We start from the raw sequence: 72,089 nt of genomic DNA, 5'->3' as shown, positions 1-72,089 counted from the left end.
TACAAAAAAGAAAAACTACAAGACTAAGAATGGGGGCTTGGGAAAATAATGTAAGTTCTAAACAAGTTGAAGAGGATTTATAGAAGGTGGGCTTTGTGAAGGAAGTTTTATTTGCGATCGGATTGGCTGCGATTAGAAAGAAATTGTTTATGTGTTTTTCTAAAAATTAAACACTGGTGTCAGGAGTTGCTGATACCAGACCAGAGTGTAGTCCTCTGTATTTAAAATAACAAATACTTCCTGAAGTACTGATCTGTCCTTAATAAAACTGCAAGAGGTTTTGATTTTTAATTCTAAAATCTGTTTAACAGCCATGTTCTGAACTGCACAATTTTTGTTTCTGCCATTTCTTCCTAAGATCTATTTAATTTCTCTAGTTTCAGGTTTAAAATGCTGTCCTTTTCATTGAAAATGGTAATTTCATTTCCTGAGGTAGTTTTCCTTTTTACATTTCTCAGATTCACATCTCAGAGATTCAGCTTTTGCTATATCTCGCTACACATGACTTGTAGGTCTGACATCCCTGCCTTCACCTTTTTCCTCCCCTTGTGAAGGCCTGGGTTAACAATGCTCTTCTCCAACTTTGTTATTAGCTTCTATAACTTTTTTTTGTCCGGTTCTAACTCTGCTTTTTTGGCCTGACACCAAAATATTTATCTTAAAGGCCTAGAAAAGCAATATTTTCCTTCAGTATAACTTGATTCTGTACTCTTAGCTTTTCTTGATGTATATGAATTGTTATATTCATAACTTTGGACATAGTCTTCATATGTCTGCATCAGGTTTGACTTCCAGGTTATCTAAATGAGCTTCCATAAGGAGAAACACTCACCCTGCAGAAGGTTTTTCTCTACCTTTTTGGTAGTGGGTCCAAGAAAGAAAGATTTCACATTTTGTCAAGATAACTTTCTATGTTGCCTTTATTAGATTTTTTATGACTTAGGAAAACTAAGCTGTAAAAGGGTTAAGGATTTTATATCTACGTAACTTTCTGGACTGCTTGTAGAGTCTTTTGACTATCATTCTTTTTAAATTAATAACTATTGTTTTACAGTGACCTGTTATTCTGTTTTGATCTAGTGTTTTGATCTTTTTAACATCTTTGAAAAACTTCCCTAAAATCAAATCCTAAATTGAGTCTTTTTGACCTAGAATTAACTTTAGAATTTTTCAGTTGAGCCCATGGAAAGCCTCAAAATCTATATGTCATCTTGTAGAGATATTAGTTAGGCTTATTTAGTAAACTGTATAGGAAACATTGTCAAATAAGTGATACGAGATCTTTTAGTTACATTTATGGGTATGTCGTTGATAATCACGTTTCAAAAATTACATAAATTCACAGAAATCTAATAAGTTAGACATATTAGATAGGTTCATCCTGTCACTGAGGAGCAGTTAAGCCTTACTGCATAATGGCTGGTCCCTGATGTTCTCAAAGAAAAATCTTGATCAGAAAAGGGAACTGTGAAAGGTGATCATACAAATTGGGTCATTTCTTATATTCAACAATAACAAAGTTGAGAGTCCGGGGGAAAAAGCACTCAGAGCACATAATATAATGACATTGCACTAAGAATGTAATTATCTGCCAGGCTGGCTTCAGACATTGCCTGTTATAATCTGAAATCAGTTTTATCTACTAACTACTGAAACAAACTGCTGCAACTCTAAGACGAGTTTTACCCCACTGTCACTTACCAAACTTTCTAGGGCCAATGAACTTTCAGAATAACACGTAACAGTTCTCCTTTTTATAAAACCTCCAACCTTCTTTGTTCTTCAGACATCCTAAAGACTGAAGACTAAAATAAAATGTTTTGTGTGTGGCCAGAATTGCAATTCTTGCTTCCCAAATAAAGTGTTTTAAATTTAGAGATTCATCTCTATATTTTGACTTCAACATTATCAATAAAAACACGTTTCTGTTCATGTCTTCCACTGAGAAACATAATGCCTTTTGCATCTTAACTAAGCACTTATCACACACTGTGGCCATAACTTTTGCAGTTTTAGGTGCAACGGCAAAGCCAACATGAATTTTTCTTTCTTCACAATTGCACAGGTTGAAGATCTTTCTTACTTTAGATCTTAGAAGTCTCAACCTATTTTTTTCTTTCCTTATTAAGTTGAGAACTTTCATTTTTTTCACTTAAAGGAAGCACTTCACAGCTTCTCATTGGCATATCTGAATTGCCAGCATCACTACTCTTGCACTTTGGGGCCATTATTAAGTAAAACAAAGTTCACTGGAACACATAGTGTAACACCGCAACAGTCAATCTGATAGCCAAGAAGGCCACCAAGTGGCTAAGTAATGGGCGTGGAATGCCTACAGTGTGGGCATTCTGGATGAAGGGATGATTCATATGCTGGGATGTGAGGACAAAGCAGGAACGTGCTAGATTTAATCATGTTACTCAGAATGTTGCACAATTTTAAACCTAAGAATTATTTATTTCTAGAAATTTTTACTTAATATTTTTGGACTGTGATTGACAGTTGGTAAATGAAATCACGGAAAATGAAACTGTGGATAAGGAGGACTATGTTAGTTCCATCCTGTCTTAGGACTTCTGTAGATTTGTGGCAACCACCACAAACAAGATACAGACTGTTCTATCACCACAAAGATCTCCCTGTTGCTACCCCCTTATAATTATACCCACCGCCTTTCCCATACCACCCCTAGCCCCTCATAACCAGCAATGTTTCCCATCTATGTAATTTTGTCATTTTAAAATTGTTATATGAATGGAACCATATAAAATATGACCTTTTAGATTGGCTTTTTTCACTTAACATAATGCCTCTGACATCCATACAAGTTTTTAAATGTATCGATAGTCAGTGCCTTTTCATTACTGAGTATTATTGCATGGTATGGATGCACAAGAGTATCACAGTTTATTTGGCCATTCCCCTATTGAGGGACATTTTGGTTGTTTCCAGTGTTTGGCTATTACAGCAAAGCTGCTATGAACAATTAGTGTATAGGTTTTTGTGTGAACATAAGTTTTTATTTTCTCTAGGATAAATGCCCAGAAGTGTGACTGTTGGGACATATGGTAAGCGTATGTTTAGTTTTTTTGGAAACTGCTAAACAGTCTTCCAGAGTGGTTGTATCATTTTATATTCCTACCAGCAGTGTATGAGAGATGCAATTTTTCCATATCCTCACCAACATCGGTATTGTCACTATTTTTTATTTTCGATTTTCTAATAGGTATGCAGTGATATCTTATTGTGGTTTTAACTTGGGACATCTTTTCATATACCTGTACTTACTTGTTACCTGGATATCCTCTTTGGTGAAAGGTCTTTCCATGTCTTTTGCCCATTTTAAAATTTGCCCACTTAAAATTTTTAAAATGTTGAGTTTTGAGAGCTCTTTTTTATACTAGACATGGATCCATTGTTAGATATGTGGTTTGGGAACATTTTATCCCAGTTTGTAGCTTGTATTTTCATCCTCTTATTCTTCCTCAAAGCAAAAGTTTTTAATTTTAAAGAGGTCCAATTTATCACTTTTTTTCTTGTATGCATCGTGTTTTTGGCGTCGTGTCTAAGAACTTTACCAAGCCCTATATTTTCTCCTATGCTATCTTCTAAAAATGTTATAGTATTACATTAATTCTATAATTTATTTTGAGTCACTTACATTGGGGTTCATTTTTCTTGTATCTAGTTGCTCAAGCACCATTTGTTTAAAAAGACTATCTTTCCTTCATTGAATTGCTTTTGCACCTCTGTCAAAAATTAGTTCATTGTACTTGTATGAAGCTCTTTCTGAGTTCTCTATTCTGCTCCATTGATCTATATATCTATCCTTCCACCAATATCATCTAGTCTTCATTAGCGTAGCTAGGCAATAAGTCCTGAAATAAGGTAGAATGATTCTTTCCACTTTTTGTCCAGAATTGTTTTAGCTATTCTAGTTTGTCTTTCCATATACATTTTAGAATAATCTTGTCTGTATCTAATGATGCATTGGAGATTTTGATAGGAATTGCTTTAAACTTGTATGCCAGTTTGGGAAGAACTGCTGTCATTACTACATTGACTTTTCCAATCCATGCATACAGAATCTCTCTCTACTTATTTAGAAATCTCTCTTAATATTTTTATTAGCATTCTGTAATTTCAGCATATAAATCCGGTACATGTTTTGTTAGGCTTACAGCTAAACATTTCTTTTTTTGAGTAACTGTAAATGGTATTGTAGTTTTTGTTTCTATGAGTTCACTGATAATATATAAAAATATAATTGATTTTTATGTTTGTCTTATACCCTGCAACCTTGCTGAACTCAGTTTTTTGGTAAATTTCTTGGCATTTTCTACATAGATCGTTACGTCACCTATAAATGATGTGTGCCTTTAGTTTACTTTTCTTGTCTTTTCACACAGGCTAGACCATCCAATACTAAGTTAAAGAGCACTGGTGAATGTACACCCTTGTCTTATTCTTGTTCTTAAACAGAAAGTATTCAGTCTCTCACCAGTAAGTATAATGTTGTATGTCTTTCTAGGTGCTGTTTATGAAACTGAGGAAGCTCTCCACTGTACTCAGTTTTCTGAGAGTTTTTATCATAAATGGGTGTGAATTTTATCTAATTATTTTTCTGTATCACTCAATGTTGTTTCTTCTAGACTTTCATATGATGGAATACATTTATTGATTTTCAAATATTCAAATGGCCTTGTCTCTCTGGAATAAAGCCCACTTGTTTATGGTGTATAATTCTTCTCATATATTGCCGAATTCCATTTTTAATGTTTTGTTAAGAATTTTTGTGTCTATACTTATGAGAGATATTGGTGTATAGTTTTCTTTTTATGTACTGTAATGGTCTGGTTTTGATGTTAGATTAATAGTGACTTCAGAGAATAAATTGGGACCTTCTTTTCTATTTTTTCTGTTTTTCTGAAAAAGAATTTGTGAAATTAATGTTAGACTTCTTTAAAGGTTTGGTAGAATTCTCCAGTGAGACCATATAGGTCTAGAGATTTCTTTTTGAGATTTTAAGCTATCAATTAAGTTTCTTTAATAGTTACAGGACTATTCAAATTACCCATTTCATATGGGGTGTGTTGTAACAGTTGATACTCTTTCAGAGAATTGGTCTGCTTCATTGAAGTTCTCAAGTCTATGTGTGTGGAGTTGTTTGTAGTAGTCCTTTATTATCCTCTTCATGTCTGCAGGGTCTGTAATGGTATCTTCAGTTTAATTCCTGATATTTGTAATTTGTGACTTTTGTCTTTTTATTTCTTTGTCAACATTTCCGGAGATTTACTGATCTTTTAAAAGGGACAGTTTTTCGTTTCACTGATTTTTTCTATTGTTTTTCTTTCTTCAATTTCATTAACTTTCTGCTTTTTCTTTATTACTTCCTTCCTTCTGCTTGCTTTGGGTTTACTTTTCTCTTTTTCTCTAGTTTCTTGAAGTAGGAGTTTAGATTATTGATTTGAGATTCTTCAACATGATCCCATAGTTCCACATATAACGTTCCCTTTTCAGGAAACCAAGGACAGTGTTCTTCCACTGCCCTGAATAGGGTGACCATATTTTCCATGGGCACCCGAGCTCCTCCCTGTTTTAACAGGAGTTTAATATAGCAGAGATGGCATAATGTTTAGATTTCATGTGACCCATAGTTACCCCAGACAATACACAGACAACTCACCAATTGTTAGGGAGCTGAACAAGCATTTCTGTGGACCCAACCGATGAACGTTTCTACGCACCTACCAAAAGGAATCGGGCTCCTACAAGCACTTAGGAAAAAGAAAACTACGTTGGCGTGCCAGATATTGGGGGAACCCGCCCCCAGTATTTCAACATATGTTCTTTCTATTTTCCATAAGTGTCGGCCGGCTGAGAAATAAAGAGAGACAGTACAAAGAGAGGAATTTTACAGCTGGGCCGCCAGTAGTGACATCACATATCGGTAGGACCATGCTGCCCACCTGAGTCTCAGACCAGCAAGTTTTTATTAAGGATTTCAAAAGGGGAAGGGGTGTAAGAACAGGGAGTAGGTACAAAGATCACATGCTTCAAAGGGCAAAAAGCAGAACCACTAATAAGGGTCTAACAAAACCTAAGTGTCCATCAACAGATGAATAAAGAAAATGTGGTGCATATACACAATGGAGTACTATTCAGCCACAAAAAGAATGAGATCCTGTCATTTGCAACAACATGGATGAAAATGGAGGTCCTTAAGTGAAATAAGCCAGTCACAGAAAGACAACCTTCACATGTTCTTAGTTAATTGTGGGAGATAAAAATTTAGAACAACTGAATTCATGGAGACAGATAGGATAATGATGGTTACCAGAGGCTGGAAAGGGTAATAACAGGGAGTAGGGGAAAGTGGGGATGGTTAATGGGTACAAAAACAATAGAAAGAATGAATAAGACCTAGTATGTGTTAGCATAACAGGGTGACTATAGTAAAAAATAATTTAATTGTACATTTTAAAATAACTAAAAGAGTGTAATTGAATTGTTTGTAACACGAAATGTAAATACTTGAGGGGACAGACACCCATTCACCCTGACGTGATTATTACGCATTGCAAGCCTGTATCAAAATATCTCATGGAACCCATACATATATACATCTTCTATGTACCCCCCAAAATTAAAAATGAAACATTAAAAAAATAAATTTTAGCTTGTGCTATTATTATTATTACTCAAAAGATTTCCTTATTCTCAAACAAAGATGAAGAAGCATCCTATTTGGCAGTTAGTCCGATGTGAAGTTAATCTAGGGGCAAATTTAGAGACAAACATAACAGAGAAAGGAACATAAATATTTATAAACTCCTCCTGACTTTTCCTGCAGTAAAGACAGTTTTATACATATTTAGAAAATCAATACTACTCCTAAAGTTCCTCAGGCAAAAATATAAAGTAAAAAGCACTCATTATTCTCCTCTACTATAATAGCAAAAAGTAGCATTGTTACTTTTTAAATTATTTTTTCTAATTCCTTCTGTCACTCATCCACAAGACCTACTTGAGCAGATCTTTCCTGCCCATAGGCAAATAGTTATATCAACAATAGAGAGCTGGTTCCTTCAGCAAATGAGCACTTCTATGCAAATGAAATCTTTAAATATCTACACAGATCATCTATAGTATATCCATGTCTTTTAAATATCATGTTAGCACAGGTTAATTTTTTCCTTCCAAAAATATTTCTATTTCTAGTAGATACACCATATTTAGTTGATTTCTAAACAATTCCCTATCTATTAGCAGTAATTCCCAAACTTTACTAAATTTTTAAAGTTTTTATTCATTTTAAAATGAAGCATTTATGACTCGAAGTTGTTTTTCCCTCATGTACATTAATAACCCACCAGCATGTCTGCTGAGAGCCTCTGATCACTTGGATTGCTGAGGCAGAACAAGGAGCAGAAAGCAACGGATAATATCTCACCATAAACCCAAAACAAATGTCTGAAGTTCATTGCTGACATAGTGGAATTTTCCTCAGTAACTTCAATGACAAGTTAATTATGTAGGGCATCTTACCGTAAATATGTCCTTAGACACATTTTTCTTGTAGGTCCATCTTTAAGTAGGAGAAGGCCAATAAGGACAGTAAATGTTTAATTGTAGGACATGGTTGAAATATAAAATTTATTTTTTAAATCTTTTTGTCTCCAGCATAAATTGAACAAGGGTAAAATGGTAAAAAGGAAATTCCACATATCATATTTAACTTTGTAAAGTGGGCCAGGTGCGGTGGCTCACGCCTGTAATCCCAGCACTTTGGGAGGCCGAGGCGGGCGGATCACAAGGTCAGGAGATCGAGACCATCCTGGCTAACATGGTGAAACCCCGTCTCTACTAAAAATACAAAAAATTAGCCGGGCGCGGTGGCGGGCGCCTGTAGTCCCAGCTACTTGGGAGGCTGAGGCAGGAGAATGGCGTGAATCTGGGAGGCAGAGCTTGCAGTCAGCCGAGATCGCGGCACTGCACTCCAGCCTGGGCGACAGAGCGAGACTCCGTCTCAAAAAAAAAAAAAAGGTGTCCAGGGTTCTACACAGTTCCATGAAATAGTTGATGCTGCCATTGTCATAAGGTCACTGTATTAATTTGTTCTCACACTGCTCTGAAGATACTACCTGAGACTGGGTAATTTATAAAGAAAAAAAAGGTTTAATTACTCAGTTCTGCATGGCTGGGGAAGCCGTGGGAAACTTACAATCATGACAGAAGGCACCTCTTCACAGGGTGGCAGGAGAGAGAAGCAGCAAGCAAGAGAGGAACTATCAAACACTTGTAAATACATCAGATGTTGTGAGAACTCACTCGCTATCATGAGAACAGCATGAGGGAACTGCCCCCATGATCCAATCACCACCAGGTCTCTCCCTCGACACCTGGGGATTACAATTCAAGATGAGATTTGGGTGGGGACACAAAGGCTAACCTTATCAGTGATCCAAGTCAGAAGCTTGGGAATAATCCACATCATCATCAAAATTGAATTCATCACCAAGTCCTATAGGTTTTATCTGTTAAACATCTCTCCAATCAGTGCTCTTCTCTTTATTCTTACAATCTTTGCTCCAGATCTTCCTTCCAGGATTACCTGCATACCCTGCATTCAATAACTTCAATTATTCTCACCTGTAGTCCTGACCTCTTCAGATCCATCCTCCATACAGGACTGGACTCAAAATTAAAATCTGATCATATCACAACTTGCCTAAGACTTTCCCATGTCTCTTGATAACCAAAATCCAAATTGCTTACCACAACATACAAGATCACTCAAAATCTGGTACCTGCCTATCTCTCTAGCTTTATCCTTTGTCATTTCTGCCTCACACCTTAGAACCCAGCAAGAATTCACTATTTTTAGTTCTCCACACAGCACACTTTCCTCACTTCTATACCATTGCTCAAGTCCTCTCCCTTGCCAGAGTACTCTCTTTACCTCCTTTTTCCCACTTTCTCTGTATTGGCCAAGGGCTGAGGACTCTTTATGACTCAGCTTAGGAGTCATTTCCTGGAGGAGGCATGTGCTGACCACACCCTTCCCTCCCATTAGGTGCCCTCTCAGTGCTTCCTTGATTCTTTGGTCATATCACACACACCAACTACATCGTCCATCTACATGGCTGTCTCTCTCATTGAGCCATGAGTTCTTTGGGACAATGATGGTTAATCACATTGCTATCTCCAGCACCTAGCACAGTGCTTAGCACTCAGCAGATGTTCAATAAATGTTTTTGAATGAATAAGGGCGTAAATGTGATCCAGAAGATAGATTTTAAGTACATGGAAAATCATAATTACATTGTAACCACACTGTAATGTGGTTTTACTTACTTATATATCACCAGCAAGAGTACCAGCAAAGTTTAAAATTTTTTTCCATGACCTCTACTAAAGCTGAAATACTGTTTTATTTCTTTTCCAGTAGAGAAAACAGGGAAAGGGAGGCTAACATCAGCAGCAGTGTGAAAATAGTTTACAACGAAAATGTGTGCTGTAATCAACTTGGACTTGATTAAGTCCAAGTCTGAGATGCTTGATAAGTAACACAACTAGAACAATGGAGACGGCAATGGCATTTTCATACCCTATGCTGCTGGGAGTCACATGTCAGATACACAGCTATCTACCTTGATAAAAATAGTCTAGGAACTCTAAGGTTGATTCTAGAAGAAACTAAACCCTGGACATTAGTGTCCAAGTATGCAACTGCATCCCTTGGATCCTTCTTTCCCTCAATTCCCTCAGTGATTACCAATATCACTCCTTGCCACCCACCACTACTCTTCTCTTTTCATTACTGTGGCACAAGTGGGGATGCATAGCCTTTACTTTGCTTTCTTATAGCACTGTCAGAATATTCAAGCGAACTTCGCTAAAGGATAGCAAAAAAGGAATTATGCATAAAGTACAATGATTCTGTTACAGGATATTTGGGGTGTCACTTTTCTGGCAGGAAACCTCTGTGGCTTGTAGCACCTTTGCCTGAGATTTGCTCAGGTCCCCTAGGCTTATTCCACCCACTTGGCCTGGCAGGCGGCACTTGGCTCACACTACTAGCCTGGATCCCATGCCTGCCAATGGTGAGCCAGGTGTGGAAGGACAAGGGGTGTGTGAGCGAGCAAGCATGGGGTTCAGCCATTGCACACAGTCAGGCTGCTGCAGCAGGGTTGGCAGCTCCAGGTGCTGGCACAGGTGCCGGCTCTCTGCAAGGCTACAGCTGGACCAGGCACCCTGCAAGCAGCTTCCACAGCTGCCACCAGGGAATGTGGTGTTGCCCAGAAGCCTGGAGACTCCAGGAACCGCAGGGCCCCAAAGAGGGAGTCACAACCTGGGCTTAGGGAGCTCCCAGGTCTGGGGTCCTTGAAGGGCTACAGTTCTTTCCTTTTCACCTGCAACATGGTGAGCAAGGGGTGTGTTTCAGCCCTGTTTGTCTTACAGCTTTTTCAGCCCTGCCATTCAGTAGGTCCTGAGTTCTTCTCCTGCATCCAGGAAGAATGAGGTATGTGGATACGAGAAGGGTGAGCAAGGCAAAGAAAAGGTTTATTGAGTGACACAATAGCTCAGAGGAGGCCTTGGAGTGTGTAGCTCCTCTCTGCAGACAGGTCCTCCTGATGTCTCTGCAGCTCTCCACAGAAAGGAGGCCCTGGAGTGGGTAGCTCCTCTAGCTTGTCCTCCTGACATATGCTCAGCCCCATCCTTATGATCTCATTAATCTTAATTACCTCCTTCTAGGCCCTGCCTCCAAATATAGTCACATGTAGGGGGGTTAGGCTTCAACATATGAACTGGGGGAGACACATGGCTCAATCTATAGCAGATAAAAACCAAAGCAAAGGAAAACCAAGGTGGTAAAGTAAGATAAAACAAGAGTAAAGTTAGTAAGAAGATGAACTAACATTCAGTAAGTGTTAATTATGTGGAAGTATTTCCAAACATTTTATATACAGATACACATTATCTCATTTAATCCTAACAAGAAGACTCTGAGCTAGTGACTATCATTTCCATGTGCCATATGGTCAAATAGCATCTTAAAGAAGCAAACTATCAGGCCGAAGGACACATAGTAAACGTGACTAGTATTAAAACCAGAGCCTCCATAGCCTGTTTTATACTTCTTCCCATGGTTTTAGTATCAACTATAACTGACACTTAAATTGTCCTTATATCAAGCACTGATGTAAGTATGCTATGTATTTAATGTGCATTAACTCCTTTATTATGTTATGGGGTATATTATCACCCTAAAAAATACTATTATAATCCCTGTTTTTAAGGTAATGAAACTGCAGTACAGAGAGGCTAAGTTTCCTACCTTAACATCACATAGCTAGTAATTGGCAGAACCAGGATTCAAATCCAGGCATCCTGGCCCCAAAGACCATGCTTTTAACCACTAAACAACAGCTCCTCTCATGCAAATATAAAGATGCATTTCCTCAAGTCCTGCACAATTGCTCAAAGTGGATCTCAAATTTGGTTTTGAGCTTATCAGCTAAATCGAAGATGGTAGCAAGATTCAGAATTCATGACATAAAATCGTACCAGTTTCTCACAGGCATAATATAAAAGCTTGGGAGACATCTGCCTGTGAATCCATTCAATAAATATTTGTTAAGCACCTTTTATGTGATTAGAAATGGCCTATTTAGTATTTGGTAATGTGAACATAATTTAAAACTTCAGACCAGGCACTGTGACTCACGTCTGTAATCCCAGCACTTTGGGAGGCCGAGGCGGGCAGATCACGAGGTCAGGAGTTCAAGACCAGCCTGGTCAATATGGTGAAACCCCGTCTCTACTAAAAAGTACAAAAATTAGCCAGGCATGGTGGCGCGCACCTGTAGTCCCAGCTACTCGGGAGGTGGAGGCAGGAGAAATGCAGGAACCTGGGAGGTGGAGGTTGCAGTGAGCCGAGATCGTGCCATGGCACTCCAGCCTGGGAGACAGGGCGAGACTCCATCTCAAAACAAACAAACAAACAAACTTCAAATGTCTTTAATTCTGCCTTGGTTAAAATTATTGTTAAAACCAGGGGCCATAAGTTCAATAGCACAGATATTAAGAACAGAAAGTGTTGATACATGTGCTTTTGGGAATAAAGAACACTCGGCTTCCCTTTGTTTAGATACATAGGAAAGGCTAGTGAATATCCACAGTTATCACAAAATTTAAATTGAATCTATACTTTTTACCTGTCTTCATAGAACAGAGGGGTTTCTTTCCCCATGTGTATATACCAAGTAAGACAAAGAGATTTTCTGGCTTGTTTGATTAAAAGGTTTGTTTTAATAATTCCAAGGACTGTGACATAAAACCTTCAGACTGTAAGTGTTAAATTTGAGACATTACATTTGTTAGACTATTCAGAAGATTGTGTTTTGTTCAATTAATGTAAAGTGTATTTGTCTTAGGAGGCTGATTTGTCTAAACAACCTTGTGATAATCATTTACTATGATCTCACATAAGTAACCAAACAATTATAAATATCAAACACATTCTTATTGATAGGAGGATATCTAAAAACATTCTTCTTTGCCAAAAATTATTTTGCAAATAAAATAGGTAAATGACTTTAACTGATTAGACATTAAACACAATATAAAATCTCATTCTTTCACAATACCACATCTGGGAGCTGGGAAGATGTGGGATTGAAAAGTAGCAAATCTCTGACTTAATGAAAATTTCCTGAAATTCCACTCATGAGGTTCCTTGTCATCTCCCCGACCTCATACTGGGGTGTCCGGGATGCAGTGTGAGGGTTTCTTTTCTTCCTACATGCACTCTCTTGGAGATCCAATCTGGTCTAGGGTTTTAAATAACATCTATTAGATGCAGATCTTTCCCCAGAACTCTTATTGTTCCTCTTCATTTCTCAATGTCAACAACTCCAAACTTGCTCCTCTTAGTCTTCCCCTTTGTAATTAATGGCAACCCAATCCTTCTGAGTTCTTAGTATAAAAACCCTGGAGTGATGCTTGATTCCTCTCCCTCTCTCTCAGACCCCACATCAATCCATATCCAAATCCTATTAAATCTAATTTCAAAGTATATCCAGAATCCAATCCCATCCCATCCCATCCTCTCTACTCTCACTGTTCTGATCCAAGCCACCTCTCTCCTTACTGTCATTGCCTCCTAACTGCTTTTCATACTTTCCCTGTCCCCTTCAGTCCATTCCAGCACAGTAGGCTGGATGCACCTTTAATACTTTCGTGGCTTATCGGGCCTAACCCTGTCTGGCTCTCTGTATCTCCTCCGGTCTCAGGGAGCCACTTCTTTCCTGCTCTACTGCAGCCAGATGGTGCCCCTCCTGCCCTGGTCTTTTGTAGGATTCCCTCTCTCATAACAAACATTCTCCCCTGAGACATGCACGAGGCTGCCCACTCTCGCCTTCATGTCTTTCTCAAACATCCCCTTCTCCACGAGGCCTTCCTGACCATGCTATTAAACCTAACGACTTCTCCTTGGCACTCCCCGCCTCCCTACCCTACTTAATTTTTTTCTAATGCACCTATCGCCATCTGCCATACTAAGATTTTGCACATTTATCTTGCTTATCTGTTTTCCCCCAACCCCCACGTAAAATGTGCGTCCCAGGAAGACTGGGAATGCTGTTTGCCTAGCGCTCTAGCAGCAGCCCCCTAGAAATGCATCTGCACTATGGTAGGCGCTTCGGGCATTTGCTCCCACGAGCTTGCACCACCACGCTTCCCCTCCACACCAGGCATGAAGATGTTCCAGTCATGGAGATTGCCACCACTAAAGGAACTGCAGAAGCTGTAAAGTCGAGCATGAGAATCTGAGGGGAAACGTGCGGAGGCGAGAGGCTGGGCAGCCCTGTGCAGCACGCAGTTAGCCGGGGCTTCAGTGCTGGAGCTCCCCGTTGGACGTGTTGCACTGATCCAGCTTCCCCGTCTTGGAGGGTGGCCAGAACCTTATGTCCCGGCCTCACCCACACCTGCTTGGGCTGAGAGACGCTCCCAGGGATTCACTGAGTCATCCACGACCGGCTGTGGTCGGTTCCTGCGTTGGCGGGAAAAGTTGACCTGCATTGTCTGCCAGGAGCGCAAGGCTTGCAGGGCATGCTGGGAGAGCGCAGGGCACGCTGGGAAAGCGCGGGGGATGCTGGGATTGGCTCCTGAGGGCCGCAAGGAAAGCCAGGAGCGTCTCCTGAGGGTGGCGAGGAGGGAGCTGAGGAGCGCGGGCTCTCAGTCGACGCCTCGCAGAAACCAGGAGGCCTGGTCTGGGGGGCAGCTGCTTGAAGGAGGCAGAGCGGAAGCGAGGGAGGCCGCTGGAGGCCCTGCCGCCCGCCCGCCCTTTCCTCCCGCTGAGGAGAAAGCCGGCATATCTGCAGTGCAGGAGGCCGCGGGCGTTGGAAGCGTTGCTTTTCCAGTTTGTAAGACCCTTTTCCCGATTCTCTTCCCCACGGTTGCCGAGGAGCAGGTCAGGGCCGCTCTGAGGGCGGGATCCGGGTGCCGGCGCCCTGAGGACGCTGGTTTGGATCGGGAAAAAAAAAATTGTGTTCATCTGCAAAGACCCATGAGTCCCAGTTTTTCGGGCATTTTATTATATTGGAAATTTATAGAAAAACCTTTTGAAATGGATTCAGCCGAACAAAGACCTTAGATTGGTTTCCACTCACGGCCATTACTGCGGACACAGAAGCCGGGCCGGATGAGGGGTGGGCGCTCGCCTGGGGCAGCCGGAAGCCGGGTCTGGGGCCGTCCTGAACCCCGCGCCCCAGACTGATTTTTAGGAAGGGCCCCTCGTAGCCAGAGGCCAGTGGAGCTCCCGATGGGACCGCGGTCCCCAGGCTTCGCGCACGGCACTGCGCGAGCTGGGCGGCCCCAGAGTTTTGGTCCTTTGGGGTTCTCCGAGTCCTCACGTGTGTAGAGTTGTGCAGGTTCCTGTCGCGTGCTCCTGGCGCTGGTTCCTTGCCCTGCTGGGGATTGGGGACAAAGATGAAATCCTGGGACAGAAACGTAGTGGAGCGACTCCCTGGACGGGATGTTAATAGCACATCTGTAGATCATCCTAAGGCTTGGCGTACGTTTTGAGCTTCACGATATAGTTCTTCTACAGCCTAGTCAAAGAAAACAACATTCCTTTTGAATCTGCAAGTTTTGCCAACTAGAAACTCCCAAAATTAAAAAATAGTAATAATTCTAATAAATTCGTGCTTATCCTTGAACAGATCACTCTTGTTTACATACAGTGTTGCAATCCATGAGTATTTGAAGATTGGCAGAACGGGAGGACTTGCACCCAGGAAATTTTTGGTGACCTGGAATTTACACCCTACTGTAATTTAGAGGAAAAATGAGAGAGAAAGTAATTTTAGGCCGGGCGCAGTGGCTCATGCCTGTAATCCCAGCCCTTTGGGAGGCGGAGGTGGGTGGATCACTTGAGCCCAGGAGTTTGAGACCAGCCTGGCCAACATGGCGAAATCCCATTTCTACTAAAATACAAAAATTAGCTGGGCATGGTGGCACACATCTGTAATCCCAGCTACTTGGGAGGCTGAAGCACAAGAATCGCTTGAACCTGGGAGGCGGAGGTTGCAATGAGCCTAGATCGTGCCACTGCACTCCAGCCTAGGCGACCAAGCGAAACTCGGTCTCAAAAAGAAAAAAAAAAAGAAAGTAATTTTAGTGGGAAATGTGCATTAGAAATGAAAGTAACAGATCACAAACTTTCCCCCATGTCTTTGACCTATTTTTTTAAAAACATGTATTTGTCCTGGGCCTAAGCTGTAATCAGCCTTTTGCCATATATTTTACCTGATCATTATTGATGCTCTCTACTTAAAAACCTCGGGTGAAGAGAATTAAAATTGTGAAGTCAGCAGTGTTTACCTTGGAACTTTGTACTTTTTTTCTTTTTAACTTTTCAAAGGGTCAAATCAGAAAGGGAATATTTTTATTGTTAATGATACCAGGAATCATCTTAATTTATCAACACCTCCTGTGAATTTGTGTTAACCTTTGTAAGACTACTTCTATTTTTAAAAGAACCAAGTGGTTCTCTAGTGATGAGAATTTCAAACACTGTGATGCTAGAGTGAGGCAGATGTGTTGGAGCCAAAGGGCATTGCCAGCATTCCTCAGATGACACCACAAACTCATTTCAGTATTGTGATCAGAAGGCTGGTCACACTGCACATTCCCGAGCCAGTATGTTATTCTTTCTTAAAAAGAAAAAACATGTTGATGTTGAATAGCTGAAAGTACTAGAGTCCAGCTTACTTTTCCCCAGTGTATTTGTGCATGTTAGAGTACTGATGCTTCACTAGGTTGCTTTACTTTTATATTCTAGTTTTTGTTTCTGTAGTAAAACGTAATGTAGACTTCAAAGGTATACCTTGTGAATTATCAACTGTAAACTGTGCCTCCAATAGAATTTGAAAGCTGGATAATTAGTGGAAACAAAAACTAGGTAATAATTTAGAGACTTCAGTAAACATTTTCTTTCGTGTACAATGACAAATAACATATTCCTCAACCTTGAAGTGCTTTACAGAAAAATCTGAAACAACAAAATACTTTGCTATACATTTTGACTTTTAAAAAATAATTATCGTTATAGAAAAGGGAGTGATTAAAATATTCTAAAATTTATTGCACTGATGATTGTACAACTCTGAATACAGTAAAAAACTGAATTGTACGCATTAAATGGGTGAATTTTATGTTATGTGAACTATATCTTAGTAAAACTTGTACCAAAAATCATAGAAAATCATTAGAAGACCTTAAAGGTAAATGGCAGTGATACTTAACTGCTGAAAGTTTGCAAACTAACTTGTTTGTATGATCCTATTCTAAAACAATATAAAATATTGTGTGCTGACTTGGTATTTGAACTCTATTGGTAAGATAATTTACTACCTTTTTTTGCTATTTATTTTTAAAGGCCTGATTGCTGAGACGCTCAGTCAGAAAGTATGAATGATTCTAGGCAGCAGTCTCTGTTCTTCATCACACTTCCAGATTTAAACAAACTCTGTGCTGTCAGAATAATACTGAGTAATAAGGTGGCAGATACTGAGATAAGGACTATACAAATGAAGATGTGCAGGTAAAAATACATCTTAAAACTAAGACTTTTAAACTTTAAGACCTATAAAAGCTGTTTTAGAGGAATTTTCTATAAAGCAAAATACTCATTCACTCAATTTGTGTTTATAATTTTAAAATAAAGGAAGTCTTTTGTTCTGACCAGGTATATTGGATTACATTTAAGCAGGGACTTAAAATACTTGCAATATAATTATGTCACTGTTGAGTTTTTATATTTGCGACGTCTTATGTGCTTTTTAAAAGTTTAAAATCTCCACAGACATTCATGAATTAAATTCAGGCTCCCAGAAATGTAGAGGTCCTAATTAATCAATATTTATGGAATACCTACTGTTTTCCAGTAGGTATTTCTAGTAGGCAGGGCCCTTAGAGATCCTATAAACATCTTAGATTAGTAGTTTCTCAATTCTCAAGTCAGTATGAGACACTGAGAAATATTTCTCTAGGATCTGTCTCAAAATATCTGATCCCACATAGTCATTGAAAAACAGCTTAAGAGGGCCAGGCATAGTGGCTCACGCCTATAATCCCAGCATTTTGGGAGGCTGAGGTGGGCAGATCACGAGGTCAGGAGTTCGAGACTAGCCTGGCCAACATGGTGAAACCCCATCTCTACTAAAAATAAAAAAAAAATTAGCTGGGCGTGGTGGCAGGCACCTGTAATCCCAGCTACTTAGGAGGCTGAGGCAGTTGAATCGCTTGAACCCAGGAAGCAGAGGTTGCCGTGAGCCAAGACCGTGCCACTGCACTTTAGCCTGAGCAACAGAGCGAGACACCATCTCAAAAAAAAAAAAAAAAAAAAAAAAAAAAAGTAGAAGAAAAGAAAAGAAAAACAGCTTAGAGGAAACCTAAAGTATAATTCCATGATTACTGAGGACTCTCCTTTAAATTGTTTGAGGCACTCAAAGGAAGAGTCATAGAATACATGAGAAGATTCTATATTTAAATGAATTGCTTAAAGAAGAACAAACAACTAGAAGATACCCAGAGGCAAGAAATAAGGAAGCCACTTTTGGGGTGTCCTTCATTTTCCTCTTATTTACAAAGTTTTTCTTCTCTCTTTTGCATATTTTCCCACCCAAAGGCATTAGGGAGCCTGTACCCTTCCTGCTAAAGTATAATTTGATACCTGTTAAGGACTTAATCTGCGACTCCTTTTGGAAATACTAAAATAGGTAGAAAACCTAAAGTGAGGTTTTTCTTCTGTTTGCCCTCAAATTGAAGGTAGCCATGCCCACAGAGTGGGGTTATCTTAACTCACCCTGGTTTAACAGAGAGTCTTGAATAGAGATTGCAGAGCTCTCTCTATTAGCATTTGGCTGTGTCAGATAATGGCAGACCTTGCCAAAGCAAGTACCTGATACACCTGGGTTCCAACAAATATGAAGCCACCAGAAACAGATTGTTGGTTTTCTATGTTGCCTATGTTGGTTTTCAAGGTAACCCTATATACATCCTAATGGTTATTTTAATTTGTTTCTTGGATGATTACTAATGTTGAAGGTTTTCAGATTTCCAGTTGTATTCTTTTTCTATTTTTCCTATCTTGAACCTTGAAATGAAATTATTAATGGTAATTTGATTCTGATGATGTTTGTTTTAAGTTCATTTGGCTGTTGAAACCACTACCTAGTTCTTTCTGGCTTGGGAAGAATTTCCTTTCTGAAGGAAAAGGATTTAGTCAGTAGCTCTAAATGTTTAAGTGGTTGGTAACTTCACTGACAGGTGAATCCTTAGACTCTTGCCTCTGGTGCCCCCTGCCCACCACCTTTTTTTTTTTTAAAGGAAAAATGGAAGAAATAGGAGTTAAAAAAGACAGATTCTTCACTGTGTGTAGATTTCTTCAAGTATTTAGGACAAAACTTGAGTTCTAAAAGATGAATTTAGGTTCACAGATGAAAGAGGTTAGGAAATTCAGATGCAGGGACAAGTTCTCATGTTAGTATTAGTATCTAAAACTTCCTAATTCTCTTAATTCAAATATTGCCTGAGTACCTACACCTACACTGTTCAAGGTGCTATGCTAAGTGTGAGGAGAGAAAGTCTCTAACACAATTGTTGGCTAGGAGAAACTTAACATTTTAGCTAAGCAAATGTTTAAAATGTTCCAATAAAGTAAGAACAGACAGTGAGTGTATTACTCTGTTTTCACACTGCTGTAAAGAATTACCTAAGACTGGATAATTTATGAAGAAAAGAGGTTTAATTGACTCACAGTTCCGCAAGCTTAACAGGAAGCATGATTGTAGGCCTCAGGAAACTTACAATCATGTCAGAATGGTGAAGGGGAAGCAAGCACCTTCTTCTAATGGCAGCAAGAGAGAGTGGTGCGGGGAGGAAGTGCTACACACTTTTAAACAAGATCTAATGAGAACTATCACAAGAACAGCAGTGGGGAAATCCACCCCCACGATCCAATCACTTCCCACTAGGTCCCTCTGCCAACACTGGGGATTATAATTCAACGTGAGATTTGGGTGGGGACACAGAACCAAATCATATCAGTGAGCAAGTCCACTTTGTAATATATTTCATCTCCACAGGCAATTGCTGTTTTTGCATCAAGATATTCTTGCATCGCCTGTGTCTGGAATATTAAACCAAATTTGGGTGGTGATGGCGGTTAGTATTTTAATATTTTTGAAATGTTATTACTAGTTGAGAACAATATTGATAAATAATAATTTATGTATTCTAGCTAAAGTTAAGATGTTTATGAGGATTAATTGATTAATCACAATGTGTTATAGGTTAATTGGATTAACAAACTAATATTGAAATGCCTGATGTGTAAAATCCATTTTTGTGGTTCTAATTTAACATTTATTTTTCTCATTATAAATGCTAAGATAAAGACTATTAATGAATAAAACATGCTACAGTATAATTTTTAAGATAGCACGGGCTTGATACAATTTATCATATTTTATTCAAAGTTTAGTTCTTTTATTTTTCTCCTAGGTCTTGGTTATATGTCCATCTCCTATTTTCCCTCCCTTCCTCCCTTCCTCCCTTCCTCCCTCCCTTCTTTCCTTCCGTTTTTTGAGACAGGGTATGGCTCTCTTGACCAGGCTGGAGTGCAGTGGCTCCATCTCAACTCACTGCTACTTCCACCTCCCAGACTCAAGCAATCCTCCTCCATCAGCCTTTTGAGTAGCTGGGACTACAGGTGCACGCCAACATGCACAGCTAATTTTTTGTCTTTTGTGTAGAGAGAGGGTTTCCCCGTGTTTCCCAGGCTGGTCTCGAACTCCTGAGCTTAAGCAATCCTCCTACCTCGACCTCTCAAAGTGCTTAGATTACAGGCTTGAGCCACCGTGCCCAGCCATATTTTCTTATTCTTAATAAAGTTTTTTTAAAAGGCAAGCTGTTGGTGAACAAGTAAATTAATATCTTATTCGTATCTTTTTCTACCTAAACATCTTTATGGAACAAGGACATTATTTTACAGTACTAGTAAATTCAAGTATGTGAATTTAAGCAAGGGTGATAAGAGGAAAGTAGCTATCTGTTTTTTAAAAAATGTATTGCTTTCTTACAAAGGTATTCCGTGAACAAAAAAAAAAAAAAAGTTGATGTTTAAAAGTAGAAAATGGGATTGCATACATACTGTTTTGAAACTTGCCATTCATTTCCCCTTTAACAGCCTTTCCTGGATATCTTTCCATGTCAGTACGCATATCTTCCTCATTTTTAAGGCTGTGAAATACTTCATTGTATGGATGTATAGTAATTTACTTAATACTTTCCAGTGCACATCTGAGTCTGTGCTGTTACAGTGTTTCAGAAAGCATCATTGAAATTGTATCACTTTTGTCTGATAGTTTGTCGGTTACATTTTTAGAGATAGATTGTAATGCACTTTAAACTATAATATAGATACTGCTAAATTGCTGTCTGAAAAGCTTTTTGCTGGATTGTATGTTAACAAATAGTCTGGAAGAAAACCTGTTTTTCCATACCCTCACGAACACTGTAGATATTCACGCCTTTAAATAGTTGTCAGTCTGTTGGGTTACAAATAATATTTTCCTTTAATTTATATTCCTTTTATTAATGAGTTGGAGCACTTAGGCCTTTGAACATGATCTTCCATTTATGACTATTTTCCTTATTCATGCCTAAGAATTATATATTAAGAAACGTGTTAAATATTTATTATACAAAATTTATTGGCCTTTTCCTTTATATGGATACTGGGGTCATGTCACTCCTAGAAAGGCTTTCCTCACTTTGAAAATGTGCCCACAGATTCCAATTCAGGGAGAGAATGATCATCACTTCTTCTCCAAGGCACAAATGCTAATTGGATGATGGCCTGATTCTTTGCCCTCTACAGAATAATGCTTAAAATCTTTATTGCATTATTTAATTATATATTTATGTTAAGTCCTTTTTATAAATGTGGATTTTTGTTACAGATACCATTTTATAAAGCAAGAAAACTTAATGCCTATGTTGAAAAATATGGAGCTAAGGTAAGTGTTAAAAAATGATATTAATACCATATGTTGTTTATAGTGATTATATGTTTCACTCCTTTTGTCAACAAACAAAAACTGGAGTATCTTTCTCACAGATTATTGTTATACATATGAAAGAACCCAATACATTTTTCCTGACAGTTATTATGTGCACATTTAGTGTAGAAAGAGGAGAAGAGGCTTTTTTGTTGGATGCTTTATTTCAGGCATTTAATGTGGCATAATCTTTTTTGCCATATACATCTTCAAATAAGTGAATCTCGTCATTTTCACAGATAAACCCAGAGAGATGAGATTATTGCCCATATTATATAGCTAATATGTAGAGAAATAAAACATTATAGATTGTATTCTACATGGTGATGAGCTTCTGGATCTTCACAAAGAGAAAGATGATACAGTGGTTAGTATTCATTTACTGAGACCCCTCTGTGTCTCAGTAAATTGAGTCATGGAGCCTTGACTAGAGCTCTCTTCATGCCTCTGCATGTAACTCTGAGACACTGTCATTGGTTATCCCAGAAGCCCATCCAGCTGTTACTGCTGGCCTCTGTTCCTAAGTCTAGTAGAGTTTGGGATAATGAGGTTTCTAGTCATCTTTAAAATGAGATGTTGCCTTTAGGTCCTAGGCAAGTAAAATTTCAGTAACACTTTCCAGTTCCCTGAGAAATCTTTGAATGACCTGAAAGTTGGTTCTGGCCATCAGTTACAATCTGTGGGAAAACAGTATTATTCAAGAGCAATGAGGAAAGAATATGTTTACATCTCTTTCCTGAGACAAGTCTTTGGTCATCTAAGGATTCTGGTTATCTTGAAAGGCCATTTACAAACTAGCTATGAGAACCAAATTTACAGTATGTCATTCACCTAGAACTAGGACTTGGGTCTTTAAGCAATCTCTACCAAATTCTATTATTTATTAAGGCCTAAGAATAGGTAACATTTTAGTATAGCAGATCCTTGAATAAAATAATTTTGTTCAACATTGTTTCAATATAACATTAATAAGAAAGGAAAATAATTCAGTTCCCAGTCAAGGCCACTGTCTGTGTGGTTTGCACCTTCTTCCCTTGTCTGAGTGGGTTTTCTTTTTATACTCCGGGTTCCTCCCACATCCCAGATATGCACACATTAAGGGAATTGGCATGTATAAAGTGTCCCAGGCTGAGTAAGGGTGGGTATGTGTGTGTTTGCCCTGCAATGGAATGGAGTCCTGTCCAGGGCTGGTGCCCACCTTGCACCTGGAGCTACCAGGATAGGCTCTGGCCACCCACCACCCTGAACCAGAATAAGCTAGTTGGAAAATGAATGAATAAATTGATACATGAATACAAATTATTATAAAATAAATGTTCATAAAGTATACAATAATCATACAGATGCACGTAAATGATGCGGTACGAAAGCACTCAGGGAGCCTGTCATATTTGTGACTGTTTTGAACTGTGTGGTAGTAGGAGGTGCTCCTTAAAATTTTCACTTTGCAAACATTTATTCTTTGATTTTACCCACCACCACTACTACCACTGTCATTCACTGATTCACCAAAAATTGGGTGAATAATTCTTACTTGTTTTTATTAATCTTTCTTAAATGTATGTATAGCTTACATTTATTTCAATGTTAATATTACAAGTGTTTTTGGTCTTTATTTAAAAGCTTAGTGATTTTTTGTGACCAGAACTATGCCATAGGAACTTTTAATTGTATCAGTTAGCCTATAGTTTTAGCAATAGCCAAAACCAATATAACAAAATTGGTTTTGTTATATGTCGTTTAAAGTCATGGTTTGTAAGAACTTATCAATGACATTAAATGAGGACTTACTGTATTGATTTAATAAAGCATTATTTATACTAAGCATCATCATTTTTTGTGTACTTTATAAGAAAGAATGAAAAATTAAGAAAATATCACCCATAGTCCTTATACAATAATAAAAATGCTTTGTACTTTATTTTTCTTCCACCTTGTTAATTCACACCTATGACTTTATCAGTACAAGGTGTCACATCTCCAAAATGTTTAACATTTTTCTGTTTACACTCTTATCCTTTTTCCATTTATCTCAGTTTTCATTCCTATAAACTAAATTTTTGTTACCTTCACTAGACTTTCCAACCCTGAATTCTTTATTATTCACAAGCTTTCTTCCAGTATCACTTGTTTTTCTACCCTCATTGAGCTGTTATGGTTATGCTCAGTTTTTCTTTATATGAATACTTTTCACATAATCATAATCAGCAGATATTTATTGAACATCTGTAACATGTCAAGCACTGTACTTGATACTGGGGATAAAGCTGTGAACCAGATAAAGTCTCTGCCCTTGGTAATCTTATAGGTCTTATTTTTCTAATTTCTTAATGTGGAAGCTAAGGTCATTGATTTGAGAATTTCTTTGTTTTGTAATATAGAGACATTTCTTCTAAACACGTTCGTGCTATACATTTCTTCCTAAACACGTTTTATTTTGATTTTCTTCAGTTAAAAAATACGTTATAATTCCTGCTTGATTTCTTTTTTGATCTATGGGTTATTTTGAAGTGTGTTATATAGTTTCCAAATATTTGAGGATTTTCCAGGGATCTTTTTGCTATTGATTTCCAGTGTAGTTGTTGTTAGAGAATACGTTCTTTATAACTTGAATCTTTTTAAATTAATTGAGGTTATTTTATGCCCCAGAATATAGTCTATCTTAGTAAATGTTCCTTGTCCATTTGAGAAGAATGAGTATCCTATAAATGTGTTATCAAGTATTCTGTAAATGTTTATTGGGTCACATTGGTTGATAGTGTTTTTAAGTCTGCTATATTCTCACTTATGTTCTGTTCACTTGTATCAGTTATTAAGAGAGTAGTATTGAAGTCTTTACCTGTAATTATGAATTCATCTGTTTCTCCTTGAAGTTCTGTTTGTAGCCCTTAGACAATTGCTGCAAACTCTCCAAAATGAGGCTGCCCTTGGTTATTTTGGAGGAGTTTCTTAGAGAGATAACAATCCATTGTTCATGCACATCCTGAAAGCAGTTTTCCCTGCGATGGGAGTCACTCACATAGAAAAGGTGGTAGAGAATTTGTCCCTGACTTTAGTTGAAGTGATGACTCACACCATCTTTGCACTGCAAGGCATCCAGGTCACCAACCAGGATGGTTATGAATGACAGAATTGCCCCATACTTCCTCCTTGCGTGCCAAGGCTGAGTCTGTGCTGATAGATTTTGCTGTATCTGGATTAATTCCTTGGGCCATAGAGAAAGTCAATACAGAAATTAAGAGAGAAATCCACCTAGCTCTCTAAGGAAGACCCTGGTGGTTTATGGGGTTTATTCAACTGTTTGGGTCTGGGCCCCTGGGGCCATGTTTGAGGTCAGCATTATGGAGTCCTAATTATAGTAGCCTTAATTAAATTCTGTATGAGACAGACTGAAGAAATTTGGTTCCATCCTCTGCCAACAGATTATTCAGTTATGTCCTGGAAACATTCATCAGAAGTCAAAATGGTACAAAACTTAGAGATGGATAATATCGGGAGACAATTTTCCTTGACTTTCTCATGCTTCTGCATGTCCTTTTTCACAGGGGCAAAGCCAGCAATTTTTTCTGGACTGTATTTTCAAGGATGTTTATATATCAAACAGCCTTGGCTCTTTCTCCAGCCTTGGGTAGCTTCCTCACATGTCTGTGCTAATCCATACTCAGCTGACTCTCTGTTGACCTCCAGAGTTTGATTTCTGTGCAGCTCTTTCCTCTCCCATACTTTGCACTGAAACCTCTAGCTTCCTAGACTTTCAGCTCTGTCTCCTTAATTCAGCGAGACTACTGGCCTCTTCCTAGGTTCCCCTGCTCTGTACTGCAGCCTAGAAACCCTCTATCATCAAGAAGCTGGGGAAATCCTAGGGCTTGTCTTGTTCATTTCCCATCTTTTGGAGATCACTGTTCTTTGTTGCCTGATGGCTGATATCTTGTGAACTGTTATTTCATATAGCTTGCCTGGTGTTTTAGGCATTTCAAGTGGGAGGATAAATCTGGTTCCTATTACCTATTGGTCTTAATTATAAGTGAAAAATCTTAATTTTTAAAATTAATGTTGTATTATACAAGTAGAGATATTCTCTTGGTTGCATGTGTGCCCATGCAAGTATGTATTGTTTTCTACAGTTGTGGCAGGCAAGGTCTCACTAACTCAGGCCTCCATTACAACTGTTCCAGCACTGACTGAGTAGCAAGGTTAAACATTAAAAGCTAATTGAGCCTATGCCCTTATACAAAGGCTGAAATGTAACAAAGCACCCACCAAGAGTTTTGCCTAGGCTTTTCCTGGGCCTTGAAGCATGACAAGATAATGAAGGAATTCTTAACAGGACCCTGTTAGGATTAAACAAGTTTTATTGTGAGGCTAAAGAAACTCCTTAGGCCTCCACAAACAAGTTTATTGGGGTCTAAAGGAACTCCCCAAACCTTTATTTAGCAGGAGACAAGGTAAGGGTAATCACCCCAGTACCTAGACCCATTTAGATTAAGTAAACTTACTGAGGTTCCAGAGGAAGGTCTTCAGGACTCAGACCTTAGTTATAGATTAAAAGAAGTTAATCACTTATGTCTTTAGATAAATGCACACTTATACATAGACATACAGCTTAGAAGGTATATAAGCTCTGGAAAACTTTGTAATTTTGAGGTGGTCTGGCAATAATTTCCAGGCCTTCTCCCTGTAACCAGTTGCAGAAAATAAAATCTCTCTTCCTCCCCAGTTCATTTGCATCTCGTTATTGGGCCACAGGAAATAGCAGCTCGACCCTCAGTTTGGTCCAGGAACAGAGTGAACAATAATGAGAACTATTACAAGTTTGTCCTCATTTGGATTTCTCTTTGTGGAGCAGAATACAAAGTAAAGATCAAGGTTTTTAGCATAGAATTCTCAAGATTTAGACTAATTAGCCAGGGTAAGCAGGTAGTATTTGGCCATGATAGCATGACAATAGTAGCGGTTTTGAAGTGAATATATTTGAATACTTCTTTAACTTTAGAACCAGACAAGATTAGCTCTAGCAATGGCTATAATTTTTACCTAGAATACCCCAGTTTGTTGGGTGGTGATCTAAATGGGCAGTCGTTTCCTATTAGTATATACATACACAGCAATTGCTCTAAATTTGTCCATATTTTGCCATTTAATATATTTAGATGGAGACTCCACAAAGAGTAATTCCTGTAATTCTTCAGAACTGCCTTTCATATTCATTCACGGCTAGACTTGCTCCAGCCTGGAATAGAACTGGCCATCTCTTGATACAAGGTAACTTTATCTTTTTAGTCTTTAGGGCTTTCCGAACTAGATTATTTCTGTTATGTGTGTATTAGTGTGTTCTCATGCTGCTAATAAAGCCATACTGGTGACTGGATAATTTATAAGGGAAAGGTTTAGTGGATTCACAGTTCCACATGGCTGGAGAGGCCTCACACAATCATGGTGGAAGACAAAGGAAAAGCAAAGGGATGTATTACTTGGCAGCAAGCAAGAGAGCGTGCTCATGGGAAATCCCCTTTATAAAACCATCAGCTCTCATAAGACTTATTCGCTATCACGAAAACAGCACAGGAAAGCCCCACCCCCATGATTCAATCATCTCCCACCATATCCTTCCCACAACATGTGGGAATTATGGAAACTACAATTCGAGATTCAGGTGGGGATGCAGCCAAACCATATCAATGTGCATCTGTTCTTAATTTTAAGATATATAATTTTTAGCAAATAATTCTTAAAACTGACCCAACTAGGCAATCTCAAGCAAGCCCACAACAACATAAATGTCATTTCTTTACTTTGGGATTATATACAGAGGCCTGATGTTTCTTTAAAAAAATTACTATATAATACTTGATACTTAGGAATAAATGTAAGTTACAAAGCAGTATGATAAAATGAACACAATACTGTTAAAACTGGGATGCTATCCCAAATTTTTCTTGAAGTCTGACTGTTTTCTAAATATTTCATAGTAGGAAATAGATATTTGGGGGAAGAATTGGTATTTCCATCTTTTTAATTGAAGAGATACCTTTTGAATGATTATATTTTTTCAACTGTCATCAGATATTACTTTATATAACAACTGAATTTTAAAGTATTTTCTTTAGCTTTGTTAATTTCACATCAAGCATAATTATAAATATCAAGCATGATTATGAGTTGTAATAATATGGCATATTCTGTGAATTTTTTAAGGAAGAGATTTTCTTTCTCAGATGGGAAAACAAAGTGCTGTTGGTAAGTATAAATGCATAAGTCAATAGATAATATAATTCATAGTTGCTAAAGAAAACAGTATCATATGCTGGGCATGGTGGATCATGCCTGTAATTCCAACACTTGGGGAGGCCAAGGTAGGTAGATTGTTTGAGCCCACAAGTTCAAGACCAGCCTGGGCAGCATGGTGAGACCCTAACTCTACAAAATTATTAGCTAGGCACCATGCCTGTAGCCCCAGCTACTTGGGAGGCTGAAGTGGAGGGCCAGTTGAGCACAGGAGGTTGAGTCTGCAGTGAGCCATGATTGTACCACTGCACTGCAGCCTGGGTGACAGAGCAAGACTCTATTTCCAAAAAAAAAAAAAAAAAAAACATAACATAGATCATTGGGTTGTATAATTATTGATTAATCAGGTTGTATAAGACCTTAATTAGATATTATTGTAATCAGAATTTCACTTGTGAAATCACTTCTTGTTCGAAATGTACATTCTAGACTGTATGAGAAAAATTCATCCTAATTGGAAAAAGCTATATTTTTAATTTCTCTACTTAAAGAAAATCATGACTGTGAAGGAGTTTAATTCTGTACGCATTTATAATGTGTAGTTTCCAGAATCATATCATCAAAAATTCTTTAGTACTGATGTAAGTCAAAGCTTTATTTCTTATAAGAATAGGATTCTTTTTCTCCTTATAAAATTGTAAAAAGAGACACAGATGATCTAAAGTATACAGTTTACTAGATGGCCTAATCCAGTTCTTTCATTGATTTGCATGGTTGTGTTTCAAATAGACACTTTCCTAAACAGTAGTCCAGAGATAGCAGATAGATGAGAATCTTGAGTCACCACCGTAGACATTGTTAATCAATCATGGTAGCTTTTCACATCATTTGGGCATAGCCTTAAAATCCTGACCTGTAATCTACAGCTATTAGATCTGGTTTGACTTTCCAGCTAAAGCCTGTTTGCTCTCCTTGAACTAGTTTTATGTTTAATTTGTGTAGTGTCAGTCAGTGTGCCTGACCTCTGGGTTAATAGGTTCATTACCTACATCTAGTTTCATCTCCAAACACTGTCATGACACTACAGCTGTAGGGATTAAAAATAACAGTTTAGGAGAGGAAAATTCCTCACTCCTGTGTTAGGATTTTTTTTCTTTTATTGAAATGTAATACACTATGACAAATTTTAAGTGTCTATCTCATTGAATTTTAACAAACTAAACATTCGTGTAACCAGTTCTCAGATGAAGAAACAACATTAAGAGCACCTCAGAATCCCCCTCATGCTTTTTTCATGTACTAACCCTTCCCAAAGTCCCCACTATCCTTACATTTCAGAAGTAGTTTTCTTTATGAAAAAGAAAGGTAAAGACTTCAAGACTCTAGGACTTCAAGGCTCTAGGAGATCTGGAATATATCTGCCAGTATATTTGAGGATATTTGTTAGTAAAAGACTACTCAAGTCAGAAACATGGTGTGATACCTCTTTAGATTACAGAACAGGACAATCTCCATGTATATATAATATAGATCAGATTTGTGTAAGGTATTTGTTGGATTTTTCTCTTAACTGTGGGGTGTTTCATTTTTCTTATTGTAACCTTGCCTGTGACCTGCACCCCACACACATATTCATGCTGTTTCATACTTTTGTCCTCTTTTAGATGTCTCATCTGTAAACTGTCAAATATTAACTGGTTATTATTTGAATGTTACCATGTGCGGGAAAAAATCTGTTCTTGTTTTTGACTTGAATAAGTTAGTTTCCTTTGTTACTAAAATACTTCATTTAATAGTAGAGTAATAATTCCAAATAGTTCACAGTTAAATATTTTATTTTCAGTATTAAACATCAATGTAACAGAAACTCAAGTTTGTCTAAGTATAGAAGCTTGCACAATCAGACTGCCACCACCTGAGGTACCACATATTGTGATTTCTATACTTTATTATATTTACTATGTACTTTTTATGTTTATTATTGTTACTAACATGTAGTTAGGTTTTAATTTTTAACATTAAGGGTGGTAGAAAGGTTTATTATCATCAAAATTTGTATTATTAAATGCTTGATATATTTATATTGTTCTAAATCTGCTTCCCCAAAGAAAATATTATTCTGTCCATTTAACACAGGTCTTCACATTATTCCTTTATTCAGAAACTTTGTTAAGATGCTATCCGAGACTCTCCACAAGCTATCCTGTCTTAGCACCCACTTCTTGCCTCTTCCTTCGCTTCCAAATGTAAAAAGCACAATTTTAGCTCGTATTAAGTTTAATATTAATTCCCCTGCCCTTGATATTCTGGTAGCATTTTTTTGCATCTATTTTTTACACATAACACATTCTGTCTTCTTAGTAGAAGGATATGTCTTTTATTTTGTGGATTCCCACATCACCTAGTATAGAATCATCTTATACACTACTGTCACTCAATGTTGTGTTTTCTCTAGGCCAGTAGTTCTTAATGGAAGTGGTTGAGGGCAGGGAAATGAATGACTGGCTTCTTATGAGACATTTGGCAATGTCTAGAGACAATTTTGGTTATCACAATGGAGGTAGGATGGTGTTGCTACTGATGTCTAGTGGGTAGAGGCCAGAGAAGGGATGCTAATGAATATCCTCCCCTGCACAGGACAGTCATCTTATCCCCACACACAGAATTATCCAGCCCAAAGTGTCAATAGTGTGGAGGTTGAGAAACCCCAGGCATAGGACAAATGATGCTTCCTTTGCTTAGAATGGCCCTCTGATTGGCTATACATGTCCTTCTCATCATTTAAGGGCCAACTCAAATGCTACTCCTCCATTCATTTATTTCCATTTAATTATTTGATTACCTCTTATGTGGATAAGTAACAAAGGACAATGGATAAGTCCAAGATGAATAGGATCCACTTTTCTGCCCTGGAGAATCATGTAAGCTAGTAGGGAAGATGACCTGCTATAAATAACTGGAATGGGTAACATGGCATGTGTATCTTGGACTGATGAGGAACCTTCCCAAGGTTCCAAACCCTGTGTGATCTCCCACCCTCATTTAAACCCTCATACTTTCCTGTACCATACTTTGTTTTCTGTCACTTAGAATACCTGAAATTGTGTAATTTGTAAAGAAAATGAATTTATTTATTAAAGTTATAGAGGCCATGTCCGGTGAGGACCTTCTTGCTGTTGGGGACTCTCTGCTGAGTCCTGAGGTGTCGCAAGGCATCACATAGCAAGAGGGCTGGGTATGAAAGCTGAGGTCTCTCTTCCTTTTATAAAGTCGTGAGTCCTACTCCCGTGATAAACCATTAGTTCATTAACCTTCTAATCCACTAATCCATGAATGGATTAATCCATTAATGAGGGCAAAGCCCTCATCACCCAATCACCTGTTAAAGACTCCACATTGGCGGGGCACAGTGGCTCATGCCTGTAATCCCAGAACTTTTGGAGGCCGAGGTGAGCGGATCATGAGGTTAGGAGTATAAGACTAGCCTGGCCAACATGGTGTAACCCTGTCTCTACTAAAAATACAAAAATTAGCTGGGCATGGTGCTGCATTCCTGTAATTCCAGCTACTCGGGAGGCTGGGGCAGGAGAGTTGCTTGAACCGGGACCCAGGAGGCAGAGGTAGCAGTGAGCTGAGCTCGCGCCATTGCACTCCAGCCTGGGCTAGAGAAGAGCAAGACTCCATCTCAGAAAAAAAAAAAAAAAAAAAAAAAAGGCTCCATGTCTCAATACTGCCACATTGGGGATTAAATTCCAAAATGAGTTTTGGAAGGGACACAGAGCCAAATTGTAGTTTATACTCACATACTTATTTCTATTTTTATACCTCTGATTTTCTTATAAGAAGCATCATGAAGACTAATATTGTGGCTTACTCACCTTTGAATTTTCTACAGATGATACTTTTGTATTCTCCACCTCAGTTTGAACCAATTTAGAGATTGACAGAGGAGTAAGACATAAATAGAGATCAGAATGTCACTTTTATTACTAGGGTGAGATTATAATTTATCCTCAAAATAGGATGCTTCTGAGAGTGAAAGGGGCACTAACCTGATGAGATACTAGCCCAACATGCACGAACTGGAATATATAGTCATGCTGTTCATTACTGGAAAGGGAAAACAGCTCTTGGAGGACATGGCTTATCTGAACCTTAGAATTAGGCAGACGTAATACCCATCCACTAATTGCAGTAGTGGAAAAACGACAGGCCTCCCTTGGGAGACCAGGCACTGGTTCTGATATGACAAAGAGAATGCAGAACACGACTCTCTGCCAGCAGGCCAGCTCCCAAGAGGAAGGGGAAGAGGCGAGCCAGCATGCCTGGTTATTCATCCCAATTTTACCATCTGTATTAGTCCATTCTCACGCTGTTCTGAAGAAATACCTGAGACTAGATAATTTATAAAGGAAAGAGGTTTAATTGACTCACAGTTCCTCATGGCTGGGAAGGCCTCAGGAAACTTACAGTCATGTTGGAAGGGGAAGCAAGCATGTCCTCCTTCACAAGGTGGCAGGAGAGAAAAGTGCAGAGCAAAGGGGGAAAAGCCCTCTATAAAACTATCAGATCTCGCGAGAACTCACTATCACTAGAACTGCATGAGGGTAACTGCCCCCATGAGTAAATTACCTCCCATTGGGTCCCTCCCACAACATGTGGGGATTATGGAAACTATGGTTTAAGATATCACCATCCATATGCCCTAGGGAGGAATGAATGACAGAGCAGAATGATTCCAGGAATATGTGTTAGTAGAGCTTTCTGGGCAGGGAAGGAAACACCAAAAATGGGGCAAACACATGCCTCTCCTCTATTCAACATTATACGCTCAACACATACTTGTTAAATTAAATCGATTCTCTAAATTATGATTATTCATCAGCTTCTCTGAATCTCACTTTTACTTAAGTTTTTGATATGGCATCTTACACATTCTGACTGCTACAAAAATTAGTTTCATATATACCTATGTTCCCACTAAATTGTAATGTTTTTGAGATTCTAGGTCCTGTGTTACTCATTTTTATTCCTCATGGAGCCTAAAAGATAATTGCATTTAATTTTCCTTTTATTAAAATCTGGCATTGGTTATGTTAACGAAAACGTGACTGAGGCAGATCTCAACTGACTCAGGTTTGTTTTGCCAAGGTTGATGACATGCCCAGGGAAAAGAAATACAAGTTACAATAGGATCCGTGCCCCATGCTTTTTCAAAAGAGGGTTTTGAGGACTTCAGTGTTTAAAGGGAAAAGAACAAGCAGAAGGGGAAAGAGGAAGGGGAAAAAAGAGGAGGAGGGCAGACAATGAGGCAAATGGTTACATTCTTGTGAGGCTTTGATTACAGCTGAGTGAATCTACATTAAACACATGAAAAGGGGTAGAGGAAAAGTCAATTGTGCATTTCTCTCACTCAGTAAATCTACATTTACAGTCATAATCTGAAACTAAGCTGTCTGGGAACAAAGGGAAGGCAGGGGTTTTTTGTTTGTTTTTTGTTTTTGTGTGATTCAGTTACCAAGCTTAATGTTCCCTTTGGTATAGCGAGTTTGGGGTTCTGGGATTCTGGTTTTTTCTTTCATAGTTATTTGGTCAGGTTGGGGGGAGGGGAAAAATAAGGGTGAAGGGGTGAGAAGGAGGATATTTCTTGTTTCTCTTCCCTCCAGTTTATTTTGTTTGCTTTCATTCCCCTCATCAAAAATCTGCCATGGCCTCCATTGACTATAAGATGAAATCTCAGCCGTTTACTATGATATGCAAGGTCTTCAGCAAACTGATCCAAACCAACCCTACTTATAGCCTCATCTCCCATTACTGCTCTCCAAGTAGCCAAACTATGAATTGTTTCTCAAAGATAGTATGGTCTTTCATCCTTCCATGTCTTTGATCACAGTTGTCTAAGCCTATAATTCCCTTCCTTCTGCTCATCTTTCAAGGCTTATCTCAGACATCACCACTTTGAAGAATTCCCCATCTCCTAAGTCATCTCTCTTGGTGCTCCCTGTCTTGTTTATCACGTATTATCTATGCAAATGTCTCATTAAACTGAGAAGTCCTAGAGGGAAGGGTCTGTGTCTTATTAATCTTTCTATCATAGGAGCCTACTCTAGTGCCTGTCACTCACTTTAGAAAGATTTATGGAGCACTTTGGGAGGCTGAGACGGGTGAATCACAAGGTCAGGAGATTGAGACCAACCTGGCGAACATGGTGAAACCCTGTCTCTACCAAAAAAATACAAAAAAAAAAAAAAATTAGCCGGGCAAGGTGGCAGGTGCCTGTAGTCCCAGCTACTCGGGAGGTTGAGGCAGGAGAATGGCGTAAACCTGGGAGGTGGAGCTTGCAGTGAGCTGAGATCCGGCCACTGCACTCTAGCCTGGATGACAGAGCGAGACTCCTTCTCAAAAAAAAAAAAAAAAAGAAGAAAGATTTACGGAATGAATGGAGCGTTGAGCGTTGACTGGAGTGAAAGACTAATTTATTTATTGAACTAGGTGACTTTTGTTTCTAAATTCTTTTTTAATTCCTCTGGGCTAGAGATTGGAGTCATTTTCTAAATCCTGACCTTTGACCCTATTTAGACCAATTTTAAAGCAGTTTATTATAATTCATTATGAAAAATGGGATTTCAGCCCTTATCTTTACAATTTAAATAGAGATCAAAAAATTTAAGAGGTAATTGAAACAGTAATTTACTCATTTCTCAAATTTTGGACTGTGCTAAACTTTAAAATAATACCTTCCTGGAAGTAATTGAATGTTTCTAAAGGAATTTATATGCAGAAGTTGGAATTTTACTGTTTGGTGTGTTGAGATTATAATTGAATCCATAGTTACATGAGGGATCTATTTCAGAAAAGCATTATGTAATATTAAACTGTTTGCCTTGAAATTTAATTATATGGAATATTTGGGAAATGAGTGCCTTGAAACAAATTTCTATTTATTTCATAGATGGATATTTACTGGGTACTATTATGTGTATATGCCAAGTGCTGATGGAAAACACCTTTTCCTCCTAGAATGTTTTATCTAGGTCAGAAGAAAGAAGAGCACACACACATAAAACTTACCAGACGAAGGGAACATTTACTGAGTACTGGTTAATATTCACATACCCAGAAAATTCAGTGTAGGCCTAGAATCACATTAAAATTCTCAGATCTGCACTTATTAGCAGTGCCTCTTTGGTACGTTAGTTAATCTCGCAGAATTCCATTTTTCTTATAAATTGGAGATAATGATATCCCTTCTAGGGTTGTAAGGAGGTTATGGGGTAAAGTACATTAAGGGCCTAGCATAGTACCTGGCAGTAAAGGTTTAAAAATGATAGCTATTGTTATTATTTTATAAGTAAGTAAATTAAGACACAAAGCAGTTAAATAAGTTGCTCTGGGTCATAAAGGTAGTAAGGATTGGAGTTTGTCCTTCAACTCTGTTCTTTCTATAATACCATGCTTCCTTCACCTATCCTTAGGTTTTTTGGTTCAAATTTGTATGTCCCATAGAGCCTTACAGAAATAGACACCTAATATATGTTAAATAAAAATACAGTTAAGAAACAATGTTTGGTAATGGAGTATCAAAATTAGTGTTATAGGAGCTGTGTTACTTCAGGAATTAAGAGAAAAAGAAAATGTCTGAGGGAATCATATATGAAATCTTTGAAACACTTGTACTATTTTTCACCCTTTTCTTCTTGAAATAATCTCCTCTCTTGATTTCTCTGAAACTGATTTTTCTAGAATCTCCTGGAATTCATTTATCTTCATTTATCATTTTAAATGTTGCTGTTTCTTAGGGTTCTATTTTCAGCCCTCTTTTCCTTAGCAGGCTCACCCATTTCAGTGGCTTCAGCCTATACACCATACCTCCCAAATATTCTTGTATAGTTGTAACTTTTCTGTCCTCTCTTGGATACTTTCAAATGAATGTACAAATCGCAGTCAGACTCAGTTATTTCTAAAACTGATTTTATTTATTTGTCACCTTCCCCAATTCCAAATCTGTTTCTCCTGTGTAATTATTCTTTTCATTAGTGGCATCAGCAGTCAATAATTTACCTACCTAAAGAGTTCAGAGTCATGCTTGGCTTTTCCTCTTTCTCACTTTCTCTTGCCAGTGAGTCTTTAATAGCCTACCCTGGTCTCTGAAATGGACTCTTCTCTGCCTCCATTTCTGTTGCTCTAATTCAGACTCCCCTTTTTTACTTGAATTGTTAAACCAGTCTCCATATAGTCCTTGTCTCCAGCCTTTCTCCTCCAAGTTTATCATCTAATTTTTCCTTAAAATGTGAACAGAGTTCACTTTCTAAAACAAAGGTCCCCAGCCTAAATATCTTTAGTATTTCAACTTTACCTAGAGAAACTTAAGTCTAAATTTTTTAGATTGGCATTATAAGGAGAAAATAATATTTATTGAATACCTGCTTTTCAATATGGTTTTGATCATGTAAGAGCACTTTATAAATATTTGCTAAATAAGGAAATACAAAGGGTTAGCATTCGCAGTCTCTTGGAGTATATGGTGAACAGTTGGGTGGTTTGCCAGTCTTTAATCTGTGTTGAGAAAGACTAGTGTAAACAATAAGTACTGGTACTTATTGAGGTCCCTGCGGCAATTGACTTGAGTCTCTGAATATTGTAGAAAGTACCCAGAGGATATATACTCAAGCTATATAAGTACGTGTGTGTGAGAACCCATAAACTTTAAACATTTGAACCTGATACCTACCTTCTTTGAATTCAATTTTAAGTTCTGTTTTCTCTCAGTTTATTCCTCCCTCTATAACCAGTCTTTTCTAACATTCATAACTATGCCTGTTCTAACATGTTTTTATCACACATTTCAGGCAACTGATCTCTTAAGCATAGTACATCACAGTGCAAGATTTATCTCTTGTGCACAGGAAAATATGTGTCCTTATTCATTCTGTGTGGCCTTGCTCTTTTACCTCACAATGTAATTAACATATTCTATATTCCTCTTCCTGCATTCATGTTTTCCTGCTCTTCCCTGCTCCTCCATTTCCATTAGTTTTACTGAATGCCACAGGAACTCAGAGAAGGATCAGTCACTGGATATGGGGAAGATGGGTCTAGATCCAGGCATCAGGACCTTATTGGTAGGAGTGAGAGAAATCAGAGTGGGGACAATACTTTAAGCAACTGTATTGTTAAGATGCTAATGAGTTGTCCAGGCAATAAAAAGTTGTCTAGTTTAGTTGGACTTCCTTGAAAAGTAGTAGGCGGGGAGGTTAGAACATTGTTTCTCAAAAGATGTTAGGTGGTTAGTTAAAAATGGGGTAAGAGTTGGCTGGGTGCGGTGGCTCATGCCTGTAATCCCAGCACTTTGGGAGGCCAAGGTGGGCGGATCACAAGGTCAGGAGATGGAGACCATCCTGGCTAACACAGTGAAACCCCGTCTCTACTAAAAATACAAAGAAAAATTAGCTGGGCGTGGTGGTGGGCGCCTGTAGTCCCAGCTACTGGGGAGGCTGAGGCAGTAGAATGGCGTGAACCCGGGAGGTGGAGCTTGCAGTGAGCCGAGATGGCACCACTGCACTCCAGCCTGGGTGACAAAGCGAGACTCCGTCTCAAAAAAAAAAAAAAAAAAAAAAAAAAAAGAAGAAAAAAATGGGGAATGGGGTAAGGGTTTATGAATCATTCTCTCTAATCTTAATACAGTGTCCTTTCACCCATTAATACTTTGTTTTTTCACCCTCCTTGAGGTCTCTTTATATCTCTGGCTAACTGGAACAGTGCCTCTCAGGGAGATTTTCCAGGGTAAGAGAGCTGTGATTGGCAAACTCTTGTAGGTTAAACACAAGCCAAAATGCCCTATAGGGAGGACACTGGAGGAACAGGGAAGAAAGTGTTCTAGGAGGCTGTTAGGGGTATAAAAGGAGATTGGAGCATTGGCTCTGTCTTTTCTCCTTCAAAAGACCGGATAGAAGTATAATTCCCTTACTCATCCTCCATTTAAAAAAATAATTGAGGTTAAAAGCTATTATTTTAAAATATGAACACCTTCCTTTGGAAGAGATTCAACTCCCTGCAAATTAACATATTTTTTTTAAAATCTGAAAACCAGCTAAAATAACTGCAAAATAAGAGTTTGGGCTTGGATGGTAAGAGGGAAAGCATGAAATGCTTTTTATATTGTATAAAGGAGAAGCAGGGTGAGCTGCAACTTTGATTACTTATGTAAAGTGATTATGCATGATTCAATGTAACTTAAGTCTTTAAAACCACTTTATAACCTACTATGTGCATGTAACAAATACGTTTCTTTTAAAATGTTTCCTTTTTTGCCAAATCGAGGACTTACAAATCTTATTTCCATTCAAAGCTAAAAGAGTTTGAGATTTCCCCGAGTCTTATAAAGGATTTTCATACTAACAAGCATGCTGTCATTGAGAGACATTCCATTTTAAGCAACTGGTGCTACGTTTTGCCAAGGTGAGATTTCAATTTGTAGTATCTAGAGTGGGTTCAAAATATGGTGGTTGCCCTTATTTTGCTTTCTTAACATTGACATGTACAAAAGTATAAACCATTTTGGTGAATTTTAAAATACTGAATTATGACTTCACAAAGGTATTGTCATGTTTACAAAAGCCATGAATTTTCTTTATCAAATTACTAATTTTATTATATATTCAAATTTTATTAGATCTAGTTTCAAAAAAGGTAATATTTCTGAATTTCTCATTATAAAATGAAAACTATCAAAATAATATTAAGAAAACCTCATAAACTTGTATCTAATCATTAATGATTCATTATAATTTGATATGAACTGAGTTTTAAGTTTGTACTATTTTCAGGAAAAAATATTTTGTTACTAGTATAAGCAGGACTATTGGGATAAAATTTTAAATCGCTTAGGAAAAAGAACTTTAGTGGCATACACATAATAATTCAATCATTGAAGCCGGGAGGAGGTAGGTAGAAAACATAGGTTTAACTCTAATTCATTTACCACCTAACAGACTTTTTCCTAAAGTCTAACAATTACCAGTAATATCTTTGGGTTGAAAAATTTATTAGTCATTATTTTGTGTTTACAGTTGGCACATTGTTTACAACAATCTAATTTAGTTTTTTCTAGTAATTCTAGTTGTTAAATACAATACAAATAAAGGCCATATATGACAAACCCATAGCTAACATCATACTCAACAGTGGAAAATTAAAAGCTTTTTTCTCTAAAATCAGGAACAAGACAAGGATGCCCGCTCTCTCCACTTCTGTTCAACATAGTACTAGAAGTCCTAGCTAGAGCAGTTAGACAAGAGAAAGAAATAAAAGGCATCCAACTTTTAAAGGGAGAAGTTAAATTGTTGCTGTATGCAGGTGACATGATCTTATATATAGAAAATCCTAAAGACTCCACCAAAAAACTGTTAGAACTAATAAACAAATTCAGTAAAGTTGTAGGATACAAAATCACACAAAAAAGTAGCATTTCTACATACTAACAACAAACTATCTGTAAAAGAAATCAATGAAAATAATTTTGTCCATAATAGCTACCAACAACATACCTAGCAATAAATTTAACCAAGGAGGTGAAAGACCTGTACACTGAAAACTACATATCTGTTGAAAAGCACAGATGACAAAAGCAAAAATAGACAAATGTGTTTACATCACTGAAAAGCTTCTACCTGGCAAAGGAAAACGTCAACAGAGTGAAGAGACAACTTACAAAATGAGAGAAAATATCTGTAAACCGTACATCTGATAAAGAGCTACTATCCAAACTACATAAGGAACTCAAATAACTCAATAGCAAGAAAGCAAATAACCTGATTTTAAAATGGGCAAAGCCCTCAAATAACATTTCTCAAAAGAAGATATTTAAATGACCAACAGGTGTATGAAAAAATGCTCAACACCGGCTGGGCGGGGTGGCTCATACCTGTAATCCCAGCACTTTGGGAGGCCGATGCAGGCGGATCACGAGGTCTGGAGATTGAGACCATCCTGGCTAACACAGTGAAACCCCGTCTCTACTAAAAATACATTAAAAAAAAAAAAAAATTAGCCAGGCACGGTGGCGGGCGCCTGTAGTCCCAGCTACACGGGAGGCTGAGGCAGGAGAATGGTGTGAACCCGGGAAGCGGAGCTTGCAGTGAGTGGAGATCACGCCACTGCACTCCAGCCTGGGCGACAGAGCAAGACTCTGTCTCAAAAAAAAAAAAAAAAAAAAATTTAGCCTGGCGTGGTGGCAGGCGCTTGTAGTCCCAGCTACTTGGGAGGCTGAGGTAGGAGAATGGTGTGAACCTGGGAGGCGGAGCTTGCAGTGAGCTGAGATCACTCCACTGCACTCCAGACTGGGTGACAGAGCAAGACTCTGTCTCAAAAAAAAAAAAAAAAAAAAAAATACTCAACACCATTAATCATCAGGGGAAATGCAAATTAAAGTCACAATGAGAGATCACCTCATACCTGATGAATGGTTATCATCAAAATGACAAAATACAACAAATACTGGCAAGGATGTGGGGAAAAGGGAACACTTGCACACTGTTGATGAGAATGTAAATTAGTTCAGCCATCATGGAAAACAGTATGGAGGTTCCTCAAAATATTAGAAATAGAAATATCTTATGATCTAGCAATCCCACTACTGGTGACACAAAGGAAGTTAAATCAGTATATTGAAGAGATATCTGCACCGCCACATTCATTTCAGTATTATTCATAACAGCCGAGATATGGAATCAACCTAAGTGCCCAGCAACAGATGAATGGATAAAGAAATATGTGGTATATACACAAATAGAATAATAGTCACCCTTAAAAGAGAAGGAAATACTGTCATTTGCAACTTGGATGAATCTAAGGGATATTATGTTAAATGAAATAAGCCAGGCACAGAAAGACAAATACCTTACGATCTCACTTCCTTGTGGACTCTAAAACAATTGAACTCTCAGAAGCAGAGAGTAGAATAGTGCTTACCAGGGGCTGGGTAGGTAGGAGTGAAGGCATGGATTGGGGAGATGTTGGTGAAAGGATACAAAATTTCAGTTATATAGGAAGGATAACTTCAAAAGATCTATTGTACAGCATGGTGACTACAGTTAATAAAAAAGTATTAGGTTGGTGCAAAAGTAATTGCAGTTTTTGCTATTGAAAGTAATGGCAAAAATCGCAATTACTTTTTTTACATACATATTAAAAATCACTAAGAAGGGGTGAGGTGGCTCACACCTGTAATTGCAGCACTTTGGGAGGCCAAGGCAGGCAGATCATCTGAGGCCAGAATTGAGACCAGCCTGGTCAATATGGCAAAACCCTGTCTCTACTAAAAATACAAAAATTAACTGAGCGTAGTGGTGCACGCCTGTAATCCCAGCTAGTGGCTAAGGCAGGAGAATCGCTTGAACAATGGCTTGAACCCGGGAAGCAGAGGTTGCAGTGAGCTGAGATTGCACCACTGCCCTCCAGCCTGGGTGACAGAGTGAGACACTGTCTCAAAAAATAAATAATAGAGCAAAGAGTACATTTTAAGTGGTCTACCACACACACACACACACACAAAGTATATGAGTAAATGCATGTTAATTAGCTTGACTTAGCAATCCACAGTGTATACATATTTTGAAATATGTCATACATGATAAATATATACTATTTTTATTTGTCAATTAAAGCAAAATAAAAAGATTTAGTACAATGTGTTTGAAATTTGAGATGTTTAGTTTACTATATATAGCTAGTGAGATGGTTGTTAAATCTTTTTTGAACACTTTCTAAATCATGTAGTTGACTTATTAAACTATATTTAAGCATTGGCTCATAATAACTTCCTCTCATTTTTCATAGTATGAAAATGGGACAAATTATAAATATTCTTCATGCCATCCCCCCTGACTGTCCTTTTTGCTCATATGGAGATTTCCAGAGACACTGGGATGCCCTGGTAAGGAATGGAAATATATGTTACATTAGAAGTTATTTGATTTTTGTTTATTGTAACTTAGCCTAAGTTTAGCTTTCTCCAAGATATTTTAAATTTTGTGCTTAATTTTTAGTATGGCTATAAACTTCCAGAAGATTGTGGAAAAATTAAAATATACTGCAACATCTATTTCAAAATGCTCGGAGAAAGGACCTTCACATATCCTTTACACAGCAACTGAAGCAAATACTGTCTGCCCACATTATAATCTAGTTTTGCTCCCACTCTCATGTCATACTTCTCAACCTTCTCTGTGTCTAACTGAAACTATGGTACATTTCCCCCTACTTCTTATCTGTACAAGTGTTTTTGGTTTGCTTAGAATATCTTCCTATTTTTATATGAGGATGAACTTAATAAGGATATTTTCCTTAAACACCATTTCAACAATTTAGAAAACCAAAGTTAGAACTTTCTTAGAAAGTTAAAAAAGCAATCATGCTTCTCCTTAGCCAAGTGCTCCCTCCAGTGGCATTTCAGATACAATTGAAAGGGTTGAATTAAAAGGTTAGGTTGGAAACAAAAACAAGATTTTTCTTTTGAAGAGATTATCTAATTTCATAGGCAAATTTTAAATGATTTGACTTATATTTAATTGCACCCCATTGACTTAAGAAAATATATTTTTCAACAATATTTTTTAAAATTGAAATATACACATGAGAAGAGCATAAGTGCTCAGGCAAAACTCTTAAATCTTAGTACTGATTTCACGAGTTCTATCTGTATTCTGACCTGCTGGAGTTTAAAAATGGTTGTCTTAGTGTTGTCTTTTCACATTCTATGTTTCCTAAGCCAAACTTATTTTAATAGTAAAACTGAGGTTAACATATATCAGTTATTTTCTTTCATTAGATGCCAACATATTATTCAAAATCTTCAGAATATGTTTCATCAGAAAAAGTAACTGCTTTCTCAAAGAACTGCTTCCGCAGCTTAAATACAATCTGTATGTGTTGTTTCTCTGTCCTGAATTTTTTACTGTTTTTGGAGGTGCAACCTGTTCATTGTTTATTATAATACTTATTTTGTAATTCATAAGGCTTATAGTATCTTTCTTATACATTGTTTTTGGAGTATCGTAGTTGCCCTTCCATTTAGAAAGCCATGTAGTAAGGTACTATGAATTGTCTCAATTTGGAGTGTTAGAATGTAAGGAATGAAGATCCCTGTGAGAAAACACGCTTTCAGCTGTGGATGGTATCAGATAAGCAGTATATAAAAGAGTTAGGATATATTTATGTGTGCCTTTGTAACATTGCTACTTTAATACTTTTTAAAATCCCATATAAATTGCCACCTCTTATGTAATAAAATTAGACATTGTTCTTTAACATTGTTCAGATATCCTCTCAGTTGCATCAGAAGTCAGCCCATACAGTTCTTTCCAAGGGTAGATTCAGAAGTTGTGTTGAAAAGTTTTCTTTCAGATTTAAAATCTAAACTGCCTCATATATGTGGATTTCCCATAAAGATAACAAGTAAACCGTGCTACTACACACAAGAACTAACTAAACCTAACATACAGGTAAGAGATCTCTTGTCCTATCTAGTTCTCCAAGACATACTATCCATCTATTTTACTTGAATCTCTTGCCTTCTGGGGTGGAATACCCAACCCAATGTGCAGCAATAATTCTTTTCTCTCAGTTCAATGTTTCCCTAAAACTGTTTGTTATTACTACTACTATACTTAGTCATTTGTTATTATTATTATATTTAACATGGTACTATAGTAGTGGTTGTTTACTGAAATGTTTCACCCACATCAAGGATATAAATAAGTTGGGTTATTGGAGATTGAAGAGACAGAGTTTTATGAAGAGTATTTATTTGGAGATACTGTGCTGTCAGTACAAGTTCAGTTAAATGGAAGGTAAGATGTCTGCCCCTCACCAAGTCAAGTAAGTTGGAGCTTCTATGGAACCACTTAGAGATTAAAGTATGATCCCTGCTGTATAAGGAAGCAGAGGGCTAGTGTCTGTCTTCTGTCTGATTTCATTAAGAAATTAATATAATTAGCTATCTGCTAATGGACAAATTAAAGATGAAATGGCCATATGGGGATTGGCCTACATCTCAGAGTTTGTCAGAACAAAGCGGTTGAGGACTTAACTTGAAATCAGATTCATAGTTTTTATTTTTACTGAGGCTGGAAACTATTGGGGAGTGAGGGTGTTTTCTACTGAGTTTGTCTCCTCTGCATTTTAAAATCTATTCTTATGGTGACATATGGCACACATATAGAAAAGTATTATTGTACAGCTTAATGAATATCAAATGTCCATGTAACTATCACACAGATAAAACATAGAACCTTGCCAGGACTTAGGAGCCTCCTACTTATACCTTCCTAGTAGTAACTCCTTTCCTTTCCCAAAAGATGACTACTACTATGGAAATGATTCCTTATTTTATCAACTAAGTATGTGTCCTTAAACATCATATTTCATTTTGCCTGCTTTTGAACTTCATGTAAAATAAATCACAGAGTACGTATTCCTTTGTGCCTGGCTTTTTAGGCTCAGCATCATGTTTGTGACATTCATCCATGTTGCTCCACTTAGCTATAGTTGGTTTATTTTCCTTTATATGTAGCATTTGACTATGTTATTATGCTGCAGTTTATCCAGAATATTATTGATGAATATTTGAATTGTTTCTTTTTAGGGGCTACTACTAGTAATGCTATGATGAACATTCTTGTATATGTCTCGTATATGTTTCATGTACGTGAAACTTCCAGGAGTAGAATTAGTATGGGTATTTCCAACTTTGCTGGCAACACCAAACTATTTCCCTAACCAATCTGTACTCCCCTCTGCCCCAAAGCAGTATAGGAGAATTTATGTTGCTTCATATCCTTGCCCATTTTTGGTATTGTTGGTCTTTAATTTCAGCCCTTGTGATAGGTGTATTTATTATTGTGTGTTTTTAATTTGCATTTTCCTGATTATTAATGAGATTGAACATCTTTTCATATGTATTTTGGCCATTTGGATTTTTTTTTTTTTGAAATGCCATTCTTTCATTTTTCTACTGTGTTATGTGTTTGTGTTTTTATTGATTTATATGTATTTTTAACATAAGTGAGATATGAGTTTTTTATCAGTTATATACAATTATCTTCTTTCATTCTATAACATGCTTTCTCTCTTAAAGTTGTCTTGGTGTCTTAATAGTATCTTTTGGCAGCAGGTCCTAATTTATAATCAGAGTGATCAGTCTTTTTCGTTATGGTTGCTACTTTTTGTATCCTGTTTAAAAAATATTTCTGTACCCCAGAGTCATGAAGGTCTTCTCCTCTAATATCATCCAATAAAAGGTTGTTTTGCATTCACATTTAGATCTGCAATGCAGTTGGAATTTATTTTTGTAATGTGATGTGATGTAGGGAGTCAGATTTCTTTAATATGGATATCCATATGTCCAAGCTAAAGATAAAAAAGACCATTCTTACCCCAGTACTTTTTTCTCAATACTTTTTCTCCCCCCGAAACTTTGCAGCACTACATTTGTCATAAATCCAGTGTCTTTGTGTGTACAGTATTGTTTCAGGCCTCTTTAATCTCTTTCTCTGGTCAGTTTGTTGAGCCTAGCCCCAATACCATGCTTTTCAAATCATCTTGATTATGTAATCTTAAAATTTATATTTATTATAGTGTTTTAATCTTAAATTATATAAGATTTTTGAAATCTGATAAAGCATCTTATCTATTGAACTGTGCATTTCCATACACATTTAGTTTCAACTTGTCAACTTATACATAGACACAGACACACACGAGCACACACACACACACAGAGACAGAGAGAGCATGTTGGGATTTTGATGGGAATTTCATTGAGTCTTACAATTTAAGAATGTTGTATATTTCTCCACATATTAAACATATATTATTTAATTTCTCTCAATAATAGTTTATAACTTTAGGTATAGGGCAGTCTTTTGTACTTCCTATAAATAAATTACTTCAAAATGTACTAATTACATGAATTATTTTAAAATGTATTTATTAACTTTCTAAGATATGGGAATTTTCTAGCTATCTTTTCCTTATATGTTTCTGGCTTAAATACATTATGACCTGTCAGTCAGTTGCTGAGAAGTGTGTTCTAATCTCCCAACATCATGTGGATTTATCTACTTTTCCTACTTTCATATTTTGCTTTATGTATTCTGAGACCACAATATTAGATACATGTAAATTTATAATTGAGAGTTGTTTATCTTCCTGGTCAGAGGCCAACTCCTCCTACTGTTAGAGAAAAATGGTACAAAAACCTGACAACCTAGACACAAAGGCCTGCAGACAAGGTCATCTCCTCAGAAGGGAGAGTGAGTGGACAAATGCCCATTGACATCTTTAAAATAGTATTAAAGTTTTGTTCAGACATAACATCTTTTAAAGTCGCTGGCCAGGTCTGAACCTAAAGAATCTGGAAGAAGATATGTTGTTATATCACACATGTTTTTTGAATATATTTCTGGAATACTTCTTAAGATTTCCAGCCCATGTTTGTTTTAGAAATAGTTAATCAGAACAATGTGCTTGTTAAAATTTGCTTCATGAATGTAAAATAACACTTAATTGGAAATTATGGTTTTATATTGTTCTTTACAATAAGAATTTATCCTACTCAATTCTACTGAGTGCCTTCTGCATGCCAGCTGCTTTTGTGTGTATTATTTCATTTAATAATAAAAAATTGATCTTTGGATAAAGGATTTACTCAATTTTGCAGAAGAGGAGACAGAACATCCCAATAATTTCACCAAAATTATTTAACCAAAGCCACACAGTTAAATGCATTGCAGAATTAGAATTGAAATCCAAGATTCTTAGTCCTATAATTGGAAAAAGTTTACATTTGTAGCTAAGAGCTCAAGCTCTAGAAACAGGCTGCCTGAATTTGAACCTCTTACTAATTGCATAATTTGGGCCAAGTTATTTGATCTCCATGTGCCCCATTTTAAAATGCTCCATGGGTAAAATGAGGCAGAGGCTAGCAGTGGTAATGATAAAACTTGTCACAGATTGGGTTCTCTAGGAGCTGATTCTGAGGTGGCCTAGTGCACATGATGTTTGCTAGGGACTGCCCTTGGAAACAATACCTGTGGAAGGCAGGGAGGAAGCAAGATTGGAGAAAGGGAGAAGTCAAAAACAAAGCAGACACCAGATGGCCCTGGCCACCCTTCTGAGGAGCTCTGAGACTAAAATGGCCCATCAGAGTTGTTCTGCACTGGTCCAAATAGCCAGGCCTTTATAACCCCTTCTGCATCTGTCATTGGATTTGGGCCACCCTGAGACAGGCATATCCTTGGGCATTGGCCCTCTGTAACCAAAGCAATCCCTAAAGGGGTTTCTGCTGACAGCACTCCACCAGAGGCACTAAGTCCTTCCTTTGAAGAGGGTCATGTCTTTTGCAGTACTTACTTCATAGGGGTTTTTAGGACTACATGAGATAACACATAGAAAAGTTTCTTGGTGAGCTCTCAGTAAGTTATTATTGCTAGACCACATACATGTTAACTCTTAAGATTCATGTAGTGGAAAAAGCATAAATTTTAAAAATGGAAAACAAATTGATCAGACTACTTGATAAAACTCAGTCAGCTTAAAAAAATTAGGAATGCTTAGTCAAACTTGTTTTTTTTTTTTTTTAACATACAGAAAATGTCAAAGATACATGAAGGAAATTAGTATAATCACCTCTCATGTGCTTCTCATCTAGTTTCCCCTTGACATATTTTTGGGTAGGGAGTAAACTGGGGGATTTTAGAACCAATCCCAGATATAGTGTTTTACCTGTAAAGACTATGGTGTACATTCTATCTCATTTCAAAATATTTTTATATAACCCCTATGTTATTATTACACCTAACAGAATTAACAGTAGTTTCTTAATATCTGTTAAGTACTAGTTCACACTGCAGTTCCCCATTTATCTCACACAGATTTATTTTTAGGAGTTTTGTTTAAATCAGAATCCAAAAAATGTTCCACATAATTTTATGTATGTCTCTTAAAACTCTTTATTCTATAACATCTCAAACTCTCTCCCCTTTTATTTAGGCCAGTTATTTGTGGGAAAACTAGATTATTTTCCCTAGAGAATGTCCCATATTCTGAATTTGACTGCTTTCTTGTTGTGTCATGTCACTTAAAGAAAATATTCTTCAAAAACCCATATGTCCTATAAACCTGTGGTTATATCTAAGCTTGACTGAATTCTGCTTCAACTTGAAGCAAGAAATACACTGAGGTGATAATGCACGGAACCAAATTTTGAGCGATAAAACTTTTGATTAGTCATCTTCGTCATTTCTCAAGTTTCACTTAATTATTACTTTAATATTAAGCTTCCGTGAGATATTCATTCATATGTAAGTTCAAGCTTTTAGCCTTCTTCTATAATGTTATGTTAATGTATAAAGTTACATAAGTTATATATAAATTCTAGAAATTAAAATTCAACCAGGTTGCATTTGCCAATGACACTTGGCAGAATAATGATAATGATATAATAAAGCATATGTTTTTTTTGTTGGCTTATGACTTCACAAAGCTGTAGTTTGTTGACTATTAAGTATATTTAAGTTCTGTGAATTATTTATGATCTCATCTGCTGTTTACATAGGCTCTTTTGTAGTCTTTTTATAAATTTTGGATATAAATCTAGAGGTTTCCCCCTTTGAGCTATTTACTTTATCTTAAAAATTGAAAGAATGAGTAAATAATATATTGACAGGCTAGGCTAGGGAGCAAAAGAAACTTCTAGAAGTTATGTTCACCATATGTATATTTCCAAAAGACAGCTGAAGAAGAAACAGTGTGTGAATATAAACATATTTCATATGCCACACACATATTCTAGTACAGTTTTCTGTCCAAAAACAAGTAACTTATATGAATCTGCCTATGAGTTTTCTTTTATCTCAAGTAGTAGATATATTGTTTAAACATTACTACAGTTTATAGAACCCAAGGGTCCAAACAGTGCGTGTTCTTTGCTTTTCTATATTCATTTTTAACTTAATTCTTTAACCCTTTTTTCATCAAATGGAAAAAAATTCAATCTGGACACTTCAAGGTGACTCAGTCCCTTATGACAAAACATCTCTTTAAGGTAGAAATGTTCTTCAATCCAATTTAAGAACCCTTCTTCTCACAATAGCATCTGTGCGGGGAGACCTTGCATAGGACAAGGGCAGTGGTATGTGGTGAAGTACATTGGTATGTTTGCTTAGTATGCTCTATAGCGGGGGTCCCCAACCCCCAGGCCATGGACCTACCAGTCCATGGCTTGTTAGGAACCAGGCCACACAGCAGGAGGTGAGTGGCAGGAGAACGAGCGAGCATTGCCACCTGAGCTCTGCCTCCTGTCAGCGGCATTAGATTCTTATAGGAGCACGAACCCTATTGTGAACTGCGTATGCGAGAGATCTAGGTTGCATGCTCCTTATGAGATTTGAATGCCTGATGATCTGAGATGGAACAGTTTCATTTCAAATCCATCCCCCCTGCCACCCTGGTCCGTGGAAAAATTGTCTTCCACAAAACCAGTCCCTGATGCCAAAAAGTCAAGTTGAGGACTACTACTCTATAGCAAGAGAATGGTACCCTACATTTTCCTCCCCTACACTTAAGCTGCTAACTCTGCAACTGAAAATCAAAGGCATTCATAATTAAGCATTTCTGCAAAAACAGCAGAAGTGTGGCTTGACCTTACTTCTACTTCCAAATATTTTATGAGTGCATCTGATTGGCTGTTTCTAAATCACATCCAAACCCTAGCTGCAAAAGATGAAATGTAAATTTTAGATTTCCAGGCTTTAGTCTATGTAGGAGCACTAGGAGGAGGGTGGAATGGAGGTTGAATACCAGCCCGTCCTATCCATGGCAGTCACAGCAGAGAGATTGGCTGTGGGGAGTGTGGGGGTAGGAGGCCTTCACACCTTCACTTCTTGACCTGGGTTGATTTGATGGTGGTGGTCTCTTATATGGTATCTCGACAGAGATAGTATGTGAGGTTTTATCAGTTACTTTTTAGCTTTACCCTAGCTCCCTTGTACAGGGAGTCTTCAGAAAAACATCTGCCTCCTCTCTCTACTCTCTCCAGAAGTATATACCCAATCCTGTTGTGGGTTGAATTGTGTACCCCCAGATACATACATGGAAATCCTAACCCCCAGCTCCTTAGGATGTGACCTTATTTGATATAGGGTCACTGCAGATATAGTTAGTTAAAATGAGGTTATACTATAGTAGGGTGGGCCCCTAATCCAATATGACTAGTGTTCTTATGAAAAGGGGCAATTTGGATACAGACACACATAGAGGAAGAACACTGTGTGAATGTGAAGATGGGCATCTACAAGCCGAGAAAACAGGCCCAGAACAGATCCTTTCCTCCTGGCCCTCTGAAGGAACCAGCCCTGCCAACACCTTGGTTTCAGACTTCAAGGCTCTAAAACTGAGATAATGTTTCTGTTGTGTAGACCATCCAGTGTGTAGCACTTTGTGCCACATTGCCCTAGCATACTAATACAAACCCCTTCTTGATGCATGCTTTTTCACTCAGCTGAGCAATGTCAAGGGGCAGTAAGCCAGTAATTCTTCCTTGGTTAACTTCTGTATTTCGTCATTCAGGGTCATGAAACTTTGCTGGGTTTTCTTTGTATCCTTTGAAAATAATGGGCAAATTAAGAAGGATGTGCTATGGTCTGAATGTATTTCTCCAAAATTTAAATGTTGAAACCCTAACTCCCAAGGTGATGATATTAGGAGGTAGGATCTTTGGGAGGTAATTAGGTCATGGGGGTAGAACTGTGCTAAACAGGATTAGGGCTCTTATTTAAAAGGCCCAAGAGGGATCTGCCTTGATCTTGGACGTCCTAGCCTCCAAAACTGTTGTTTATAAACTACCTGCTCTGTTATAGCAGCCAAAACAAACTAAGACAGGATGTCTTCTTGCCCTGGTGGTATGGGTAAGCCTCCAACTGAAGTAATCTCCAGCAATGAATCCCAGTCACCTATTTTCAGCATCACCCCCAAATCTCACTCAACATTTTCTTGGAGACTTTCCATTTTTCCCAAGAATAGTCAACATGGAAGGAGGAGTATTGTTCTCTGTAATGACTTTCTATTATGTCAAGTTAAGTATTATGGAACTAAGTTTCCTGGAATTTCCTTCTCCACATCATTTTGGTCATGGAACAATACTCCTGTCATTGAGGTATGGGTCTTGTTCTCTTGAGTCTGGATGTCCCTATGACAGAGTGATGCAACATACTCTGAGGTTAGGTCTTTAGGAGAGAAACAGCTTCCACCTGGTCTTTCTGGGGACTTCTGTTCTTGGAGTCCAATCTGTGAGAGATCCCCAGCACAGGAAGAGACTGCCTGTCAGCATTCCAGTCAATAGCCAGCATCACCTAACACATGTGAAAGAGGAAGTGATCTCCAGCGGCAGAGTATCTAACCACACAGCATGAGAGATGCCAAACTAAGCCAAGCCAACCCCCAGAATAGTGAGAGATGATAACATAATTATTATTGGTTATAAGCAACTACATTTTGGTGTGATTTGTTTATGCCTAATAGATAATTGGATTAGTCTCTTACTAATCACAGTCTCTTACTTGTGATTTCCAACTCTGATTTCCAAAATCTTTCCTATTCTCTTCTCAACCTCATTCAACAGTGGAGCCTCCAGTAGTGGAGAGAAAAACCAGTCATTCAAGTTTGCATATTATTCCTAGCAGTTTTAAAATGTTTATTTCAAGCTGTGAACCTGTGTTTTGATGGGGAAAGTAAGAAAAGAACTTGGTGTTCAGTGTTTCAGATTATTGCCACGTATCAGTCTTTTACAGACAACAGGACTCAATAGACATGTACTTTAAAAGAATACTTTCCACCAACAGATGAGTGGATAAAATATGCTATATATGTACAGGGGAATAGTCAGTCATTAAAAGGAATAAGTTCTGACTCATGTTGCAATATAGGTGAACCTTGAAAACATTATGTGAAATAAGCCAGACACAAAAAGACAAATATTTTATGATTCCACTTACACGTGGTACCTAGAATGGGCAAATTCATAGAAGAGAAAGTAAAATAGAGGTTACCAGGGGCTAGAAGGAAGAGGAAACAGGAAATTACTATTTACAGAGTACAAAGTTTCTGTTTGGAATGAAAAAAAATTTTTGGAAATAGTGTTGATGGTTATATAACACAGTACAGTGGTAAATGTACTTAAAGCCACTGAATTGTTCACTTAAAAATGGTTAAAATGGTAAATTGTATATTATTTATGTGTATGTGTGTGTGTATCCACAGTTCATCTTTAAAAGACTGTGAACACTTTAATCATTTTCATGCATCTGACAAATTTCTTTGACAAATACTTGCTGAATTGCTACCAGGTACCAGGCACTGTGGTAGGCAGTGAAAAAACAAACATGATTAAGACACAGATGGCATCTTTCCTGTAGTCAAAATCCCACTTATTCCTAAAGGCCTAGTGTAGGTGCAGCCATCTCTTTATTAATTTCTTTCAACAAGGATTTTTAGTAACTGTGAAGGATTTAAGAGTAAATAAGTCCTGGTTCTTACCCTCCAAGAATCTAGTACCTACTTAGGAAGATGGAACATGTGCACTGAAAGATAAGATAGCTTACCTTGTACTATTTTTTTTTTTGTGACAAATAATATTTAATTTATAGCAGATCCTTGGAGAGTTGACAGAAAAACAGTCACTCTATGGTAGATTGATGGGTGGGAGAAGGTGGGACTTTGAGTATCTAAAGGAGGCCATACCTTGTTCAGTGAGCAAGACAGCAGCATGAGCATGTTTGGAGGACAATGAGTAGCTGTGCGAATGGTTTTTATAGTAGATTTATATGAAATGTAGTATATACCTTTATCTTAAGATGGTATCTTGGATAGTATCTAAAGGAGGATACAAACCTTAAGAAATGTACACATTTCCACCGGAAGGCTCATTTTTATTTTGTTTTTTCTTTACCTGTTCTGTAAATCATAGTGTTGCTTTATATTCTTAATTGGATGGTATTTTATATTTTATTTCTTTTTCATTAAGGACATTATTAACATTTTTAATTTTTTTTAAATCTCTATCCTTTCAGGAACACAAAGTCAAGCCACCCAATTTGACCACTAAAAAAATGTTCAGGGCATCTCTGACTCAAGCCACTTCCATAAAACCTGCCTGTGCTCAAAGTCTTCTACCATGTTCAGTAGCAGTGGACCACAAGGTGGAGCTTTCAGTCAGCCAGCCAACAGCAGGCATTTTCTCAGCTTTGCATCTCCAGCCAGAGTCTGTTCAGAGTAGAAAGAAATCCCTGTCTATCAGGGCTCCACAAGTACGTTCGGAAGTATTAATGCCCAACAGAGGAAATGCTCAAGTTCAACACACAAATCTTAGCTCCCAAAGCAACATCACCCCTAAGTTTGTACCAGTTTTCAAAAATACCTTAGTACTTGGCAGCCCGAAAAGAAAACAGCATGTTGTGACACAATCTAAATTGTTTTCACTCAAAACTAGTATGATCCAGCATGACAAACTGAATTTAGGTCCAGCTATAAAAAACAGATATAATAGTAACATTCAGATGCAGGCTGCTAACAATTTAAATCAGGAGAATTCCAGACCTCTGCAAGAAAAAAATACAGAGTCTTCTGAAAATATGACAAAATTTCCCTCTTCTAATGGAAAATCGACTGTGAGTTTAAACAAAAATAAGCAACTATCTAACAGTGCAGTATTGCTGAGGTCAAATAACAATTTAGGGGTAGTAAAAAGTGCTGTTGACGTCCAAATGAAAGGAAAAGAAAATTTAACAGGCAAATGTATAACACAAATTTTAGGGAAAAGCCATGGGTCACTAAAACTGAAAAGACAGCCACACATTTTTGAATCAGATGGAGAAACAGAAGATCCCCGACTGCTACAGCAGCAATCAGAAAATCAAGCTAAAGAAGTTGGTACAAGTGACCACAGGTTGATAGTAAGCAAAATAGCCCACAAGTCTAAAAGAAAATTATGTCCAGAGTCTTCCAAAACTTCAAAGAAGCATCATTCCAATACTGCGCACTATGGCCAATCCAGTTCTTCTAGGAAGCAGGTAAAATAATAATAATAACCTGGCACTACTTGTCATATGCTAGACCTTTAAAATCCCTAAATAAGTATTTAAATGATTTCCCCGAGATCATTTAGAACCATACTAATTAATAAACAGAATATCTACCTTAGAGCAACTGTAAGTATATGCAGTTAATTTGTAACAAAATGTGATTCTTCAATCTAATACAGATACTTGATTCAGATAAATCAAAACCTAAGAAATCTCTCATCATTCCTAATGCTTAGAACATGGACCTGAAAGAAGGAAATGTCTACCAGGTAACTGAGGTGATAGCTTTTGATTTGCTTTTACATTATCTTAATTGGGATTGCCAAGTTTAGGGGTCCCCAACCTCTTGGTAAAAAGCAGCTACTTTTAAATTAATTCTTTGAAATCCTAAAATCAGCAAAGAAATAGGACATGGTGGGAACAGTACACTCTTTGGATAAGGGCCGTGCACAGCAGCTGTTTTGTAATGACTCCAAAGAGGGATGAGTGCAAATGGTCCTCTGTGGGCTCCCCCCAACTCTGTTCTGAGGATCCTTGCAGACTAGGAAGAGCTCGCACAGCAGCAGCAGATTATCTAAAAACAGAAGATTTGAACAGCTACTACAATATCTACTTTTTGGGATACCTACCCCAGATAATAAACCTTAAATGATATTTCAAAGGTTAATCATTTAGTTAAAATTTACTCGAAAAGTGCTACAGTGCTGGCTATGTTTAAACGTGATATTCAGTTGATAATGCTGAGTTCATGGCACTGAATTTACAACATGATACATCTGGAAATTACGTTTTATTTTGTTCTGCCATCTGTTCTATTCTAAGAACACACATATTACTAAAATACCCACAAGTTATTTTTTACATAGAACTATTGGAATACTTTCAGTTCAGATTCTTTAAGAACCAACTAGAAAACATTATCTTTTCCAACTGCTATTTCTTCCTATAACTAACAGAATTTTCATCCTGATTTTAATTAACCAAAAGGTATTTAAGTCTATTCCTATATATGCTATGTGTTGTATTTTATGTACTTTTTGACATCTTAACATTTTAATGTACTCAGTAGGTGATTGAGGGAAAAATGCATGTGCCTTTAAGATGTTACTTGCATTTTTAGAAATAAATGAAATCTCTTCCAGGTTTCATATTGTTTTAGAAATATAGCACTTTTCCACTTTCAACTACTAAAGTCCTGATACAATTTTTAAAATTAAAAAGTCATCCAGGAGTGGGGGCTTACGCCTGTAATTCCAACACTTTGGGAGGCTGAGGCAGGTGGATTGCTTGAGCTCAGGAGTTCCAGCCCAGCCTGGGCAACAAGGGTGAGACCCCGTCTCCACAAAAAAAAAAAAATGAAAAACTAGGGCTGGGCACGGACGGTGGCTCACACCTGTAATTCCAGCATTTGGGAGGCCAAGGCAGGTGGATCACCTGAGATCAGGAGTTCGATACTGGGCAACATGGCAAAGCCCCTTCTCTACTGAAAAAAAAAAAAAAAAAATTAGCCAGATGTGGTGGTAGGTGCCTGTAATCCCAGCTACTCGGGAGGCTAAGGCAGAGAAGAATCACTCGAACCCGGGAAGCAGGGGTTGCAGTGAGCCAAGATCATGCCATTGCTCTCCAGCCTGGGTGACAGAGTGAGACTCTGTCCCCTGCCAAAAATATTAGCTGGGCGTCGTTGTGCATGCCTGTAGTCCCAGCTACTCCGGGGGCTGAGGTGGGAGGATTGCTTGAGCCTGGGAGATGGAGGTTGTGGCGAACTGTGTTTGCCACCGCACTCCAGCCTGAATGACAAAGTGAGCCTGTCTCAAAGTCAATAAATAGTAAATTTTAAAAATCATTTCATCAGGTAGAAAGAACATAATGAGAATTTTAAAAATATTTTATTTGTATAAATTTGTGGGGTACAAGTGCAACTTTGCTACATGGATGTATTGTAGTGGTAAAGTGAGGGCTTTTAGTGTTCATCATTGGAATAATGTACATTGTACCCAATTAAGTAATTTCTTATCATTCACCCACCTCCCACCCCCTAATCTTCTGAGTCTCCATTGTCTATCATTCTGCACTCTGTGTCCATGTATATATATTATTTAGCCCCCAATTAAAGGAATCATTATAGAAAATAATTTCCCCTAAATATAAAATTAATACATACTCCTGTGAAAAGCTTGAGTAGTACAGAGCAGTTTCAAGAAAAAAGTAAAAAACCATCTGCAATTTCTCTTTGCAGAGATGACCATTCTGAATATAGAATGAACACTCTTCCGGATGTCTCTCACACTCCTGTGACCATGAAATCAGCTCTACACACTGCTGTGGAACCTCCTTTTTCACTCGACAGTTTCTTTTTAATGTTTGCATAGCATTTTGTTGTATGTGGGTTTCTGTATTTAACTAGTCCCCTATTGACAGATGCTTCAGTTCTTCCCAACTTTTTACTGTTACAACGTCATGTAAATAGTCTCCTACAGATCTTTGCAAAATATCCAATGATCTTATATAGTAGTTGTGATGGTTGAAAATATCTTTATTTTGCCCTTACTATTTTATTATTGAAATTTGAATTTATCATTTTTGCTATTGAAATTTTCAAACCACATAAAGCACAGATAAGAGTATGAAGAACCTCTAAGTACCTATCGCCCAGATTTATCAGTTATTAATATTTTGTCACTGTTTCATCTGTTCCTCACAGACATGCTTTTTTTTGCTATAATCTTTTTTTTTTTTTTTTTTTGACGGAGTCTCACGCTGTTGCCCAGGCTGGAGTGCAGTGGCGCGATCTCGGCTCACTGCAAGCTCCACCTCCTGGGTTCACGCCATTCTCCTGCCTCAGCCTCCTGAGTAGCTGGGACTACAGGCGCCCGCCACCGCGCCCGGCTAATTTTTTGTATTTTTAGTAGAGACGGGGTTTCACTGTGGTCTCGATCTCCTGACCTTGTGATCCGCCCGCCTCGGCCTCCCAAAGTGCTGGGATTACAGGCTTGAGCCACCGCGCCCGGCCTGCTATAATCTTTTAAAGCAAATTCAAGACATCATATAATTTTACCCATAAACACTAAAGTGTATATATTTCTAATATAAGATACAGTATACTTTTTAAGAAAAAAAGAATGTGCATATATATTACATTTTGGGGGTCTCTACTATATCTCTGCAGGCTCACTAAATTTCACTTTTGCTTTTATATGCAAACTAACAGGAAGCCCTGAATAAATGTAAAACCTATTTCTCAACAAAACTGGAGCCTTTATTGGGGTGGAGATTTCTGTGTTCATCAATACTCATTAGCATCTTCTGTGTTCCAGGCAGTGGGGAAAACACTGTGTCCACTGCAGAAATGGATGAGACAGCCATGGCCTGAGCCCCTGAGGGCTGGTGGTCTAGTCTCAAGCACATTCATTCTGCATTCCCGGCACAGACTTAGGGATATATATGTATTGAAGCACATGTCTAGAATGACCTTCTGGTCCATATTACAAATAAATTATCTAACATTTGAAAAAAAGAGAAACAGAAGTGGAGCTTCTCAGACAATGAATATTATTCTGGCTTTCAAACATTTTATATGTTTGATGTACAAAATATTATTTAATTGTTATAATATATTTAAAAGAAACTAAAATCTTCATTGGCTATTCCACTGAAACAATAATTATATAAAAATAGCCAGTAGAGATCCAAGTATAAGTTGAACTCTGATTTTGTAAATGTGATTTATTGTCTCCGCCACTTCACTAAACCATTGCAATTAAAAGCAAAAGTAAACACAAACTCTCCTTCAAACATTAAATGTAACTTCTGCTCCTGAAATTGTGTTAATTTGCTATATACCTTTACTGTAAGCATTTCTGTTTTCCAGAATTATCTCTCTTTCCCAATGATGTTACCATTTTCATAAGGATAAGCATTTTGTCTGAAGCCCATTTTGAGTGTGCTTTTCTCATTCCAAAGTTTGTATTATAGATATCTAGTAGACTCTTATAAAGAGTGGTATGTCATTTTGTTTGTGAGGCTGTGGTGAAAATAACGTTAGTAAATATGCATATTTGATGAGCACAGTCATCCACAGCATGTAATCATTCCTAAAACCAGCCTTCCCCACTGTTCCACTGATTCCCAGGCCGCCTTCCTGTTACTGCCCAGTCACTATGCCTCAGGTAGTGGAGACTTACTTTATTATTACACTGAGCAAAATAATGAAAACCATACATCCACTACTGAAGTGGTATTAACATCTTCCAGTTCTTTATATAAATAATCTTGATAGCCCCTCCTATACTCCATTTGTGTCTAAAATTTAGAATATATAGTATAGTACTTGAGTTAGATCAGTGTTAACCTACATGGCAAAACCTGCCATGTTAATATTAGTGTATTTTTTTGTATAAAGTAGGTTTTATCTTTATCTTAAAATATTTATCCTAATGAAAGTTATAAAAATATATGCATATATGTATATATGTAAGATTTAATATAAATAGGTATATAGATAGCTGATTTCATATTTCATGTTCCAAAAAGAGGTTCTAGATCAAATTTCTGTGTTCAGCATCACCAGAGAAATCAATAAGATTTTAGTTTATTTTAAACATTGCAAGTTTTGAAAGCCAAGATAATTCCAAATCTAATTAGAGGAAGCTACATTTTACTTCTTTGTGTAAGTTATTGGTGATTTATATGCAGTATGGACCACCCTCCCCCCAGAAATTATTCTTATATTCCAATTGTACGTTAGTTTTAGAACCATTTTAATTTTAAAACCATAAGCAAATAATTTTATGTTTGCCTATTTCCAGGAGCTGAAGAAATCAGCGATTACTTTAAAAAATCTATGGCAATGTCAAAATTAATGCCAAGAATCATATTTCTAGGAATGCAAAAGTGCTTCTCACATACTCATATATTATGTTTTACAGTATTGGTTGCTTATTATATTTGTTTTTATTTTTATTATATATCATAATTACATATTTTTATTTACATTTGTTGCTTACTGTAGTAAAAAGGTAAAAAAAATTATGGATTTGTTAATGATCAGCTTTTATTTGACTAACCAGTTGACCAATTTTTGCTCTGTTTTCAAATTGTATATGATGGGGTATTATGCTGAAACTGCTAATATATTGAGTATTTATTGATACTTAAGAATAGTCAGTATTTATAAATATTTAAGAATGTCATGGTCTTTATGTTTTGATGTTTAAAATTTTCACATTGTTGTACACTACAGTGTCTTATCCAAAATTGAAAATAATAAAGGTATTTCTAATAGATGTAGTTTTCATGTCAGAGTGACTCTGTATAGGAATGGAAAGGCTTAGATAAATTACAAGTTTCTTTCCCTCTGTGGTTCCATTTCTTCACATGCATTTGCTGCTGCACCCATGTAAACTACCTGACGTTCTTAGCGCTTCATAGAACTTTTTTTCTCCAAAGGCCTTCATGCTTTCATTCGACAGATATTTTAGTATTTGCTATGTGCAACCATTATTGTAGATACTTAAAATATATCTGTGAACACTGAAATTACATTCTAGCAGGCAGACACAGATGATGAGCATAAGTAATTAAATTATATAATGCATTAGAAAATGGCAAGTACAGTGGAAAAATAAAACAGAGCAAGGTAAGAGAAATAGTAAGGGTAGGCCTCCTTGAGCAGAGACTTGAAGGAGGAGAGCAGGTTGGCCACATGGAGTTGTCCTCTGAAGGACGTGCTTCCCAGGCGTAAGGAACGACCTGTGTGCTTGCAGAATGTTTCAGGGGGAGCCCACGCTAGAGTAAAAGGAGCAGAGAGGAGGATTCGCTTTCCCCTGACTGAAATGGGATTGAGGCCAAAGAAGTAAAGTGGTCTGACTTAGGTTTCAACAGGACCCTTCTGGCTACTGTGTTATGAATAGACTTGGGGTGGCGGGGGTGTGAGAAGAAACAGGCACACCAGTTAAGAATCCAAGAAGTGGCTGGGCGTGGTGGGTCATGCCTGTAATCCCAGCACTTTGGGTGGCCGAGGCGGGCGGATCCCAAGGTCAGGAGATTGAGACCATCCTGGGCAACATGATGAAACCCTGTCTCTACTAAAAATATAAAAATTACCTGGGTGTGGTGGCACATGCCTGTAATCCCAGCTACTCAAGAGGCTGGGGCAGGAGAATCGCTTGAACCCGGGAACTGGAGATTGCAGTGAACCAAGATCACCACTGCACTCCAGCCTGGTGACAGAGCGAGACTCCATCTCAAAAAAAAAAAAAAAAAAAAAAAATCCAAGAAACAGATGGCAATGATGGCTTGCACTACTGTAGTAACAGCAGACGGTATGAGAAGTGGGGATTCTGAAGGGTAGAGCCCACTGCCTTGGGGATTTGAGAGAAAAATATATAAGATGGCAGCAAGATTATTGGCTCACTTGGAAGCATGGGGTTATCGTCAACCGCGATGAGAAGGAGTGGGCTTTGGAGTAAGAAGAGGACTGGGAATTGACCATGGGGTTTTACACATGGGGACCATTGTTACCCTGAGAAGCAGTTTCCATGGAGTGATGTAGAAGCCCTACTGGAGTGGATCTAAGAGAGAAGGGAGACCAGGATTGGAAATCGCAAGAACAGACAGCTCCTTAGGGAAGAGTCATCAGGGGACTCTTCTAAATCCTTATTTTCATTTTCCCCTAACTATCATTGCTTTTGATTATTTCCTTCTTTAAATGCTGTTCTCCCATGGCCGTTACGGTCTTACATCTCTGGATGCATTTTTTCAGTCTCCTTTACTGACTGGCATTAAGTACCCCAGGGACCTTGAAGGAAGAACACATTGGGTCACAGGAGAAATGGGAAGAAGGCCATTCCAAAGAGAAAGACTACAATGAGCAGAGGCATGAAGACGCATGTGTGTTTAGGGAGCAGTGGATGCTGATTCTGGTGTGTTCAGCATGAGCTTCATGTTGGGACTAGAATGACTGCAGATGAAACTAGAAGGTTGTCCCAGGCCAGGGACATTCATCCCGAGACTTTCAGAAAAGGAATCCAGAGGGCGGAGATAGAAAATCAGACCCCAGGGATAGACCCAGAAATGGCAGCTCCTGGAAAGCTGAGATCACCGTGTGCTATAGGGGTGGAGGCAGAGATGAAGCTGCATTTTCAAGCTTGAGTCACTGCAAGGAGAGTGTCACTTCTTAAAAACAGAAAATGAAGGCGTGGTAGGAAACAATGTTAGCAGATAGATGCCTGGTTTATGTGTTACAAACTGGGTTGGTGGCATCAGCGGAAGACCCCGGTAAAGGTAACCCAACAATGAGATTGAATCTCAGGAAGGGACAGCATTTGGGGAGTCATCCATGTAGACATGGCAGCTGGAGGTGTGTGTGCAAGTGCAGGGAGAGAAGCGCTGCTGATGCTGGCAGAGCGGGGAGGGAGGAGACAGAAAGCAGAGGTTAGGTCAGGGAGGCCGGGGAGAAGGAAGCGCCAGGAGCTCACAGTGTCAAGTGCAGTGAAAAGTCCAGGCAAAGGACTTGGGAAGAGACGAGGGGACTTGGTGTCTGAGGGGGTCTGGGTGGCTGCCACAGTCCAAACTCAGTTCCTGAAGACATGAGGGGTGGCCGGGCATGGAGGAGACGAGTGTCTGAGGCCTCTACGAGAAGTGTGGCTGTGAGGCAGCACAAAGAAAGAGCAAAGGAATCCTTGTGGTGTGAAGAAATGGATAGACACTTTATTATATAATTTATAATTATATATATTTATATATTATATATATTTATTACACAATGTATAATTATATATAGTTGTATATTATATTTATTACATAATGTATAATTATATATACTTGTATATTATATTTATTACATAATGTATAATTATATATAGTTGTATATTATATTTCTTACATAATGTATAATTATATATAGTTATATATTATATTTATTAAAATTATATATAGTTGTATATTATATTTATTACATAATGTATAATTATATATAGTTGTATATTATATTTAACACATAATGTATAATTATTATATATAGTTGTATATTATATTTATTACATAATGTATAATTATATATAGTTGTATATTATATTTATTACATAATGTATAATTATATATAGTTGTATATTATATTTATAAAAATCATATATAGCTGTATATATTTATTACATAATGTATAATTATATATAGTTGTGTATTATGTTTATTAAAATATATATATAGTTGTATATTCTATTTATTACATAATGTATAATTATATATAGTTGTATATTATATTTATTACACAATGTATAATTATATATAGTTGTATATTCTATTTATTACATAATGTATAATTACATATAGTTGTAAATTTATTACGTAATGTATAATTATGTATAGTTCTATATTATATTTATTACAAAATGTATAATTATATATAGTTGTATATTATATTTATTACACAATATATAATTATATTTAGTTGTATATTCTATTTCTTTTTTTTTTTTTTTTTTTTTTGAGACAGAGTCTCGCTCTGTCACCCAGGCTGGAGTGCAGTGGCCGGATCTCAGCTCACTGCAAGCTCCGCCTCCCGGGTTCACGCCATTCTCCTGCCTCAGCCTCCCAAGTAGCTGGGACTACAGGCGCCTGCCACCTCGCCCGGCTAAGTTTTTGTATTTTTAGTAGAGACGGGGTTTCACTGTGTTAGCCAGGATGGTCTCGATCTCCTGACCTCGTGATCCGCCCGTCTCGGCCTCCCAAAGTGCTGGGATTACAGGCTTGAGCCACCTCGCCCGGCCTCTATTTCTTACATAATGTATAATTATATATAGTTGTGTATTATATTTTTTAAAATTATATATAGCTGTATATATTACCTAATGTATAATTATATATAGTTGTATATTTATTAAAATTATATATAGTTGTATATTATATTTATTACATAATGTATAATTATATATAGCTGTACATTACATTTATTACATAATGTATAATTATATATGGTGGTATATTTATTACATAATGTATAATTATATATAGTTGTATATTATATTTCTTACATAATGTATAATTATATATAGTTGTATATTATATTTATTACATAATGTATAATTATATGTAGTTGTATATTATATTTATTATATAATGTATACTTATATATAGTTGTATATTATATTTATTAAAATCATATATAGCTGTATATTACATAATGTATAATTATATATAGTTGTATTATTATTTTATTAAAATTATATAGAGTTGTATATTCTATTTATTACATAATGTATAATTATATATAGTTGAATATTATATTTATTAAAATTATACATAGTTGTATATTCTATTTATTACATAATGTATAATTATATATAGTTGAATATATATATTTATTAAAATTATATATAGTTGTATATTCTATTTATTACATAATGTATAATGATATATAGTTGTATATTATATTTATTGAAATTATATATAGTTGTATATTATATTTATTACATACGGTATAATTATATATAGTTGTATATTATATTTATTAAAATTATATATAGTTGTATATATTGTATATTATATTTATTACATAATGTATAATTATATATAGTTGTATATTATATTTATTACATAATGTATAATTATATATAGTTGTATATTATATTTATTATATAATGTATAATTATATATAGTTGTATTATAGCTGTATATATTTATTACATAATGTATAATTATATATAGTTGTATATTATAGATATTACATAATGTATAATTATATATAGCTGTATATTATATGTATTACATAATGTATAATTATATATAGCTATATATATTATATATGTTACATAATGTATAATTATATATAGCTGTATATTTATTACATCATTTATAATTATATATAGCTATATATTATATTCATTACATAATGTATAATTTTATATAGCTGTATATTTATTACATAATGTATAATTATATGTAGCTGTATAATATATTTGTTACATAATGTAAAATTATATATAGTGGTATATTATATTTATTAAAATTATATATAGCTGTATATATTTAATACATAATGTATAATTATATATAGTTGTATATTATATTTACTAAAATTATATATATTTGTATATTCTATTTATTACATAATGTATAATTACATATAGTTGTATATTTATGACAAAATGTATAATTAAATATAGTTGTGTATTATATTTATTACATAATGTATAATTATATATAGCTGTAAATTATATTTATTACATAATGTATAATTATATATAGCTGTATATTCTATTTATTAAATAATGTATAATTATATATAGCTGTATATATTTATTAGAGAATGTATAATTATATATAGTTGTATATTATATGTATTAAAATTATATATAGTTGTATATTCTATTTATTACATAATGTATAATTACATAGAGCTGTATATTGATAATGTAACATAAAATTATATATAGTTGTATATTATATTTATTACATATAATGTATAATTATATATAGTTGTATATTATAATTATTACATAATGTATAATTATATATAGTTGTATATTATATTTATTACATAATGTATAATTATATATAGTTGTATATTAAATTTATAAAAATCTTATATAGCTGTATATATTTATTACATAATGTATAATTATATATAGTTGTGTATTGTTTATTAAAATTATATATAGTTGTATATTCTATTTATTACATACTGTATAATTATATATAGTTGTATATTATATTTATTAAAATTATATATACTTTGTATATTATATTTATTACATAATGTATAATTATATATAGTTGTATATTATATTTATTACACAATGTATAATTATATATAGTTGTATATTCTACTTATTACATAATGTATAATTACATATAGTTGTAAATTTATTATGTAATGTATAATTATGTATAGTTCTATCTTATATTTACTACATAATGTATAATTATATATAGTTGTATATTATATTTATTACACAGTATATAATTATATGTAGTTGTATATTCTATTTCTTACATAATGTATAATTATATATACTTGTATATTTATATTTATTAAAATTATATATAACTGTATACATTTGTTTCATAATGTATAATTATATATAGTTGTATATTATGTTTATTAAAATTATATATAGTTGTATATTATGTTTATTACATAATGTATAATTATATATAGCTGTATATTATATGTATTACATAATGTATAATTATATATAGCTGTATATTATATGTATTACATAATGTATAATTATATATAGCTGTATATTATATTTATTACATAATATACAATTATATATAGCTGTATATTATATTTATTACATAATGTATAATTATGTATAGCTGTATATTATATTTATTAAAATTATATATAGTTGTATATTATATTTATTGCATAATGTGTAATTATATATAGTTGTATATTGTATTTATTACATAATGTATAATCATATATAGTTGTATATGATATTTATTACATAATGTATAATTATATATAGTTGTATATTCTATTTATCACATAATGTATAATTATATATATAGTTGTATTTATTCTATTTATCACATAATGTATAATTATATATAGTTGTATATTCTATCACATAATGTAAAATTATATATAGGTGTATATTCTATTTATTACATAATGTTAAATTATATATAGTTTTATATTATATTTATTACATAATGTAAAATTATGTATAGTTGTATATTTATTATAATTATATATAGCTGCATATTATGTTTATCATAATTATATATAGTTGTATATATTATATTTATTTTATAATGTATAATTTATATATAGTTGCATATTATTTTTATTACATAATGTATAATTATATATAGGTGTATATTATATTTACTACATAATGTATAATTATATATAGTTGTATATTTTTTATTTATTAAAATAATATATATTTGTATATTATATTTATTACACAATGTATAATTATATATAGTTGTATATTATATTTATTACATATTGTATAATTATATATAGTTGTATCTTATATTTATTACAAAATGTAAAATTATATATAGTTGTATATTATATTTATTAAAATTATATATAGTTGTGTATTATATTTATTGCATAATGTATGATTATATCTAGTTTTATGTTATATTTATTGCATAATGTATGATTATATCTAGTTGTATGTTATATTTATTGCATAATGTATGATTATATCGAGTTGTGTGTTATATTTATTGCATAATGTATGGTTATATCGAGTTGTGTGTTATATTTATTGCATAATGTATGGTTATATCGAGTTGTGTGTTATATTTATTGCATAATGTATGGTTATATCGAGATGTGTGTTATATTTATTGCATAATGTATGGTTATATCGAGTTGTGTGTTATATTTATTGCATAATGTATGGTTATATCGAGTTGTGTGTTATATTTACTGCATAATGTATGGTTATATCGAGTTGTGTGTTATATTTACTGCATAATGTATGATTATATCGAGTTGTGTGTTATATTTACTGCATAATGTATGATTATATCTAGCTGTATGTTATATTTACTGCATAATGTATGATTATATCGAGTTGTATGTTATATTTACTGCATAATGTATGATTATATCTAGCTGTATGTTATATTTACTGCATAATGTATGATTATATCTAGCTGTATGTTATATTTACTGCATAATGTATGATTATATCGAGTTGTATGTTATATTTACTGCATAATGTATGATTATATCTAGCTGTATGTTATATTTACTGCATAATGTATGATTATATCTAGCTGCATGTTATATTTACTGCATAATGTATGATTATATCTAGCTGCATGTTATATTTATTACATAATGTATAATTATAATATACTTGTATATTATATTTATTACACAATCTATAATTATATATACTTGTATATATTTATTACATAATGTATATTTATACATAGTTGTATATTATATTTATTACATAATGTATAATTATACATAGTTGTATATAATATTTATTAAAATTATATATAGTTGTATATTATATTTATTACATAATGTATAATTATATATAGTTGTATATTATATTTATTACATAATGTATAATTATATATACTTGTATATTATATTTGTTACATAATGTATAATTATATATACTTGTATATTATATTTATTACATAATGTATAATTATATATACTTGTATATTCTATTTATTACATAATGTATAATTATATATACTTGTATATTCTATTTATTACATAATGTATATATTATATATACTTGTATATTATATTTATTATATAATGTATATTTTATACATAGTTGTATATTATATTTATTACATAATGTATAATTATACATAGTTGTATATTATATTTATTAAAATTATATATAGTTGTATAGTATATTTATTACATAATATATAATTATATATAGTTGTATATTATATTTATTACACAATGTATAATTATATATAGTTGTATATTATATTCATTACATAATATATAATTATATATAGTTGTATATTATATTTATTAAAATTATATATAGTTGTATATATTTATTACATAGTGTATAAATATATATAATTGTATATTTATTACATAATGTATAATTATATATAGTTGTATATTTATTGCATAATGTATAATTATATATAGTTGCATATTATATTTATTACATAATGTATAATTATACATTCTTGTATATATTTTTTACATAATGTATAATTATACATACTTGTATATATTTATTACATAATATATCATTATATATAGTTGTATATATTTATTACATAATGTATCATTATATATAGTTGTATATATTTATTACATAATGTATCATTATATATAGTTGTATATTATATTTATTACCTAATGTATAATTATATATAGTTGTATATTATATTTATTACATAATGTATAATTATATATAGTTGTATATTATATTTATTACATAATGTATAATTATATATCGTTGCGTATTATATTTATTATAATTATATATATTTGTATATTATATTTATTACATAATGTATAATTATATATAGTTGTATATATTTATTACCTAATGTATAATTATATATAGTTGTGTATTATATTTATTACATAATGTATAATTATATATAGTTGTATATTATATTTATTACACAATGGATAATTATATATAGTTGTACATTATATGTATTACATAATGTATAATTTATATATAGTTGTACATTATATTTATTAAAATTATATATAGTTGCATGTTATATTTATTACCTAATGTATCATGATATATAGTTGCATGTTATATTTATTACCTAATGTATCATGATATATAGTTGCATGTTATATTTATTACCTAATATATCATGATTTATAGTTGCATGTTATATTTATTACCTAATGTATCATGATATATAGTTGTATGTTATATTTATTACCTAATGTATCATGATATATAGTTGCATGTTATATTTATTACCCAGTGTATCATGATATATAGTTGCATGTTATATTTATTACCCAGTGTATCATGATATATAGTTGCATGTTACATTTATTACCTAATTTATCATGATATACAGTTGCATATTATATTTATTACCTAATTTATCATTATATATATTTATATATTATATTTATTACCTAATTTATCATTATATATATTTACATATTATATATATTTATTACATAATTTATAATTATAAGTTGTATAATTTAGCCAGGAAATTCAAAAATACCTAGTGAGAATATAAAAATAGGTAGGATTTTTCCATTTTAACCTTTTCCCCTCTGATTTTTTAAATCTGGAGAATCTGCTACCACTTAATATTAACAGAAGAAAACTCATAAATGGTCATCTTAGTTTATTGAAGAGTAATATGACTGAATTTTTAAATATTACATGTATTTTTACTCCTGTGTTCTGCAGTAAAAATTTTCCTAATTTCCATAAAAAATAAAATGCATTCATGTTTTATTGTATTCCACAAAGATCATCCTATATACTAATATATATTCATTGTACTATGAAATCCCTGAATTTAAAAATATTCAAGAAATGTTTCGCTATTTGCATTCAAAGATTATATATTATACACTTTGATACTATGAAATTATATAGAGTATACACACAATATTTTAAATTTTGTTCCACTAGCTTCTTTCCAAAGCATCGAAAGGAATTATTTCTCCTTGACAGCCTGTATTCCTGTATAAGAAGTACAAATCTGCAATTGTCCTCAAGGAGAAAATTGGCAAAACATTATTGTTGTATAGTTTATTCTATATCTACTTCACCACTAAAATAATTTTGAAATAAAATCTTCACATCTGTGAAGAACATGAGTTAAGCTGCCTTAAAATAAAGTCCTGGGTCAGTGCTTAGAGGGAACATACATCAGTATAATCATTTAGCTAAAATGAATAACATAATGGAATTTTATAAACAAACTGTTTAAACCATTACGAAGTCTTATTATTTTATTCTGCTAACTCACAGAACAATAAAGTTTTTATTTCTGAGAATAAAAATTTTATATAAATTTTCAAATTCATTTCTAGTTCTGCTGTTTACCAATATTGCCATACTGAAACAAAGCAGCATATTAAGCAATATATAAATATATTAAGCAAAGAGAGCCTCACTACCTTCTTTTCCTCTTTAGTTCTAAAGTCTTGTTTTGGTCTGAATCAGAATTTGAAAACTAATCGCTTTCTGCTGGGGCCAATGGCAGCCTGGGTTATTCAAATTTGCTTCTCATGGACAACAGCTCATCATGCTGGATTAATTTTTTAAAGTTTATAGAAACATCAAAGAACCAAAATAATATAAGGAATTACCTGTCTAAAACCAGAAAGGTAAGCAGAAGCCAAAGTGAACTTTGCTCCGAAAAGATTTGATAACCCAGATTTGAAGGTAAGCTGCAGTTTTGACGACGCAGAGGAAGGAGGGCAACAGAAACAAAGAAGTCCAGGTCCCACCAAAGCTGGGAGTCTCCCCAGAGCTGCCCACCAATCCCAGCCGCACACACATTTTGCTGGGTCCCTGCAGGGATACACCCTCGGAGTAAACCTACATGAGTTACCAGCTCCACTCCCTCCACCCACAGGGCACCGTGGGGGTCTATTGCCTTGGTACTGAATAAAGTAGGGGAAAAGCATCCCTGAAAAAACCCCCTTACCATCCCTGGTGGATTTCAGCCTATATTCATATCACCAACGTGATCCAGGAAACCTCAAACCAAGAATTTAGTTTAAAATAACATGAGAAATCTCAAAAACGTTAGGGAGAAAAATGAAACTTTACAGAGTGGCATTAAAGGAAATCAAAGTAAATGGAGAACTCTGGTACGTTCATAGATTGGTCTTGGAGATGTGGATGTAACTCATTCCAGAGATGAGAGTGAGCAAGGAGATCTTTATGAGCAAACAGGTGGCACTTTTTCCTGCTTAACCTAAACCGTCAGCTGCTGTCTTGGCAGTGTGAGACTGGGATCCACACAAAAACGATGGTAACTGGTCCCAGTGATGTCTGAGTGCCAGTGAAACAGTGCTTGAAGCCAGCTCTGCAGTCTTGGGGACAAAAAATTTCCCTTTGCTTTTGAGCTGGTTTATGTTGGGTATTATTGACTCTTGTGACTCAAGGAGTCATCACCAGTGCACACCCTAATTATAAAGAGTTTATACAGAAAAATGTGAAGAAGGAAATTAAAAATCACCCCAAACCCCACTGCCCCAAAATAGTCATTGTCAACACATTGGCATTCTTCCCTCTAGATTTTCATGTGTATGTGTAGAAACCTATTATTTATTCTTACAAAATTCCTGGCATACTGCCTGTTTTGTACCCTGATTTGTTTCAGTTAACACTGTTTAACATTGTTTTATATAACCCTCATTTGTTGAATAGGCTTCAAAAATTATTTTAAGAAATGTATAAATTTTCATTATGTGAATATGCCAAAACATAATAATTGTTTTATTATTATCCTACTTTTTTTTTTTTTTTTTTTGTAGAGACAGAGTCTCACTCTGTCGCCCAGGCTGGAGTGCAGTGGCATGATCTTGGCTCACTGCAACCTCTACCTCACAAGTTCAAGCAATTCTCCTCCCACAGCCTCCCGAGTAGCCGGGACTGCAGGCGCACACCACCATGCCTGGCTAATTTCTTTGTATTTTAATAGAGATGGTGTTTCACTATGTTGCCCAGGCTGGTCTCAAACTCCTGAGCTCAGGCAGTCCGCCCACGTTGGCCTCCCGAAGTGCTGGGATTACAGACATGACATCCTACTCTTTTTTTTTTTTTTTGGTTTTTCCCAAGTTTATTAATTGAAGGTATCACTTTTCAGAGAGTGCTAGATTTATATAGTTTCTGATCCAAACCTCTTGCCCTATTAGTGCCCAGGCTTTGTCTCTTGTCCCTTTTTTCTTTTTTTACAAACCTTAACAAACCTGCACGTTATCTACATGTACCCTAGAACTTAAAGTATAATAAAAAAAAATTAAAAAAATTAAAAAAAAAAGACATCCTACTCTTTTTAAGTAGCTGTTGAGTTTGAAAACTACTCCATTAGCAGAAATTTAGTAAACCATTTTTGACTCCTGGGACTCTCTCCTATTATGAGCATCGAGGATACAGAAATAAAAATCCCGATAGTCAAAGTGCACCTCGTGGGTTAGGGACCAGCCATTCTGACTCGAATGAAACCTACACCATCCGTGTAGGGAGAAGCACAGGGTCTGCGTCGACTGTCTACGTGACCCTTCTTTTATCTCTGCTATTGCTAGGGAAAAAACTGGGAATAATTATACAACCTTACTAGGTGAATCCTTTATTTAAAACAAAACAAAACAAAAACAGTGATACTACTTTAGCCAATAGCATTTCATCATACTGGCAAATTAATGAGTTTACAGCAACTAGAATTTACTGGAATTCTTTCTACTTTGAAAAGCTAACAAAAAAAGAAATACAAACTAAGTAAAATGTGCCACCTTTAGAAATTTTTTTAATGATGATTTGTAGTTAGGAAACAGAGTTTATATAAATTTGCAGGTATTCACCTTGACCCTGAATGTTTTTATTTCTATTTTTATTCTATGAAAAAATTTAAAATTTGTACAGTTGCTTTTCAAGGTCACAAAAGAATAGCTTTT

General features: G+C 35.6%; 1 protein-coding gene across 1 annotated transcript; it reads left to right on the top strand.

The window, feature by feature from the left end:
* The first annotated feature begins 14,165 nt into the window (after positions 1–14,165).
* On the top strand, positions 14,166–56,714 carry C18H18orf63 (chromosome 18 C18orf63 homolog). The gene is made up of 14 exons (XM_050768252.1): positions 14,166–14,429; positions 16,946–17,110; positions 19,656–19,734; positions 21,534–21,590; positions 26,783–26,894; positions 27,828–27,869; positions 29,701–29,777; positions 38,206–38,315; positions 41,694–41,790; positions 41,903–41,988; positions 43,174–43,357; positions 52,982–53,980; positions 54,172–54,261; positions 56,229–56,714. Exons 2-13 carry the CDS (start codon positions 16,977–16,979, stop codon positions 54,226–54,228), a joined length of 2,034 nt encoding a protein of 677 aa, XP_050624209.1. The 5' UTR covers positions 14,166–14,429; positions 16,946–16,976; the 3' UTR covers positions 54,229–54,261; positions 56,229–56,714.
* Positions 56,715–72,089: the final 15,375 nt, after the last annotated feature.

Source organism: Macaca thibetana, chromosome 18 (genome assembly GCF_024542745.1).
Source record: "Macaca thibetana thibetana isolate TM-01 chromosome 18, ASM2454274v1, whole genome shotgun sequence".
Lineage (NCBI taxonomy): Eukaryota > Metazoa > Chordata > Mammalia > Primates > Cercopithecidae > Macaca > Macaca thibetana.
Note: the sequence above shows the minus strand (reverse complement) of the source record. Positions and strands in the feature narration are given on the sequence as shown.

What these genes read in the sequence shown, in the direction of transcription:
- C18H18orf63 (XM_050768252.1), top strand. Translation starts at nt 16,977, where the DNA reads ATGAATGATTCTAGGCAGCAGTCTCTGTTCTTCATCACACTTCCAGAT. An exon ending in ATACAAATGAAGATGTGCAG is followed by an intron (nt 17,111 to 19,655) that starts GTAAAAATACAT and finishes TCATCTCCACAG; the next exon opens with GCAATTGCTGTTTTTGCATC. An exon ending in AGAGACACTGGGATGCCCTG is followed by an intron (nt 41,791 to 41,902) that starts GTAAGGAATGGA and finishes CTTAATTTTTAG; the next exon opens with TATGGCTATAAACTTCCAGA.